The 71,750-nt window shown below is 47.3% G+C and overlaps 3 protein-coding genes and 1 pseudogene across 4 annotated transcripts; 2 read left to right on the top strand and 2 right to left on the bottom strand.

The window, feature by feature from the left end:
- Positions 1 to 12,605: 12,605 nt before the first annotated feature.
- On the bottom strand, positions 12,606 to 18,016 carry LOC125517641. Of its 2 annotated transcripts, XM_048682847.1 has the most exons (3): positions 13,548 to 18,016; positions 13,294 to 13,407; positions 12,606 to 13,213 (listed from the first exon to the last, which is right to left on the bottom strand). In XM_048682847.1, the coding sequence occupies exon 1, from the start codon at positions 18,014 to 18,016 to the stop codon at positions 16,592 to 16,594; it is 1,425 nt and encodes a 474-aa protein (XP_048538804.1). In that variant the 3' UTR covers positions 12,606 to 13,213; positions 13,294 to 13,407; positions 13,548 to 16,591. The 2 variants fall into 2 exon arrangements, with proteins under 2 accessions (XP_048538804.1, XP_048538803.1); XM_048682846.1 differs by having other exon boundaries at positions 12,606 to 13,407.
- Positions 18,017 to 22,759: 4,743 nt separating this feature from the next.
- On the top strand, positions 22,760 to 28,990 carry LOC125515201 (annotated as a pseudogene).
- A 4,434-nt stretch (positions 28,991 to 33,424) lies between these two features.
- On the top strand, positions 33,425 to 41,731 carry LOC125517639. Its single transcript, XM_048682845.1, has 7 exons — positions 33,425 to 33,927; positions 34,296 to 34,355; positions 34,551 to 34,799; positions 35,137 to 35,213; positions 40,783 to 40,859; positions 40,948 to 41,080; positions 41,171 to 41,731. The coding sequence occupies exons 1-7, from the start codon at positions 33,519 to 33,521 to the stop codon at positions 41,324 to 41,326; spliced, it is 1,161 nt and encodes a 386-aa protein (XP_048538802.1). The 5' UTR covers positions 33,425 to 33,518; the 3' UTR covers positions 41,327 to 41,731.
- A 1,084-nt stretch (positions 41,732 to 42,815) lies between these two features.
- LOC125516676 (leucine-rich repeat receptor protein kinase MSP1-like) lies at positions 42,816 to 47,961 on the bottom strand. The gene is made up of 2 exons (XM_048682026.1): positions 47,812 to 47,961; positions 42,816 to 46,928 (listed from the first exon to the last, which is right to left on the bottom strand). Exons 1-2 carry the CDS (start codon positions 47,959 to 47,961, stop codon positions 43,050 to 43,052), a joined length of 4,029 nt encoding a protein of 1,342 aa, XP_048537983.1. The 3' UTR covers positions 42,816 to 43,049.
- Positions 47,962 to 71,750: the final 23,789 nt, after the last annotated feature.

Raw genomic sequence — 71,750 nt, 5'->3', positions numbered from 1 at the left:
TGGCCTGTCCTTTGCCTCAAAAGGATTGGGCTACCTTGCTGTACTTTTGTTACCGTTACCGTTACTTGCTCGTTACAAATTATCTTGCTATCAAACTACTCGTTGCTTATAATTTCAGTGCTTGCACAGAATACCTTGCTGAAAACCACTTGTCATTTCCTTCTGCTCCTTGTTGGGTTCGACACTCTTACTTATCAAAAGGACTACGATTGATCCCATATACTTGTGGGTCATCACTACCCTCCCGTGGTAGCGGGGTCCATACGGAAATCTAAGGGATATTAAGACCTCCTTTTAATAGAGAACCGGAACAGAGCATTATCACTTAGTGAATACATGAACTTCTCATACTACGGTAATCATTGGAAAGAATCCCAATTATTGTCACCTTGGGGTATGAGGATCATAACATGTAATAGGTGCATACAACTTGTAAGATAGGATCAAGAACTCAAATATATTCATGAAAACATGGATGGTTCAGATCTGAAATCATGGCACTCGGGCCCTAGTGACAAGCATTAAGCATAGTAAAGTCATAACAACATCAATCCCAGAACATAGTGGATACTAGGGATCAAGCCCTAACAAATTGACTCGATTACATGACAAATCTCATCCAACTCCATCACCGTCCAGCAAGCCTATGAAGGAACTACTCACTCTCGGTGGCGAGCATCATGGAATTGTTGATGGAGGGTGGTTCATAATGACGATGACATCGAATCCCCCTCTTTGGAGCCCTGAACACACTCTAGATCAGCCCTCCCGATGAAGAACAGGAGGTGGCGATGGCTCCGTATCGTAAATTGTGATGAAATTTTCTCTCTGATTTTTTTCTTCACGAGACGGTACTTATAGCATTGGAATTAGTGCAACTGGAGGCTCAGGGGGTCATAAGTTCATAGGGCGCGCCCCCTAAACTTGTGGCTCCTGGGTGGCCCCCTCCGGTAGTTCTCTCCATCGATATTTTTTATATATTCTGGAAATAATCTCCATAATTTTTCAGCACAATCCGAGAACTTTTATTTCTGCACAAAAATAACACCATGACAATTCTGCTGAAAACAATGTCAGTCCGGGTTAGTTTCCTTCATATCATGCAAATTAGAGTCCAAAGCAAGAACAAAAGTGTTTGGAAAAGTAGATATGTTTGGGACGTATTAGAGTCTTCCCACGGAACAATTCATGTAAACCATCCCGCAAATGTTTTGCGGGACGCGTTTGCGGGATATGTTGCGTCGGAGGGCTCGTGGCCAGCAAATACAAATATAGGCAAATATTTTCATGTTCATCATCACAAGTGCATAAATATAGGCAAATATATATTGCGGAATAGTAAGACTATTCTGATCCTGAAATCAGAATAGCTTTTGAATCACAATCGACTCTATACAGGGCGCGTCGGAGACGTTCCCGAACTCCGGAACCCGCCGAGGAGAAAAAAGAAAAAGGCCACTGCACGCCCACTCGTTCGTCATCTCCGCCGATCCCCAACCTCCTCCTGATCTCCCCTGCAGTCACCGACGGGGCGCCGGCCCGGCTTCGGGCCACCGGCGCCGCACCACCTCCACCCGGTGCGCCGCCGTCCCGACTCCCAACCACCTCCACCCCGACACCAGTACCACCCCGTTGCCGACCCCGATTACTCCCGGCGCTGCCGCCCGCTTCTCCTTCCGGCGAGCCGCCGCCCCCGCCTCCACCCGGCGCGAGGCCGCCCCGCCTCCTTCCGACACCACCGTTCTACCTTCTACGGCCGTCGTGCCTCCCCAGGACCTCCACCCGCCGCCGCCGCAAGTCCCCATCGCCTCCGCCCGGCGCCGCCGCCACTGATCCCCATCGCCTCCGTTCATCGTCACCACGGCTCCCCAACACCACCACCCGAGCAACCGCTGCGGTCCTGGATCCCGCGTGTCGTCGCGAACCGTGGATCCCATGTGCCGCCTCCGAGCCATGGATCCCGCTCAGTTCAACTTCACCGAAGCCTCAAGTCCGATGGGTTGTGCGTGGGAGGTGGTGCTGCTCCGGCTAGGTACTCCGTCCACGAGCATGGCGCGTCGATGGCTGCCTCCTCCTGTTCCCTCCAACCCCGAGCGCGGCGTCTCCACGCTCCACTCGTCGGCGACCACCAGCCCATGTGCAGATTGGGCACTACCTGCAGGTGGAGGAGATGTCGACCTGCAGCAACAAGGGATCTCGACCTGCAGCTAGCCAAGCGTCGCCACAACAATCCACACCACCTACAGTCGGCACTGCACACCTGGGCCGTTCAACTTCGCCATATATCAGGTCGTTCAACTCCGCCCCTGCTCCTCGTGGATGACCTTCAGTCAACGATGGCTTCTCCTCGGTCCATGAACGAGGTTGCTCAGTGGCACGCACGAGCCGGGAAGGCTGCAGTTCGGCGGCGCGTACACATAGCTTGTCTTTGACCTGTGGCATCATCCTGCTGATTGGTGACCAACGGAGCTGGCCTGAGGCATGGTCTTGCTCGCCGACACTGGGCGCGACTCGGCTGGAAGGAAGAAGGAGCTCCATCCAGCCTATGAAGTTCGCCCGGTGAGCCTGTGCAGTCCAACGGCGCATGTGTGCTTGTGTCCGGTTCACGACCGTAGCGTGTGTGGTGCTCGCGTGCACACGACAGCCACATGCTGTGTTAACAGAAGCCAAGCTAGAAGCAGAATGCAATACCTTCATACGAGCGTGCACGCAAGACAGAGACAGAGAAGTTCAGGCAATGCAATGGTGCAACCGCGGCAGCATCGATGACAATGGTGTGGCGTTCTTGGTGTTCTCTCCCTCTACTGCCTTGCTTGTTGTGATGCCACCGCTTCTGCATGTTTGTACTAAGGCGACTACCCATCTGTCTTCACAAGTGCTTCTTGTTTGGCAATTTGGAGGAACTTGCCACTCTAAAAATCTAACTCTACATCGTCCTTGTTTTTGTTCTTCAGATGTTCAGGTAACTAGGTTGCTGACTATGTAAAGCTGCTCTTTTCTTCTTGAAGCATTAAAGTTGCTCTGGTTGTGCTAGTTAGTACAAAAGCATAATCTCGTAAAGTGCATAATGCTCATGCGCTTGGACACTGGGCATGGAATATTTTAGTGGTGTGTTCCTCTTATTCGTCCTTGATTCTAGATGTGTTCTGAACAGTGATATGAGAGTAAAAAAAGTTTATTTCATCGGCGCCACCGCTGCAGCATGACGTTCATCAATGCCACCTCTGGGTCGTTCAACTACACCGCCGCTGGAGGTTCACATATGTAGCGCCCCCGGATGCTCTGACGAGATTTGGGCCTCATAGTTTTGATTTCATACTTTCACTCATCGGCGCCCCCGCAATATGCTTGCACTACTATGCTACTACAAATCAGCAGGCCAAAAATTGAACTTCACCAAAAAACTAGAAAAAAAGATGAGTTGATGAAAAAAAAGGAGCATGTGGTTTCGTTCACCTAAAGTGCCAACATAAAAAGAATCGGTTTTGGTTCTCTGTAGTTATTTCCCCAAGCTTGAGGGAGCACCGACCATCCCCAAAAGTGTGTTTTTCTACAGTTTTTTTAGTTTACAGCGTGGTGAGAAATGAGAGATACAACATGTCTTTGTTGGTATGGCAACAAGCCGGGAGAATAACAAAAATATGTTTTTTTTTCTTGATCCATTGTTTCTGTACTTGGCTTATGAAAAAATGACTTGATGTACGTCCAGATATCCCTCGTTTGCAACAAATCGAGTAAATAATTATTTTTCAATTTTTCTTGAAGTTCAAATTGGTGAATCCAGGCCGTTCAAGTCCCTTATCTCCCTCGTTTCTAAAAATGGGATTTTGCCTGTTTTAAATTTGAAGTTATGAAAAGGATGATCCCCGTTTCTAAATAAACCTAGAAGGTCAAATTAAAATAAGGGAATGGTTCAATGTTTTTTGTTTCTTACAAAACTTGGATTTTTGCCATTAATGGAAAATAAAACAAGACGAACAAATTGAAAGATGAAGCAATTTAATGTTTATAAAAAATTCAGATTTTTTCTCATTACTAAAGAATAAAAACATGACATTCAAATTGAAAAACGAAGTAGTTCAACCTATATAAAAAACTCAAATTTTCCTCATTAATAAAGAAGTTCAATTTGAAAAAGCGGATCGGTTAAAAAATTATTACGAAACTCAGACTTTTCGCGTACATAAGAATAAAACAAAGAAGTCCACATTACGGAAAGGAAACAGGAAGAAGTTCGAACAGACATGCCCAGAAGTTCAACTTCTTCTTGAAGTGCATTTTTTGGAAACTCTGCTTTCACGATGAAGGCATCACAAATGATCTTGCCATTTTAAAAAATTCTTCAGAACGGCTTGGAATTAGAGAAAACTCTCTACATGAAAAGGTTTCACATTTTTGATAGCTTTCCAATGGTGTATCATTTGCCCCGTTCTGATAAATTATGCAAACATGACGACAAGAAAACATTTTTGGACATTTTCAAAATTAACTTCAAAACATTTAAAACTCAAATTCTTTTTGTTTCTGAGAAAAATAAAAGTATGAAGTTCAATTTCAAAAATAAATTTTACACTTACATCACATAGAACACGACTGACCAGAATAATTCGCGCGGAGAGACACAGTTGTGAAGATAGCCCAAAGGTCGGGTTCCTACATAGGAAAGTTCAGGTTGTGTAACTCAGCAAGTTCAGGATTTTTCCCGTTACTAAAAGAAATAAAACCACGAAGTTCAAATTAAAAATATGGAGAAGTTCGATGATTATAAAAACTTAGATTTTCCTCATATTAAAGAATGCAAACAAGAATTTCAAAAATGAAATAACAAGAAGTTCAACTTTTAAAAATAGAGCGCTTCAAAATTTCATAAAAAAGATTAAGAAAAAACCAGGAAGTCCATATTAAAAAGACGGAGAAGTTCGATGATTATAGAAAACTTCAAGAATAAAATAACAAGAAGTTCAACTTTTAAAAATAGAGCGCTTCAAAATTCATAAAAAAGGGATTAAGAAATTCAGATTAAAATTCAGATATTCTCACGTAACCGAGAGAAATTCAGATTGATAACTGCTAGAAATTCATGTACTACACGATGTGCATTTTGTATTAAAAAGGAATAACAAACAAAGACTAAAAGTTTTGTTGTTATAAGTTCTAGTCCTCAGTCGAAGAAAGTTAAAAAATATTGTGAGAGAGATTTGTACAAAAAGAATATCATTTGTATAACACTTACGAAATAGATGAGAAAATTACAAATGAAAAATATGTCACAGAAGTTCAACGTGAAAACAGCAGGAAGTTCGACTACTATAGTGAATGAATTTGAGATGAAAAACTTTTAAAATCGTCGCGAGTATGAAAAAATGATCAACACGGGAAAGTTGTGTGTTTACGTCAGCTTTCCATTGGCATATTCTTTGCTCAATTCCGGTGACTGGATGGAGAGATACGGGGAAAAAAGCATGTGAAAAACAGAATGAAGTTCAAGTAGACATGCCGAGAAGTTCAGGTTCTTCACGCGATGCATTTTCGAAGAATTTGTTTCGCGATAAAGGCAGAACGAATGATCTCTTCATTTTTGAAATTACTTGAAAACGGCTAGGAACCAGAGAAAACCATCAACATGAAAAAGTTTCGCATTTTCCTTAACTTTTCAACGGTATATTATTTGCCTCATTCCGATAAAGTTTGTAGAAATTATGGGGAAATATGTTTTTAGCCATTTTCAACATTGACTTAAAACAGTAAGGAATTTGGAGAAACAATATATAAGAAAAAGTTTTGCATTTCCTCAATATTTTCAACGCCATATCATTTGCTACATTCGGATGTACGGTTAAAAAATAAGCTCGAAAATACGAACTCGGTGCAACTTAGACCGTTTTATAGATCACTTTTAAACCGCTCAAAATTAAAAAAAAACTTTCAACATGAAAAAGTAGCGCATTTTCATAAGCTTTCCAACGCCATATCATTTGCTTCAATTAGATTAGCCGTTTAGAAATGACATCAAAAATACGAACTCAGTTGTTCGGTTTGCGAAATTTTACGGTTTTCCAAATTACTCTTTAGTCATAGGGAATTAGAGAAAACTTTCAACATGTGGAAGGAGCGGTTTTGCAGCAACTTTCCAACGCCATATTATTTGCCCCATTCCGATAGACGGTTTTAAAATGCGATCGAAAATATGATTCATGTTTTTTGTATGAAGAAAAAACGGTTTTCAAAACTGCTCTTAAACCGCTTACATTTTACCAAAAAATTAACTTGGGTCATGATACTGGTGTCCATAGCTTTCTAACAGTATATCGCGGGAGAGGTTTGTACAAAAAGAGTATCATTTGTGTAACACTAACGTAATGGATGAGAAAATTACAAAGAAAAATACGTCACAGAAGTTCAACGTGAAAACAGAACGAAGTTCAACTACTATAGTGAATGAATTTGAGATGAAAAACTTTTAAAATCATCGCGAGTATGAAAAAATGATCAACACGGGAAAGTTGCGTGTTTACAATAGCTTTCCATCGGTATATCACTTGGTCAATTCCAGTGAGTGGATGGAGAGCTACGAGCAGTGGATGAAGAGCTACGAGCAAGAAAAGCACGTGAAAAAACAGAGTGAAGTTCAGGTACACGTGCCGAGAAGTTCACGTTCTTCACGCGGTGCATTTTTGAAGAATCTGTTTCGCGATAAAGGCGGAACGAATGATCTTGTCATTTTCGCAATTACTTGAAAACGGCTGGGAATCGGAGAAAACCATCAACATGAAAAAGTTTTGCATTTTTCGTAGCTTTTCAACGATATATTATCTGCCCCATTCCGATAAAGTTTGTAGAAAATACGGCGAAAATAAGTTTTTAGCTATTTTCAAAACTGACTTAAAACCGTAAAGAATTGGGAGAAACAATATATACCAAAAAGTTTCGCATTTGCTCAAGCTTTCCAACGCCATATCATTTGCTGCATTCGGACGCACGGTTAAAAAATTAGCTCGAAAATACGAACTCGGTAGGACTTGGACCATTTTCTAAATTACTCTTAAACCATTCAAAATTAGAAAAAAAAACTTTTAAGATGAAAAAGTAGCGCATTTTCATAAGCTTTCCAACGCCATATCATATGCCTCAATTGGATTAGCCGTTTAGAAATGACATCGAAAATACGAACTCAGCTGTTCGGTTTACGAAATTTTACATTTTTTCAAAGTACTCTTTAACCATAGGGAACTAGAGAAAACTTTCAACATGTGGAAGGAGCAGTTTTGCAGCAGCTTTCCAACGCCATATTATATGCCTCATTCTGATAAACGGTTTAGAAATGCGATCGAAAATATGATTCACGTTTTGTGTGTGAAGAAAAACGGTTTTCAAAACTGCTCTTAAACCGCTTATATTTTGTCAAAAATTTAAGTTGGGTCATGATATTGGTGTCCATAGCTTTCCAACGGTATATCGCAAGCCCCGTTTGGGCAATGTTAGCGGAAGTTCAACCTAGTACAAAGGAAGTTCAACGTACTACCAGCGGGGCAGGTCAGGTTATGATCAGAATATTATTCTGATCCCATGATCAGAATAGTGTTTATGTGTGTGTGTGTGTGTGTGTGTGTATTCAGGCGCGTTACTCAGGTAGTTCAGGTTGTGATGAAAATATTATTCTGATCCCGTGATCACAACATGAGCTTCCCGAGTAACACGCCTGACCTTCCCCGTGTGCTAGGTTGAACTTCAGCTAAAAGGTGTCTAAATGGGGCTTGCTATATGACCCAAGTTAAATTTTTGGCAAAATATAAGTGGTTTAAGAGCAGTTTTGAAAACCGTTTTGTCTTTGTACAAAAAACGTGAATCGTATTTTCGATCACATTTTTAAACCATTTATCGGAATGAGGCAAATAATATGGCGTTGGAAAGCTGCTGCAAAACCGCTCCTTCCACATGTTGAAAGTTTTCTCTAATTCCCTACGGTTAAAGAGTAATTCGGAAAATCGTAGAATTTCGCAAACGGAACACCCGAGTTCGTATTTTCGATGTCATTTCTAAACAGCTAATCCAATTGAGGCAAATAATATGGCATTGGAAAGCTTATGAAAATGCGCTACTTTTTCATGTTAAAAGTTTTTCTAATTTTGAACGGTTTAAAAGTAATTTAGAAAACGGTACAAGTTCCACCGAGTTCGTATTTTCAAGCTAATTTTTAACCGTACGTCCAAATGCAGCAAATGATATGGCGTTGGAAAGCATGAAGAAATGCGAAACTTTTTTGTATATATTGTTTCTCCTAATTCATTACGGTTTTATGTCAGTTTTGAAAATGGCTAAAAACGTATTTTTGCCGTAATTTCTACAAACTTTATCGGAATGGGGCAAATAATATACCACTGAAAAGCTACGAAAAATGTGAAACTTTTTCATGTTGATGGTTTTCTCTGATTCCTAGCCGTTTTTAAGTAATTTCAAAAACAACGAGATCATTTGTTCTGCCTGTATCGCGAAACAAATTCTTCGAAAATGCACCGCGTGAAGAACCTGAACTTCTCGGCATTTCTACTTGAACTTCACTCTGTTTTGCACGTGTTTTTTTTGCTCGTAGATCTCCATCCACTTCTTGTAGCTCTCCATCCACTCACCGAAATTGAGCAAGTGATATCCCGATGGAAAGCTGTTGTAAACACGCAACTTTCCCGTGTTGATCATTTTTTCATACTCGCGACGATTTTAAAAGTTTTTCATCTGATATTCATTCAATGTAGTAGGTGAACTTCCTGTTGTTTTCACGTTGAACTTTTGTGACGTATTTTTCGTTTGTAATTTTCTCATTCATTCGTCAGTGTTACACAAATGATATTCTTTTTGTACAAACCTCTCTTACAATAACTTTTTTAACTTTCTCCGACCGAGTACTTGAACTTATAACAACAACAAAATTGGGCCTTAGCTTTTAATTCATTTTTCTCATATTAAACACACACCATGTAGTACATGAACTTTTTCCATTTTTATAATTTGAAATTTTGTTTTCTTTTTGAAATCAAATCGCTCCCAAATAATAACTGAACTTCTTCGTGGATTGAGAGAATTATTTTAAAACACAAAAATAATAATTCTTTTTTGTGTTTTTGAAGATGGAAATACAAGATGAACCTTTCTCGCAAGAATTTTTGAATTTTCCCGGATAGAGCACTTCAACTTCTGTCAACAAACCTTTTAAGCTTTTATTTTTCTATACTTTTATTTCTCACCTGAAATTCATTCCTTGCCGTACTTGAACTTCTCGTTGTTTTCAAAATGAACTTCTCTCACATTTTTGTGTATACGTTGAGTTACACAGAATTGAAGGTTGAACATCATTTTTTGCCATTTTAAAACATGTAATTGGAGATCGAATGACCTGCAGTATAAATTCTGAACCGTGCACGGAGGTGCACGTGAACTTCTTGCAACAAATCTGAGTTTTTTATATACTTCTAACTTCTCAGTTATTTCAAATTGAACTTCTTAGTCTCATTCATAGGGAAAAAAATATGTTTTCAAATAAGTATCAAACATTTTTTTAAAATTGAAACTCATACCTTTATTTTTCCTAGAAATGGAAAAAATTGAGTTTTCCGTAAACATCAAACTACTCCTTTTATTTTAATTTGAACCTTTTTAATTTTAATCTTTAGTAACGAAGAAAACGTGTGTTTTTTTTATAAATATTGAACTTCTCTTTTTTATATAATTTGGACTTCTTGGTTTATTTCTTTTAGCATCAAAATATCTCAGTTTTGTCATAAATATTGGACACCCTCCACAATATTTTTCTAATTAATTTTTCTAAACTATTTTTTGTTATTTTAATTTGAGCTTCCGTTGAGGAAACTTGTTGAACAGGAGGAACTTTTTGAACTTTCCTGGTATGTGCACTTGAACTTCTAGCAACAAAAAATTGGACTTCACATTTTTACTCATATTTTTCTCATACCATGCAGTACGTGAACTTTCGTCTGTTGTCAATTTGAACTTCTCCCTATTTTACTTTAGTAAAGGAAAAAATCTGAGTTTTTTATAGACATCAAAACCGCTCTAACTTTTTTTCAACTTCTTTTGTGTGCTTTTTAGAAATGTGAAGATTTGAAGTTCTTCATTTTATTTCTTTTAGTACCAAGAAAATGTGAGTTTTTATAAACAGCAAACTTCTCTATTTTTGAAATTTGGACTTCTTGGTTTTATTCTTAGAAAATATATAAATTTATTCTTACATCTTTTTTAGAAATGCACCTTTGTACTATATGCGAACTTCAACTTTTTTATACATGAACTTCAATGTGAATTTAAATTTATTTTAGAATTGGGGAAACTTCGTATTTAATAAACTTTTTTGAAATGTTATGTTATTTAATTTGACCTTTCTTGGATTTTTTAGAAACATGAAAAATATGTTTTGCAATAAAAATCAAAGTACCTTTTTTGAACCTCTTTGTTTTGATAAGCATCTTTCAATTTATGATTTTTGCTGAAGTTTTAGTGTTTGAACTTCTAGTGGCTTTTATATTGAACTTCTTTGAATTTTTGTGTTTGAGTCAGCAAATACACATTCATATTTTCATTAAACAAAGGAATGGCAGGACTGATGTTGTAAAAGTAGCAAGCACAATAGAGCACTAACATACACATTCATATTTCTCAATCTCTCACTCCCATATAATGCAAAAGATGCACACATTTCAACAAAATTTTAACTTTTGTTTACCAAAGCTACAAGAAGTAGCGATAGTACAACAAAACACAAATTCTTATATATTAATTGTTAATTCCCTTTTGCTCCAGTACAACAACGGCAACCTACTAGTGGAAGCGAGCTTTTTTCACAGAGCATGTAGTAACAACACCGAGGACAGTAAAGCATACAACAAAAACTCTACTCTCTCTCACTATTGACATAAATGACAGCGACCAAAAGCACAAAGAGATGCCGGACTCCGGGAAGGTTGACGAGCAACGGGATGGCACCTCCTGACCTCGGCATGGACCTTAGAATTTTGAAACACTCTGCAACATGGAGGAAGAAAGGCTCAGATCTGGAGGAAGAAGCCAGCGACACGATGAAGTTCAAATTTGCCGTGGGAAGAAAGTCAACGATAGCTACAGGGTGGGGGAACCGGCGACACGGCTAGAAGGCGGGCGTCGAGAAGGACCAGGTGAGGGAGGTCGAGCAACGCAGCGGGGTAGGTGGGTCACGCCAGTTGTGGGGCCCAAGGCGCCGACGGCGATGGTGGTTGGTGAAAGTCGAGTGCAGCCCGTCTGACCTCAACACTGGGGGTGATTGGTGCGGGTGGTCCGCGTCGGCGGTGGTGTGCAGGATGTGGTGGCCGCGACGCGCGCGGAGGTCCACTGCCGGGCGGCGCGGTGGTGGGATCCAAGGATAGCGGCCGGGGCGGCAGGTTGGGATCCAGGGTCGACGGCGGCATGCTGAGATCCAGGGCCGATGGCGCGTGGGGATCCAGGGTCGGCTGCGCATGGATCCAGGGCCGGTGGCGGGAGGAGCGCTGGGGTCGGGGGGCGCCGACGAGGTCGGAGTGGCCGGTGGCGGGAGGCGCGCTGAGGTCGGAGGACGGCGACGAGGCCGGACTGGCCGGCGACAGGACGTGTTATATATTCCTCACCCCAGCCTCTCTCCATACACCCTACGCACACCACAATTAAGCGCACCCAAAGAAAAAGGTCCTGGGAGGTAAAATTACAATTTGGAGGAACGAGCGTGTCCCTCTGAAACAACCGTAAGCAGAAGGCCTTGTGAGGTAATTTTACGAGATGAATGGAGGTGAGTTACATCGTGCATGTGACAAACCCATTCAGTTTTATTTTTCCATGCAACGTAGTCTTGGCTAGTTTGTTTTGCCTGCCATGTAATTTTACAGCGGACAAGCTACTTAAATTACCTCTGCCCATACGGGCTCTATGGCACTCCCTCTAAGTCAATTTTTCTGCTCAATCATCAATGAATTTCTTTGAACAAGGAAAGCTTCAAGTCAACTGCCAGAGAAATGACCATAGAGAGCGGATAGACTACGGAGAGCAAGATGAGATGCTTCTCCAGGTCGTTGTCCTGCACCCCGTCGTCGGCCAGCCGATTCGGCCGAGATGCTTCTCAGGTCATTGTTGTTTGCCGCCATCTTACGTCAGTCAGCACGTGCATTATGTTATCTTGCCAACCACCAACATAGCGACCTGACGAAGAAATATACTACTCCAGTCATTTTGCCAACCACCAATGTAGGAATTTTGAAGCCGACATAAGAACAAAATAAAGTTGGGAGACGATGTAAAACAAAGATGATCATCATACTCTAAAGAAAATGTCACCAATGCACCATCCATGATTCAATGTAAAAATACATTATATGCCATCTTGCATCTTGTTTTTTTTTTGAGAGAGAAAGTCGGCTTTATAGATTAATGAACAACATTACACAGAGTTTGCCGGATACAATCCGGAACAGAATGGAACACACAAAGACTAGAATAGTTCATACATGATTTAGCTAGCACATGAGCAGGAACATTCAAATTCCGACGAACATGCTTGAAGGACACTGAAGAGAAACTTTCAGACATAGACTTGATATCAGCCACCACCACTCCAACTGAAGAACGGTCACTCATAGGCGAGTTGATTCTTTGCACAAGTGAGAGACAGTCAGAGGCAAAGATAACATCTGAAACCTGTACATCATGCGCCAAAAGAACAGCACGTCGAAGAGCCATGGCCTCAGCCATTTCAGGTTCCAAGCTACCCTCAATCGGCTCGCTACAGGCCACCACGAATTGACCTCTGTCATCCCTGCCGACGACCCCAATGCCAGACTTATCCAGGCTCGAGAAAGTTGCAGCGTCTGAGTAGAACATGATGGTACCTGACGGCGGCGGAGACCAGTCGGAGCTGGAAGCATTGGTTTCACGCCTATGTTCAGATACTGGAAGGAAAAGATGCTGCGGGATAAGGGCGACATAAGCCTTGATCTTCTCAGCAGTACGTCGTGGATGGGGAGCCTTCGGACTGTTTCTCGCAAAGTTTCGAGCCTCCCAAATATGCCAGAGGGTCACAACTAGGACAGTACGCACCTGATCAGACGACCTTGCCAAGAAGTCAAAAATCCATTGCCTTGGAGACAGAAAAGTGCCACGGTGCAAGCTGAAATTATATTCCTCTTTGATGATATCCCACACGTCCCTGGCATGTGGGCAAAACAGCAGAGCATGCTCAACATATTCAGACCGAGCACAAAAGCAGCAGTGTTTAGAATTGGGTACCTGGCGGCGTTTAAGTTGTTCCCCAGATGGTAAACAATTGTGCGCAAAGCGCCATAAGACAACTTTCATCTTGCCCGGTGCTTTGATAGACCATAGCAGTCTCCAATCCTTTTCCTGGGAAGAAAAATTGGAACTCAAACCCTTTCCTTTTGAACTATGAGACTCCAGGAAGTGTGCAGACCGAGCCAAATTGTAGGCTGATCGCACCGTGTATTCCCCGAATCTTGTGAATGGCCGTCGAACAAAATCCTCACCATGCTTTTAGATAGGGATCTGAAGAATCTCGCATGCGACGTCATTCCGAAAGAAGGCACGCAGCGTTGCTTCATTCCAGGACCTGCTTTCCTCATACATAAGGCACTTAACTTTAGCATTGGCAGGAATAGGAGAGAGCGGCTGGAGAACACAAGGCGGAGATGAAGGGATCCAGTGGTCAGAAGTAATGTGAACCTGGCAGCCGTCCCCAATTCCCCATTGAACTCCCATCTTGAGCAGGTCACGGCCAGCAAGAATGCTGCGCCAAGTGGCAGAAGCTGAACGCGGAGCCGGTGCATTCCAGAAATCCGTGTGAGGGAAATATCGGCCTTTTAAGACACGAGCACACAAGGAGTCCGGAACAGTAAGTAGTCGCCACCCTTGTTTGCCTAGCATTGCCAAATTGAAGATGTGCAAATCCCGAAAACCCATCCCGCCAAAAGACTTGGGCGTTGTGAACCAATCCCATGATCTCCGGTGTATCTTCCTTTTCCCATCCTCTCTGCCCCACCACTCATCGGCAATAATTTGTCTGAACCTTCTGCAGATAGCCATAGGAAGTTCAAAGCAGCTCATGATGAAAGTAGGGATCGCCTGAATGATAGATTTCAGTAGTGTTTCTTTCCCTGCTCGCGAGACCGGTCGATCGGACCATCCATGAACACATCGCCAAGCCCTATCTGGCAAGAACTTGAAGATACTAGTAGGGGATTTACCAACCTCGGTAGGCATACCAAGGTAAGTGTCATTGAAGGCTTCGTTAGATATCCCAAGACTCGCCTTTACTGTTTGCTTAACAGTCTCCGAACAACCACGACCAAAGAGTAAAGAGGACTTGTCCTTGTTAATTAACTGACCAGAACCAGAGCAATATAGTTCCAGAGTGGTCTTCAGAGCAGCCACGCTACGAGCATCAGATCTAGCAAAGAAGATACTGTCATCGGCAAACAGGAGATGTGAGATAGGAGGACCGGAACGACCGTTCCTAATGCCATGTAGCTCGCCACAACTCTCCTTTTGGAGTAACAGACTTGACAGTCCTTCAGTGCAGAGCAGAAACAAATAGGGGCTGATAGGATCACCCTGACGAATTCCTCTCGATGGAGCAATAGGTGCAGTAAGCTCACCGTTAACCCTTACAGCATAGCGGACATTGGTTACACACCTCATCACTGAGTTGATCCATGCACGGTTAAAACCAAGTCTGGAGAGGCAACCATGAAGAAAACTCCACTCAACACGGTCATAGGCTTTTGTCATGTCAATCTTCAAGGCAAAGAAGGGTTGTTTAGCTCGCTGATGTCTGATGGTGTGAAGAGATTCAAAAGCAATAAGAGAGTTGTCAGTGATCAATCTTCCAGGCACGAAGGCACTTTGAAACTCAGAGATGACAACAGGGAGCAATAACTTCAAACGATTGGCCAAGACCTTCGAGGCAATCTTGTAAAGAACATTACATAGACTAATTGGACGGAAATTCTTCAGGTGCTTGGGTCGTGTCACTTTTTTTTGAGAGAGATGGGTCGTGTCACTTTAGGAATAAGGACGATCGCTGAGTCACAAAAACCCTCCGGAATTGAGCTTCCATCCAGAAAGCATCTCACGGCTCGACAAATCTCCTCTCCCAAGAAGTCCCAATGATTCTGATAGAAGAGGGTTGGAAAACCATCAGGTCCAGGAGCTTTAGTAGGACCCATCTGGAATAGAGCAGCCTTGATTTCCTTGTTAGTGTAGGGCTTACTCAAATCCTCATTCATCTCAGAAGAAATCTTTTGAGGGATAGCATCCAGGACTGCATCAGCTGCATCACAAGGTTCGGATGTGAAAAGTTTCTCATAGAATTGTTGCACCAAACCTTTAATCTCTCGTTGAGTATCACAAAAGGACCCATCATCACGGACCAGACGCTGGATTCTGTTGGTCCTCTTGCGGGCAGCAGCTCGAGCATGGAAGAACTCAGTGTTGCGATCCCCCTCACGCAACCAGTCCACCCTCGAACGTTGACGAGCCATGATTTCTTCTCTTTCAAATAACTCACATAATTGAGTCTTAATAGATCTTTCCTCAGCCAAAGATGAGTTCGTGACTGGCATAGACCGGATGGACTTAAGTCGTCGCTCCAGTCTATTGATCTGACGCCGGATAGAACCAAAAGTGTCACGACTCCAGGACTTAAGGGCCCCAGCGACATGATGAAGATTGTCCCATGTCGCCTGCAGAGAAGAATCACCACTCCGCCCCTCAGTCCAAGCACGTTCCAGCTGCTCTCTATAGTCGGCTGCCCGCAACCACATAGCCTCGAACTTAAAACCTTGCTGCACTGGCCGTTGTGTCCTCTGGGTGGGCTGCCCGGCAAGCTCGATCAAGATAGCATAATGATCAGACGAGGTGGTGATCACATGTTCAACAGCGCAAACATCATGCAACCTTACAAAATCTGAATTGGCCACTGCTCTATCAAGCCGGACTTTCACATGGCACTCCGGGTCTTGGCGATTACACCACGTAAACTTAGGCCCGGAGAAACCCAAATCCATCAACTCACAGTCCATGAGACAATCTCGAAAGGCTGAAATCTGAGCTTCAGATCTGTCCCGGGGACCACAATGCTCGTCCTAGGATAGAACCTCATTGAAATCCCCACATACAATCCAAGGACCTTGCCATTGAGCTTTCAAACGTTTCAGCAACTCCCAGAATTGTGGCCTATCCTCTCTCCTCGGTTCGCCGTACACAAAGGTAGCACGCCAAGTTGAGCCCGCCTCCGAAGTAACAAGAACATCAATACATCAAGCATTGCTCCCCTTGAGAGAAACATTAACAGACGCCGTCCAAAACAGAGCCAAACCACCACTCAGGCCGTCGGAATTAACGGCCAAACACCCGGTAAAACCTAGAGACCACATAAAGTTTCTGACACGTGAATCCCTCATCTTTGTCTCAGAGAGAAAGAGGAGGGTGGGGCGGTGAAGCTTCACTAACCAGCGAAGCTCGCCAACCGTCGAGTCCGACCCCAAGCCTCGACAGTTCCAGCATAACAGACTCATTGCATCTGGCGGTGCTGCTCCGCAGCCACCGCCGGATCCGCCGATCGGGTAGGAGAAGTCCTTTGTTTCTTATCTGACTCAATATCTCCAATCATTTCAAGTGGAGGAGCAGCTCCAACAGAATTGCCAGATAGAACAATAGCAAGCTGATTGATTTCAGAGCAAGTAGTACCTTCAGAGAGCTGACCAGGTGTGTCTTTAGCAGTTTTGCGTTTCTGTCCGGACATACCTTTCTTTGACTTAGAGACCGGGAACAATTCCTTGCCCGAGCCCCCAATCTTCCCTCGGCCACGACCACGGGCAGAACTGGCACGCCCCCTTCCACGGGATGAGCTACCACGGCCAGGACCACCCTTAGCTGGGGAGGAAACCTCTGTCTCATCGACCACATCATTCTTGGCAACATTATTGGCTTGACTGCTAGGATTAGAAATTCTAGTACCAGCAGTAAAGGTCTTCTGTCCCGAGGTTCTCTGAAAAAAGCCGGACGAGGAAGAAGCAAAACTGGACTTTGAGCCCCCCGACCGCTTTGGTTGATCATCAGGAACACACACTTTCATGGCAGCATAGGGGAGCTCTCCATTTTCATCACGGACGCCCGGAGTTGGGCACAACATCGACGAGTGACCTAACAGGCCACATGAAAAGCAGAAGAAAGGTAGTCGCTCGTACATGACTGAATATGTTTCGGTGCTCTTCGTTTTGGCAGATGTTACAGTAACATACCTTACCACTGGTTCCTGAACCAAAACCTCGGCCCGAACCCTCATGTAGGGGCCCCAACAGCGACCATCGGCATCCGACTCCACACGCACAATCTTGCCAATCGACTTTGCAAATTCCATACCAAGCTTGGATTTCATCAGTCTTGGAGGCAGGGCCATAATTCGTGCCCATATGGTCAGTCGATCAAAGATCATCTGAGTCGGTTGAATTTCAGCATCAAAATCCTTGAAAAGGACAGCATGGCGACCCACCATCCATGGCGAGCCTTCCAGAACACGAGCACGGTCTGCAGGGGTGGCGAACTCCGCCACAAACAGGTTATCTCCTGCTGGATGGAACAGCAAGCCTTGGGGATTTCCCCACGCCGGCCTCATTGCCGATGGGATGGTGTTGATGTGGAGGACGTTGGGGGAGAGCACCTTCCCCACCAGCGCACGACCCGGATCCACCTGATCCACCTCATCTTCATCATCCACCAAGACCGGTTGCGCCTCAATCGCCGTCAGACGGAGGCGCTCCATCATCTCCACCACACGAGGGGCAGAATCAGAACCAAACTCCCCGAGCACCGGGGCGGGGGTCGGCACCGGATCCCTTGTTGCAGGCGCGGGGGCGCGTCGATCCAAGGAGTCCAGGGTCCCAGCCTCTCCAGTAGCCGCCGCATCAAGGGTGGAATTCGAGCCTCGGTCTGCCATTGCCAAGGGTGGGTAGCGATGCACAGATCGCCCCTTAATCGCCCCGAACAAAACAGATCTAGGTCAACCCACCACAAGGTAGCGCGGCAAGGGAGATGGAGAGGGGAAGAAAGCAGCGAGAGAGCGACCGGAATCGCAGTCCCAGACGAAGAATCCTCCCAGGGAAATCAGTAGCGGGAGCACCTTGATGTCCTAGGGGAGGGGAACAGAGCAGGAACAGAGGAACGGACCCGCCCCTCGTCCATACCTCGGCAGAAGCTACATCCATCTTGTTTGGTACACCGGCAAGCAAGCAAAAATGTAAACGAAATCACACGGTGACCTTAGAACTATTCTAACAACATGATGCTCTACAAGTTAACGCCAGTTGCATTAATTTACACAACAAGATTAGGGCATTAGTCACTTGCTGTCAGCCGTGCAATGCTGGAGTAGCTCCTCTCTCTGTCTGCCATTGTGAGAGCTCCACGAATATTTGTAAACTATAGGGCCTCTCTCGCCGAGCTTCACCCTGTTTATAGGACACAAAAACAAAGTAAGCCTAACAATAAATCCAAATCCAGCTGCCATTCAAACTAATGTTGTAATTGCATAGAAATAAATACCGAGGATCATGAAATGCAATGATGTCAGAACAAGAAACGCAATTCACATGTAATTGGTATGTTTGAGCTGTGATACATGTGTACTGCAAACTGAATATTTCGCCAATCTTGATTATTACACATTCTGGGCGGCCATTTGGAAACTTATAAATTTGACATCTCCTGTCCTATCCTTGCTGGATACCGCTAGCTGTTTTCTAGCTTCATTTATCAAACTACCACATCGGCAATTGCTAGTACCAACGTACACACATAACACAAATACTTACTAATTACTGTGTGTACAAAATAACTAGATCACCCTTCATTTTTTTATAAGCTATGTTTGATCAAGAATGGGGATTAAACAGGGCACAGAACAAAAACGATGTTCAGTGAAATGACCATAGCATCCATAAATAAATATGGGAGAGAAAGAGAGTATAGAAACGAGGGAATACAAGAGAAAACATATCTAAAAGTAAAGTTACAAAAACTATATGCCTAATGTTTTAAATGAAAGGAGTATTTTCCTACAAATTGATTAGTACAGTTCTACTAGTTCCCATTATCCATTTGCTAATAAATTGATTAGCATTTTCCTACAAAAACTATCTGCAAAGGATGAATCCTTATTTCCTCCTACTTCTACTACTTCTCATTATCCATTTGCTAATTACTCCGCCGCCGTCGCTGCCGCTAATCATCGTTAATCTAGTCGATCCATATATTCTAGTACTACACCACGGTGCAACTTCCATCCACTATTTTTTCATCTCGCTACTACAGCATGCGACTGCCTAATTAACGGCTAGCCAGCAAATTTTACAGCATTGTGTGCTGTGGCCAAACATGTGGTCTGTATTCTGAATACTCCAGAAAAACTTTGTTAAGTTAAAACTATGGTATTGTGTGCCTACTGATTAAATTACTGTAATTTTTGATACTTTGTTTTTTCTGATACTTTGCTACCAAACATAGCCTAAGTTTTTTTCCCCCGAAATAGTCGCCAAAAAATCACCATCATATATATGAAATAGCCATTGTTTCCTGAAAATTGTTATCGCGACGAACTCAATTCTTTTGTTTGCTAGTTCTGAATTTGTTTTCTAGCATGCTTGTAGTCTATAACACTGAACACCATGATCATTAGCTTTTTAACTTCTTTTCGCACAACTTACCATCTAGTGAAATGATATGGTGCAATGCACGAATCTATGACGTAGTCCTGAAACCAGTAATTGGCTACCTATATGTCTAGAAAATGTAACCTGCACACGAAAGAACCTAAGCATGGATTTCATGATCTATATAACACACGTCTAACTCCACATAGCTTATCAATTTAGACCAGAACACAATCTACTACTGACAGAGAGGAACTAAATTGTTGGAATGAAAGGAGGAATAACTTATTCTTTACCCTGGGTTATTAATAGACTTTCTATATATATACCTCTACCCTAATAATAAAAGGGTTATTGCTTCTGCCCGTACGTCATATAATTAACCCCCAAAGTTGCTACAAATTACCGAGTATGCCACCTATAAGTCAGAAAAAACGTTTCGTTTTTTCCATCGCAGGTCGCTGCGCTAAATTTGGTTTATCAGCTAGCGAATCTCGCTTAACATCAGCAAAGATGTTGTAGCCTAGTGGCTAGAGCGCCACACATCTACCCAGGAGGTGCGGGTTTGAATCCAGTCGTCACCCCTTTTTAATTTTAATTTAGTTCTAGAAACTAAGAGAAACCACAAGGAGTACAAGACCTCTATATGAGGCAAACACGTTCCCTTTTTGCCAGTCATTATGTACCCTTGGCCTTTTAATGTGGGGGCTCGTGTACAAAGTTTTCTTTACCAGTTACTACACCCATGGTGTCAGGGCATGTTTTCTATGTGCCGCACTTCAACTAAAGTGTTTACCTCTTTTTAATTTTAATTTAGTTTTAGAAATTAAGAGAAACCACAAGGAGTACAAGACCTCTATATGAGGTAAACACGTTCCCTTTTTGCCCGTCATTATGTACCCTTGGCCTTTTAATGTGGGAGCTCATGTACAAAGTTTTCTTTACCAGTTACTACACCCATGGTGCCAGGGCATGTTTTCTATGTGCCGCACTTCAACTAAAAGTCATCTCAAATTAGAAAAGAATTTTTTTATTTCTGTAGCTGAACTCGCGAACCATGATTTATCCGGAAAAAAATATCATGCAACCTTGCAACCACAAAATATGAAGTTTTCCGTTTGTACTATCAAATATAAAAAAATTCTATGTTTATTGCAATCCTCAAGAGAAAAAGTTACTGCCCGAGTGCACTTCTCTACTGCAGATTTGAGTTTATTTTCTTAAAGTTCTATTAGTGTAACTCTTGATTTTTCAACCTATTTTTGTCACTCACTTAGAAATTTAGTTCATATTAAAGATATGCAAACTTTGTTCCCACATATCTCGGTAAAGATTAAATTCAGCTTGACTGCAAATGCATTTTGCAGATACAATTGTCTCTCCCGTTACAACGCACAGGTCTTTTTGCTAGTGTGTGTGTGTATATATATATATATATATATATATATATATCACTAGTTGATCATCATACTAGTTTGTCGCATCCAATGCGCAACATACGAGGTGTCAAGTTTAGGCTCATGAATGCATGATAAAACAAGACAAAAGATACTTAAATGACATAGATAAATCAAGCAACATTCTCATTGTTGTGAAGAACATCACCACCAACATCGCCCCTAGCACCTCCATCGCCATCATCCACATTGACCAGAGAGCTCGCACCACCATCGCCATCATTCACATTGACTGGAGAGCTCGCACCACCATCTTCACGAACTTGAACCGAAGAGCTCGCACCACCATCCTCACGAACTTGGACAGGAGAGTGAGCACCACCACCCAGGCCGAAGCCACCATCACCCATGCCGAAGCAACCACCACCAATGTGGAAGTTGGCACCACCACCACCACCAACCATGCCGAAGCCAACACCACCACACCACCCATGCCAAAGCCACCACCAACATTGCCGAAAGAAAAACACCCACCAAACCCAACACCACCACCGTCCATAAGTTTTTGAAGCTCCATCTTTCTTTAGAGCATGATCTCCATTCTTTTCGTCTCCCAAAAGTCTCTTTCCATTGCATCCATGCCCTCCGGATTCATCATCATGAACCGGTCCTCCTCGGCGGTCGTCTTGTCCTTCCTCTTTTTCTCCCCTAGGATGAGCTTGCGCTCCTCGAAGGCACACCTATTCTCACACTTCTCCTCTTTGTGCTTCTCTTTCTCCTCGGCCATAGCCACTTTTGCATCCCAATGCTTGGCTAGCATAGCCTCCTTCATCTTTGCCATCTTCAACGCAAAAGGACCCGATCGCCTCCTTTTCGCCTTGCTAACCCTAACCGCTCTCTCCGGGGGCTCGATATTGATTTGGAGTTAGAAGGCAACACATGGAGCGGCGGCGGAAGGAATTGGAGCGGCAGCGGAAGGAGTTGCGGCCGTGGGAGGCCAGGGCATATAGAGCTGCGGCGACACATGGTATGACGCACCAGGGGGCGGCCATTCGGCTGAATTCTAGCGCCGCGAGGAAGGACAGCGAGGTCAGAGGATGGATTGGCGGCGGCGACGGGGTGGGAGGTGGGAGGTGAAGCCGGCGGAAGTGGGTTCGCGACAACCGAAAGGGGATTCGACAAAATCAGGTGAAATCCGCACATATGAAGGAATTGGGCTCGCGGATGCGGGATCCCACAAATTCTTTTTCGGGGCGGCCCGATTTGAAATATCTGTTCGGACCGGGGATATAGTATGGATCTCATAAAACGGCAGTTATTATAGCGGACAGGACCGGTTCGCGGGATCTGCTAGACATGTTCTAACCCTAACAACTCTCTCCTGAGGCTCGGCGTGGAATTGGAGAAGGCAACACGTTTTATTACATTATAAAAAAAAGAAAAGAGAGCACGTTTCGCAAAATCCAGCGTGCCTGATCGTAATGACGTGGTGGAGCCCAATCCGACCGACGCGGGAAGTGGAACCGACCCAGCGGCCCGCCAGCCTGACCCGGGGAGGAAAAAAAAACCAATCCGTGCTCGGGTCGGGTCGAAAACCCTAAACCCAGATCGATCGACCGAGACCGTCTTCTCGGTCGCAACCCAGCAATCGAAGCTCTGCTCCCTGCTCCCGCGAAATCTCAATCTTTCGCCTTCGAGCTCCCGCCAAATCACGCTCCTTCTCCCGCGAAATCAAGCTCCCGCCGTGCTCCCGCCGAATCCAATATGCCGCGACACCGCCGCTGCAGCCGGCTGCGCCGCATCGTCGGCGGCGTCTCAGTCGGAGCTCTCCTGCTGTTAGCCGGAAGCGGAGGCCACAACGCCTACTCGGGCCGCCCGGTCTTCTCGCTGCCCCTCGGCCTCGGCGCCCCCTTCCCGCTCGTCGCCGACAGTCCGGCGCCCCCGCCCTTCCCGTTCGCTGCCGACTTTTCTCCGTCGCCGTCCCCGCAATCCCAATACTCGCCCTTCCGCCTCAGCGATGACAGCCTCGCGCGGCGCCTTCTGCCCCTCCGCCTCCGCGCCAGCCAATCGCCGCCGCAGCAGGACGCGGATGCGGTCCTCCTTCCCGACCAGGAGGTCCTGATCCTGGACGACGCTGAGCCTACCGGCGACGCCATCTGCGCCTTCCAGGGCGGGGCTTCCTCCCCGGCGAGACCGCTCGGGATGCTGCCGGCGTCCGGACTTCACGCATACGTCTGCCGCCTTCCCGACCCAGCGCAGAGCTTCCAGCAGCTCCAAGCGCCGCTCTTACTCCACTCCTCCACCTCCTCGGCCGCCGCAGCTGCTCCAGATTCATCTGGACGGAGGCGACGTGCTCGTCTTCGCTAAGGGAATCAGCCGCCGCCAAGGCCTTCAGTGCCTGTATCGCTACAGCGACGGCGCCGATACCATGCTGGCAACTACACCGGCAATCACCTCAGTACAGCAAGTTACTCGCTGCCCCTCGCCGCCGACACCTGTCAAGTCAGGAGGAAGCACCAAGGTTCTTGTCACACTAGGGGTCACCGGCGAGGATCCCATGCCCTCCCTTGCAACCTTTCGTCGACAGCAAGCTGAATCTTCTTCGGTGACTCCTCAAAAGAGTTCAATTTGCGCCTGCACAATGGGACGCAACATCTCCAAGTTTCTCAGGGAGTGGGCACTCTACCATAGTGCGATTGGGGTGGATCAGTTCTTTATCTATGATAATGGCAGCGAGGACAACTTGGCAGGCCTAGTGGCGCAGCTTATCCTCCGGGCTCAACATCACAACCGTGCCATGGCCTTGGACCAAGGTCCAAGAAGCTGGTCTGTCTCATTGCGCGGCCACACAGCAAGCTTCGTGCCAATGGATGGCTGTCATAGATGTTGATGAGTTCATCTTCTCAACAAGCTGGGCAGGATTAGAGAAGCCATCAAAATCTTTGCTAGAGCCCGTTATTTCTGTTGATGATAGCGTTGGCCAAATATACCTTGCTTGTTATGATTTTGCCCCCTCGGGCCAAACAGCACATCCACCGGAGGGGGTCTGCCAGGGCTACACTTGCCGGTTGAAGAGCCCGCAGCGGCACAAATCCTTGGTCCGCCTCGACGCCGTGGAACCATCCCTCATGAATGTGGTCCATCATTTTAAGCTCAAGCCTACTTTCAAAAGCATCTTGTAACGTCTTCGATGCGGCTATATCTCCTACGTGTCGAAGCACGACTTAGAGGCATAACCGCATTGAAAGCAATGTCGCAAGTGAGATAATCTTCACACAACCCATGTAATACAATAGGGAAAAAAGATACATAGTTGACTTACAATCGCCACTTCACACAAATACATGAATAAAGCATTACATCATCTAAATACAATCAGGGTTCGACTACGGAACCAAAATAAAAAAAGAACACCAAATGCAACAAAGGTCCCCGATCGACCCCAACTGGGCTCCACTACTGATCAACTAGAACGAAAACAACACAAGGGACAAGATCTTCATCGAGCTCCTCTTGAGCTTGGTTGCGTCATCTGCACGGTTCAACGGCACCTGCAAGCTAGTTTTGGAAGTATCTGTGAGCCACGGGGACTCAGCATTCTCGCACCCTCGCGATCAAGACTATTTAAGCTTATGGGTAAGGTAAAGGTAAGAGGTGGAGCTGCAGCAAGCGACTAGCATATATGGTGGCTAACATATTCGCAAAAGAGAGCGAGAAGAGAAGGCAAAGCACGTTCGAGAAATCTATGATCAAGAAGTGATCCTAGAACAACCTACGTCAAGCATAACTCCAATATCGTGTTCACTTCCCGGACTCCGCCGGAAAGAGACCATCATGGTAACACACGCGGTTGATGCATTTTAATTAAGGTCAACTTCAGGTTTTTTTACAATCGGACATTAACAAATTCCCATCTGCCCATAACCGCGGGCACGGCTTTCGAAAGTTCAAATCCCTGCAGGGGTGTCCCAACTTAGCCCATCACAAGCTCTCACGGTCAACGAAGGAATAGACCTCCTCCCGAGACATTCCGATTAGAATCGGTATCCCGGTTCTTCAAGACATTTCGGCAGGTTAAAACAAATCCAGCAACACTGCCCGAATGTGCCAACAAACCCCGATAGGAGCTGCACATATCTCTTTCTCAGGGCACACTCAGATGAGACTAGCTACGAGTAAAACCAACCCTCAAGTTTCCCCGAGGTGGCCCCGCAGGCAGCTCAGTTCGGACCAACACTCAGAGGAGCACTGGACCGGGGGGGTAGAATAAAGATGACCCTTGAGTCTGCAGAACCCAAGGGAAGGTGGTAGGTTGTTAGTGCAAATGGTAAAACCAAGGTTGGGCATTGCTGGAGGAGTTTTATTCAAGGCGAACTGTCAAGGGGTTCCCATTATTACCCAACCGCGTAAGGAACGCAAAATCCGGGAACATAACACCGATATGACGGAAACTAAGGCGGCAAGAGTGGAACAAAACGCCAGGCATAAGGCCGAGCCTTCCACCCTTTACCAAGTATATAGATGCATTAATTAAATAAGATATATTGTGATATCCCAACAGGTAAACATGTTCCAACAAGGAACAACATCTCCATGTTCCAACAAGGAACAAACTTCAATCTTCACCTGCAACTAACAACGCTATAAGAGGGGCTGAGCAAAGCGGTAATATAGCCAAACAACGGTTTGTTAGGACAAGGTGGGTTAGAGGCTTGGTTCAACAATATGGGAGGTATGATAAGCAAATGGTAGGTATCGCAGCATAGGCATAGCAAAAGAGCGAGCAACTAAGCAAGCAAAGATAGAAGTGATTTCGAGGGTATGTTCATCTTGCCTGAAATCCCGCAAGGAAGAAGAACGAGTCCATGAAGAAGACAAACGGACGTAGACGAACGGGTCCTCACAAACGCGACGTTATCGGAACCAATCCGAAGAAGCAACACCGGAAAGAAAGCAAACAATATAGTAAAACAACCATCATATAATCATGGCACGATGCGCAATCAAGTATGATGCATGTCCGGTTTAAAGAGGCATGGCATGGCAAAGTGCACAAGCAATCCTACAAATTAAGTGAAGCACAATATGGAACGGGTTGCATATTGACGGAACACCACATCAATTATTTAGTTCCCTCTTGGTTATGTACCCAACAATATTAAATGTTGTCAAACATGGCAAGAGGGTGAAGCAAAGTAAAACTACCTATCTAGTTAAGGTTAAATGAGGCCGGAAGCAATGAACAACAATTCCGGTAAATCCCCATATGCATATATTAGGTTTGATACTGTTCTGCCCTAAACATAATTTTAGAGTTAATAAACATGCAAAACAAGTACACCATTTTAAACTAGGCATTTTTCTACCCCAAATGCATATAAAGTTTGTTAGGTTTGGAGCTACAGTTAAATAGTTATGAATTAAATCATTTTAACATGGCATAGGGACAAATTTAAACAAACATCATTTTAAACATCTTAAACATGGGTGAAAGTTGCATATTATTAAACTAGACAAAATTCTAGACATATTACATATAAAGATCATTTTAATCCGGTGCACGGTTAATTAGTTATTAAGTGCATGAACTTGAAGGGCTTTTCTGTAAAACTGCTTTCTCTGGAATAACAACTAAATTCCCAGATCTGAAAAAAACACAGCAGGCTGAAACTGGGCGGACTGGGCGCTCACCATGGGCCAAGCCCAGTTAGTGAGGGAGGTTGGCGGCGGCCTCACGGGCAGGCCGGCTTAGGCGCGCAACTGGCCTCACCATGGGCCTCGGCCCACTCGGTGGAGGAGGGAGGCCGGTAGGTCACGCAGCTGGGCCTCGCTGGAGACGCTGGGCCGACGTGGTGGAGCAGTCAACGCGGGCGCTAGGCTTGCTCCTGGTCGTCTCCTCGCACGGGCAGTCGAACCAGGAAGCGGCGGCGGGGCATGACAGCGGCCACGACGGGTCTTGGCGGAGGGGTCTTGGGGCTCCGGCAGCGCCGGAGACAGCGAAGACGGGCGGATCCAGGAAACGGCGGTGCGGACGAAGCTTAGGGGCGGCTCGACGGGCGTCCATGGCGGGGTTCCCTGGCGGCGGTGGCTCCTGTAGAACGGGAGAGAGGGAGACGTGAGAGGAAGGAGACCGCAACGGGGAAAGGAAAAGAGGAGGGGCGCGAGGTAGAGAGGTGCTCTGCTCCGGCGAGTTGGCGTAGGGAGGTGCTGCTCCCGATCCGTCCTGGACGGAGGCACGGGAGGAGACGAGGCGCTCGGGCCTTGCAGCGCTGCACGGGACTGCTGGATCCAGAGCCTTTGCGGGATGAACTGGGGCGACGGGGGCCGTTCGATCTGAATCTGACGCTCTAGATCAACGGTGGGGAGCTGCAACAAGTTAGTTGGCTGTGGTGTGGTGGATCTGGTGGTGCGAGGTGGCGGCTGTGGGCTGGCCAGGCGCGGAAAACAAGGGGCGGCGGCGGCTGCACGGGAATGGAGGGCTAGTGCTAGGTTTAGTCCAAAATAGGCATGAGGTTGGACTACATATAGAGAAGAGGGGAGTTTGGATCATCCGATTAAAATTGGATGATCGAGATAAAATAGGTTAGATGGACCAAACAAATAACCGAAGATATTTTAGAGATGTTTTGGGATGATCCGGAACCAACGGTGACGACTGCCCGGGTCGGGTACGGGACAGCTTTTCGGGCGCGCGCGCGAGGAGGGCCACGGGCTGATGAGAGAGCTTAGGCTAGGCCCGGCGGTAGGTAGTGGACTGTGCAGAAGGCCTCAGGCTGAGAGAAGAGAAGAGAGAGAGGCCCGGCGACTGTTTTCGGAGAACCGAAAACGTCCGATGTTAGACCGGCTATATTGCCGCTATAATTATCCGTTGGGGCGTCAAACGAACTTCGAATGCGATGAAACTTGACAGGCGGTCTATCTACACTATAATAAGATCACACGTCAACTCTCATCCCATTCCGAGAACATTTTCCGGCCATTTATAAAATAATATTTCGGACGTGCCGCGGACGCGTGCAAGTGTGTCTGAGCTCAGAACGGACAACAGAAGGAACTGGGAGAATCCGGGCGAAAACAAGTTTCAAAAACATGATGATGCAATGCACATGATGACATGACAAGATGCAACACATAAGAAAATAATATGACAACGACAGTGAATAACTGACGGACATCTGGCACATTGGTCTCGGGGCGTTACATATCTGGACTGCGTTCGCACGTGTTAACCACTACAAATACCAAGCTTGGTCGGAGTTCAAAGTCAAGTTCAAGAGGCGCGTGTCCGCTTATGTGGCTGATTGGAAAGATCCGATCAACCTCGACTCAAAGGACCGGGCTCCTGGCTTAGCAGTTGATGACACCGAACCAAAAGGCTGGGCCCAAAGATACTGCGAGGTTAAAGACAATATCCTTCAGCTGTTAACTGCAAGATGGTTCGGTGTCGGATTTGGGAACCCTCATTAGCTCCAGTCAGATCAGGTAACACACAATGGTAAGATCTACCACCTCTCCCCCTCTTTTACATAGTAATTTCTGTTTATTTACACTAACAAAACGTAAATCAAAACCACTAAGTTTTCCAGAATTAAAAATTATCTCTTAAATTGGATGGTATACACCTTTTAAATAGGCTTTAGTTTTTTTTTTGTGAATAAAAATAGGCTTTAGGTTGATCGGGAAGCACCACAATATGTGTGTGTTGCTCAATGATGAACATACTCCCTCTAGTCTAGTTCTGAAGAAGCCCCCATAATGCAACTTTTACTGCTTATTTTCGTTAACTATAAAACTCTTCAAATCTATACGTACTTCTTTAAAATACTTTATGAGAGATAACCTTTATTTTTATTATACATCATTACTGTAAAGTTCTTCGAGACAATATTTTTTTGAAAGTACTTTATGAGATAAACCTACACATTGTTTTCACATTTCCAATCCAAAAATATTATGAAATATAGTGAGTCAAAGTTTGGAAAAAGTTAATTAAACCCATGCCTAAACCAATAACTTTTCCAGAACTAGAAGAGGGAGTATAATAATAACCTGAGAGCATTTTCCCTGTCGATGGTTAGCAGTTTGTTTTCGCTATTCAAGCTCTTGCTGTCCTTCTTTTTCCATCTTGAACTGTTAAGAACAAATTTATGTTCATTGTGCCTTGATACTCAGCATGTGACACGGTGCTTTAATATTGGTTCTTTTGCTAAAATTGGATGACTTCTTTTCCTTGAATGATTTTGGCTTAACAATTGGACTTAGATCAGTTGAATTTGTAATGCTTAGCTGGAGCACAACATGAAGCCTCTTTATTTTATTTTATTTTTGGGTCTGTGTGGGCTTGAGTACTAATCAGTGAAAGCTTCACACAAATGATTTCAAATCTTGTTTGTTGATTGAGGTCCATTTCTTAAGTATCTATTGGCTGATCCTTATGGTTGTTTGGCTTCTATTCTGAAACTATTTGATTGAGATGCTGGTCTACACTTTGTTGGCTTTTCTTTAAAAAAATGAATCTTGGTTTATGATGCAGGTAAGCTTTGGCTTATATGGTTTTGTTCCAGTTTTGACTTGTTTTAATTAGCTGGAAACATCTTTGGAAAAAGTCTTTCTTGATATGGAACTCATACATCAAAATGCATCTCCAATGGAGAATGCGACATTGTCAGACTGATCTTGCAACTTGAACATGTGAACGAGTGTATTGAAATTACCTTTGCTGCCTGGTTTCTACTGATTCGAAGAAACGGGTTCAGCATTTACCCATGGCTGAATACTGTACAACAGTTCTTTTCATTCGTCTCTCCAAGAGACTCCTTTTGAGGCCTTATATGGATATCCACAGCGACAAATCAGTGAGTTCTCGATGGTAGGCACTGCTGTCAACACTGACAACTGCTGTCAACGATGAAGCGCAGTAGTTGACATGATTTACTTGGAAGCTTCAGCCATATGCTTTCGGCCTTCACTCTCACATCAAGCTGCAAAGGAAGTTCTTCGGACCATTTCGAGTACTGTATCATGTGGGCACTGTGGCATATCACCTGCAGCTGCAAACGTGGGTATCCACCCAGTGTTCCACATTAGCCAGCTGAATTTTCCTCTGGATGACGCAACTTGGGAAGACGTGGATTTCATGAAGCATACATTCCCAGCCTTTTTCAAGAAGACAGTCAAAGCATGGCGCCGTCAACCTTCAGCTTCTTGAAGACAAGATCGCGCTCACAACGGGGCATTGTGACTGAACTTGCTAGGTGTTTTAGTCTTCAGTTAACTGTACCGGTTCAGATAATGAACGGCTGGGGATCAATGACGGAAAAGAAGATCGGATGGCTTGCGTTCGCTCATCGTCTACCTCTAGCTTATTTACTTTTCACTGTTGCTTTTCTTACCTCTTTATTCTCTCCTTGCCAACCACGGCTGTAACAGAACAATGTATGCGTTAGACGGGATAAGCCCCGATCAATCAATATAGCACTACGCGGCCTCCCATGGGAGGTGAGACGCTTCTGATATTTCACAAGGATGACTTCTTTTCATTGAATGATTTTGGCTTAATAGTTGGGCACCACATGTAGCCTCTTTATTTTATTTTGTTTATTTTTTTTTTGGTTTTGGGTGAGCTGGGCTAATAATTCATGAAAGCTTCACCCAAGTGATTTCAGATCCTATTTGTTAACTGAGGTCCATGCTTAAATATCTATTGCCTGATCCTGAGTTGTTTGGCTTCTGTTCTGAAACTAGTTCATTTCTCGTGAAGTCATGATTTTGGTGAGATGTTGGTCTGCACTTCCCTTTAGAAAATGAATCTTGGTTTTCTATGACTTTACTTGGAACTTATCTATAATGACATAGTTAAGTTTTGGCTTATATGGTTATCTTCCAGCATTTACAAACAAGACAGAAAGCCAAGTTCAAAAATCTTACCACTGAAGAAGAGGAAGAACAGTTGTACGCTTTGTAATTTTTTATCCTTTTGTAATCTAGTGCATGGCTTTGTACTCCTTTTCCTTCCTAATGATGAATTTTTTTAATGAGGCAGCCACTAAGAAAGCTCAAGATTTATTCCACATAAACTTTGCCTCAGGTTTTGAGTTTCATGTATTTTTTCAGATTTTCAGATTTTTTAAGTAATTGGGCCGTAATGGCCTATTAGGACCAAACAGCCCATTACAGACCGGCCGGCCGGCACGTTTAAAATCTATGCCATATCTGGGCCTGATAGTGCAGCACACGTGCCATCACGGCAACCCATTTATGAACAAACCGCCCTGGATCGTGCTGCCAGGCATGTTTAGTGGAGGGTCAGGCCGTGCCGGCCCACTTGACCAGGTTTGCTCGTGGGGATACGGTGGGCCGTTTAAAAAACAAAAACATTCAATCATACCTAACATGCCTGACAACCGTCAGCGGGCGACGCCACGACAGTCACAACGAAGCAGAGCAACCCACCACCGCGACCACACCAATGGCAACCACCTCTTGCTCCTTGCCGCTCACCTCCACCGTGGCCCTCTTCGCTTCTCAGTCGGCCTCCCCCTCCTCCAAGCGCTTCCTCCCAGAGTAGGTGGGGGTGGAGGGGTATTTACAGCCTTCACCCAAAATCCAACCGTTACACACTTTTGACTCAGCTCGGTGACACCGGAGCAAAATCTCGTTGAGACCGACCTGTGTAAAAGATATGAATGTTTGGCTTTTTGGTGGGACCGAAGTGGAAATCTCAGACAGACCGAAATGTGATAACCTAGGCAGGACTTTGTTTCGATAGTTCCGATCAGTTCAACTCGGTGATTCCAAAATGAACAAATTGGCTTATAGAAACTTGGCCACAACAACTCGGTGAGACCGAAATTTTAGGATTTGGCTTTGGCAGTGTGTAGGATCAACTTGGTGGGTCCGGCATAAATCTTTTTAGTGGGACCGAGATGAAATTTTAGGGTTTGGACATATGTGATTTGGAGAAGGCGTTTGAGGATTTTTGGAGCAATATCACTAAGCACTTGAGTAATTGAGTCATGATCAAAACCGCATCCCCTTTTAATAGTATTGACTTTCCTATGGACTCAATGCGATCTTGGACCATTTAACAAAAAATGTAGAAAATGCAGAGTCTTGAGGCTTTGCCAATCCATGTCTTTAACATTTTGAGGGGTCCACAATCTCATGTCCTTGCCATGCCAATCATTGATCTTTTCTGAAATCTATTTTCAATAAGCATTAGATCAATGATATATCTGTTGTTATGAATTACCAAAACCATTTAGGGATTAGTTGCACTTTCAACGACCAAAGAGAAGAAGGCATGGAAAACTTTGTGGAAGGTCCAGGTTCCAGGCAAGGTTAGAGTGTTCCGTTGGCGTTTATCGAAACATTCGATCCCCACTAAAGATGTCAGGGCTCACCAGCGCATGACCAATTCGAGCGCGTGCGGCATCTGTGGAGCACCGGATTCGTGGAGGCATTCATTGGTCGATTACACAATGTCCAGGTGTACCTCGGCATTAGTTAATGAGGAGCTGGCACAAAAGATATCATCCACTACCCAACCGAATGCGAAGCAATGACTGTTCACGCGCATGGAAACATTGCCGCATGACCTCCTTGTAAAACTTTCTATTACTTTGTGGCTATATGGGCAGCTAAAAGGAAAGCTATTCATGAGGGCATCTTTCATAGCCCGCATGCGGTACAAGGCTTCATCAATCATTATATCGAAGATCTTGACATGATCAAGGAAGGAGGGTGGACTCTAATTCGAGCAGCGCTTGTTCCACCCAGTGTACCACCATCAAGACCAAGAGCTCCACCCCCGGAGTTCAGTAAGATCCATGTCATCGTGGGAGTCCAACTAGTAAAAAGAGGCTCGGCTGTAGCAGTATGCAGAGACAACAGAGGGAATTATTAGGGAAGCTCGGGATTGGTGATTGACGTTTCACATGATCCGACCACGTTTGAGGTGATCGCATATCGGGAGGCACTTGCGTTAGCAGCGGATCTGCATCTACAAAATGTCGCTATATCATCTGACTCACAACTAGCGGTGAATGCGGTAGCCTTAAGGGTTGAAGGAAAGCTATGAAGCTATTATCGACGAAATTAAATCCCAAGTAGCTTTTTTCACTTTTAACTTTTCTTTCGAATGTCGTGTTGTGAATTATGAAGCACATAAGTTAGCGAAGTATTCGGTATGCTTTTAGACTGGATCATGGGATCATGTTTGATTTGGCCAACCTCATGACCTAACTTGTATCCCATTTTATGTGGAGTTTGATGAATACAATTTTGTCTTACCACTAAAAAAATTCAGTCATACCGGACAGGCCTGACGACCGGCAGCGGGCGACGCCACGACGGTCACAGCGAAGCAGAGCAACCCACCTCCGTGACCGCACCAATGGCGTCCACCTCTTGCTCCTCGCCGCTCACCTCCACCGCGGCCCTCTCCGCCTCCCAGCCGGCTCCCCCCTCCTCTAAGCGCTTCCTCCCCTTCCCGTCCCGCCCGCCGCGCCCCGGGACCCGCCTCCGCGCGGGCTCCCTCAGGGAGTGGAGCGAGTTCGAGGACGCCGTCGAGAGCAAGGACCTCTCCCGCGCGCTCCGCTTCCTGCAGTCCGTGGAGCCCGCGTCTTATCCGGAAGCGGCCAGGAATGCGGCTACGCAGGTGGCTCTCCCCCTGTCGCCGGGGCGGGACTGGGAGGTGCTGGACACCTGCATCGACGCAGATGACATGCGGCTCGTCGGCCGGGCGTACCAGTTCCTCTCCGACCGCGGGGTCCTCGCCAACTTCGGCAAGTGCAAGAACATAGGTAAACGCCGATCTCTCGTTAATTGTCCCATTTTTTGCGTGATAATTGAATGGGTTTGAGGGCCATTTTATCCAAAATTAGTATCCCAGTTGCCAAACTGCCTTCAAATTTGTACTTGGTGTAGAATTCGGTTTGTTAGCTGTTAGCAATGTTCGATGAGGTCTGCGGGGTTCATGGTAAAATCCAGCATTCTAGCTTGTATAAGCTATGTAGAATGCGAAGCTGTGAACTGATCTGAAAGTGTTTCACTATACTGATTCAGTCAAGGAACGCCCTGAAATTTTGCACTTGGCTTGCTCTGTATTTACAGCAATGCACTGATAGTTTTCATTTAGGTCAAGAGATATTTTATACCCTTTTTGCTGCAGTTCTGGAGGGACCGAGAGAAGTTACGCCGACAATTTTAAAGGAGATGACAGGCCTGGAAGGTGAAAATTGAGGCAATATTCCCTTTCTTTCATCTGTGTTCTTCCTTATTCAAACATTGAAGTGGCATTCTTTTTCAAACTCATACTGCAACACTCCTTGTCTTACCAGTGGATATGTGAAATAGGATAATGCACCAATTTAGGACTTCACCTTCTTATGTAGCCCTTATCTTCTTCATGTTTTACTTTTCTCAGCTGCAAAGCTTGCACCAAAGAAGTGGGGTCTCTCAGGAAATTCTCGTTATGTTCTGGCTACTTTTTTTGGCGGTGCATCTTTTCTACTAACCCAAGGAGTGGATGTACGGCCTAACTTGGCTGCGATATTGGCGTTAGCAACCGGAGATGCACTTTTTCTTGGTGGTACTTGTGCTGCACAAATCTCATGTTTCTGGCCTCCATACAAGCGCAGAGTCCTTGTACATGAAGCCGGACATCTTCTTACTGGTATTTCTTTCCTTCAATGTCTCACACTGTTTTATGGTCTCAAGTCCTGTATCGATCCAACTTTGGGATGGTAGCTTTTATTTGTTAGTTTTGCAGTCTGCTATTTGCATTGTTCAGGATATCGGTAACTGGTACCATATCGGTCAGGTGACGATAAGGGATAATATAGGCGAATTGGCCAGTTAATTGGCCGATAAACCAGTTAATCGGCTATTCGGTGACCCACCGAGTAGCGATTAAGTGGCCAATATTTGGAACAATGGCTATTTGTATAGCATCTGACTTCTGAGACTAGTTTTTACCCTAACACATCTTACTTTCATGAACCTGTGTCTAGCTTATCTAATGGGCTGCCCCATACGAGGAGTCATCCTGGATCCTTTTGTGGCACTGCGGATGGGCATTCAAGGCCAGGTACCACCTTTACTATTTTTTTCTTTTATTATATGTATGTTGTGCTAGTTGTTTTTTTTATGTTTATTATCTGATGAAGTAGTGTAATTTCTGTCGTTTCAATACATCATCCCGCCTTCTCAAAATTTTGAGTTAAGTTTACTTACAAGTTACAAGTAACAAATGTTCTACTGCCATCACTAGCAAGTGGTGTGACTGAGTTCAATCTGCCCATGTTCCTGCATACATTATTAAGAAAGTATGCACAAGTATTTTGTTTTCAAGTTGGATTTAGATGCAGTTTTAGAAGTATTTGCTGATCTAGAAGGCTAATAAACCTCACCAAGTTGGTATGTAGTAGCCAAGACTAAAGAAATATGTCTTGTAAGAAGTGGCTGAGCTAGCCAGCCTTTGGAGCCTGGGCAAAGCCTAACTGTGGCTATGGTAGTTTTAAAAGAATAGGCCCCCGCCCCAGTTCCATTGACCACGAAACCAAATCGGTTCAGGTTTTACATCACCAGTCCACGGGGGAATAACAGAAGCGTTACCCCAGCAAAACAAAAGAAGTAAATAAAAAGTTCAGAGAACGTCTTGTACATCTATTAACCGTGTTACAAGGAGATAACAAAAGACATCCACACGACCAGAACCCCAGATTGCACTCAGATGTTGGGGACGACATGAAGCATCATCTCATTCTCCACGAATTTCAGCGAGGTGGCTTCCAGCCAGCGGCCCAGCGCACAAGACTGGCCATAGTACCTTCCCAGGCTTCAGAATTAGCATGCTGCGGCCATGGGAACTCCATCTTCAGAGACTCAGGATGGAACCGCTCTGTCTATCTGCTCTCTTGCACCCTCCGAGCACAGGAGCCGCCACTGAAAGAAATGCAGCAATTTTCCACCAACTCACCCGCATTCCGGACAAATATGTGCTGATTAAAGCAAATATGATTATGAAGCTTCCACAACCCCCATAACGTCATTTGCTACTTTATGGTTGTATTACTTATCCACAAACAGGCTCCAGCCTCAAAGTAAGTTAGCAATGCCTGGAAGTCCAGTGAAATGAGAAATCACTTTCCAAGCATGCATGCCTCAGCTTCAGAACAGAGTACACATGATACCGGAAAAGGCTTTTGCCCTGCTTTATATATAAAGCAAACCTCCGAAGCCACAAGGTCCAACAAAGGTCACACAGCAAACACACGCACCCACACCCCGCACACGAAGTAGCACAACACAAGGTACAAACAGGTTCTGCTGAGGGCACAACTCAACAAGCCCAAAAATGAAAAACAAGTGGCGGCACAGAATGTGAGGATCTAATCCGGCTCTGGTGGCGGAGGAGGAAGCGGCGGCGCCAAGCGGAGAGCCATCGCGTGAAGATCAGCGATGATGGTGGTGATGGCATCTCGGTCCCGGGGGCGGCTAAGCGGCCACCAAAGCTGCAAATAACCACACATTTTGAACACAACGTCAGTAGCACGTCCTAGAGGCACACGCTGGATCACAAGCTTATTTCAGACCGTCCACAGTGTCCAGGCAAGGACCCCAATAGTCAGCCACCTAGTGTGGCGGACAGCTGGCGGTGAAGCCTGGAGTTTGGCGAAGAGGTTGGGGAAGTTGTTGTGGCACCAACTACCACCCACCGCTTCGCGGAGGCAACTCCATAGGAATTGTGCGGATACGCAAGAGAAGATGTGTTTCGAGTCTTCTTCTGTCCCATAGAGCGGACACATCCCATCTCCCGGGCCATTCCGCTTGAGCACTTCCACACCGGAGGGGACCCGACCTCTGATCCATTGCCACAGGAAGATCCGGATTTTCAGCGGTAGACGGATCGACCAAATCACCACGAGAGGCTCAGGTCCGGGTGTCGTTGCGATGGCCTGGTACATGGATGTAGTGGAGAAGCTACTTGACGGCTCTAGATGCCATGAGAAGCGGTCGTTCGCGTGCTCCACGTTAGGCTCATGTAGGGCGATGCATGCTAGAAGGTCCTGCCAGGCGAGGAGGTCCGGGGGCCCGAAAGGCCGCCGGAACACGAGGCGCCCTAAGTCAATAAGGGCCACCTCGACAGAGATCCTAGGTTCGACCGCGATGGCGAACAAATCCGGGAAACGGGCCGCGAAAGGGCGGTCCCCGGCCCACCGGTCGAACCAGAAGAGGGTGGACGCTCCAGACCCCACCGAGATGGAGGTCCCGATGCGGAGGACCGGGAGCAACTATATTAGAGATTGCCAGAACTGAGAGCAACCAGACCACTGACAGAAGGCGAGCGGCTGGCCATGCAGGTATTTATTCTGAATCATGCGTAGACAAAGGCCCCCTTCCCCATTCGCAATCTGCCACAGCCAGCGAGTCAGCAGGGCAATGTTCATGCGTTTGGATGACATGATCCCAAGCCCGTCTTGATCCCGCGGTATCCACAGGTAGGTCGTGGGGAAGGCACCCAACTTGCAATTAAGGCGGTCAGCGATGCTTTGGCTCTCGGAGGGGGAGTAGCCCAACACCATAACCTTGCTCTTGTCAAAGTTAATCTTGAGCCCTGACATTTGTTGGAAGCAGAGGAGGAGGAACTTCAGGTTCGTGATGTCGTTCTCGGAGCCTTCCACCATGGTGATGGTGTCATCCGCATACTGTAGGACGGATACGCCATTCCCTCCCACCAGGTGCGGGACTATCCCGCGGAGGTGGCCCGCCTCTTTAGCCTTATCGAGGATGGAGGCGAGCGCATCGACCACCATGTTAAACAAGAACGGGGAAAGAGGATCGCCCTAACGCACCCCACAGAAGGTGGGGAAGTAGGGTCCAATCTCCTCGTTGATGTTAACGGCGGTCCGGCCCGAGGAGACCATCTGCATGACCCTGGTAACCCAACGATCATTGAAACCCTTCCGGAGGAAAACTTCCCGAAGGAAGGCCCAGCTGACCATGTCATAACCCTTGTGGAAGTCCAGCTTCAGGAAGACCGCCTTGAGGTGTTTGGAGCGAACTTCATGGAGAGCCTCATGGAAGACTAGGACTCCATCCAGGATATAGCGTCCCTGGATGAAGGCCGACTGGTCGGGGTGGGTGATGCGGTCCGCAAGAGGGTCACCCTATTGGCGTACCCCTTTGCCAGGATTCGGAAGATCACATTGATCACCGTGATCGGGCGGAACTGGCGAATGTCGAAGGCATCAGGCACCTTGTGGATGAGGGTGATAATCCCATAATTAAGGCGGGCTAGGTCGATGGAGCCCACAAAAAACTCCTCAAGAAGGGCCATGACCCCTTGCTTAATGACATTCCAGAAAGTCTGGAAGAACTTCACAGGGAGGCCATCTGGCCCCGGAGTGGACGTCAGGTTCATGCCCTTGATGGCAGCCCAGACCTCCTCCTCCGAGAACGGAGCCGTGAGGGCTGCATTATCTGCCGCGGAAACGCACATGTGCTCAGGCTAGATGTCGTGGGCCAGAGCAACTCCTCCCCGAGGGGAGGCTGAGAATAGGGCCTTATAGAAGCCGTCGACATGGGTCCGGATGTCCTCCAGTCGCCGCAGGAGGGTCTCACCGTCCCAAAGCAAGGGGATGGTGTTCGGGCGCCGCCGGCCATTGGCAATGGCCTGAAAATATGCCGTATTGGCGTCCCCCTTGAGGACCCAATTTTGTGTGCCCCGCAGACGCCAGTAGGCCTCCTCATCCGTATATATGACCATGAGCTGATCCTCAAGATCGTACCGGAGTAGCCACTCCTCCGAGGTAAGGCCCGTGGAGTCGGCCCGGAGGTCTAGGGCCTGGATGGAGTCGAGGAGGGATTTCTTTCATTCTCGCAGGTTCCGGCCAAGGTAGATCAGGCACATTCTGTCTTTTATTTAAATTGTCTCTATTTAGGAGCCTGGGAAAATGTGGATTTTTGGTGGGACAGCTTAGCTTCCAAACAGCAGGAACATGTACAGGCATAACTCCCTTAAAGTTGATGATAGTGTAAAATTAACTAGCAGAGTACATCCCTTTTGATTCAAACTTCCAGATAATAGCATCATCATACTCATTAATCTGAAGCGAATTAGCAATATGAATCACATCAAACTGTTTGTTGAGCCGATTCTGATCTACACATCTTCTAAAAGTATCTTTTATATTGCACCCAATCCTAGATGTCAGGGAAATATTATGCCCATACAACTCCTAGAATTGAATAGCAAGACTTGAGGTGCCAAACCAATGGTCTTCCAAGAACTTCACCTTTTTGACATTTCCAACCTTCCACTGATATCCCATCATACCAGCTTTTGCAGCCCATAAGACACCCTCCTCCAAAAGGGAGAGATATCATTGGTAGGACAGGCAAATAAGTTTGGGTCCTGAGTTCTATACTTGCAAAACAATTATCTGTTTCTAGAGTTTGTTGTCATTTAAATGGTACTCCCTCCGTCTCATAATGTAAGACGTTTTTTGACACTAGTGTAGTGTGAAAAAACGTCTTACATTATGGGACGGAGGGAGTATCTTTTAACCCAAGGTCTAGAAGACACATGCTCATATCTGTACCCCTAAACCACCAAATTATTGTTTTCCTGTATCAACAGATACCAATGGGCTCCAAATTCTTTTTTTCCTGTGTCAACAGATACCAATGGGTTGGATGATATTTATGATGGCTCATATCCAGAAGCAGTATGCCATCTGAGAATTTATGAGAGCTATAGCCCATTTTCAAGATACTTCATAGGGAATTTAATGATACTCATCATGTAAATAGGAATATTTGCTTACCAGGATTGAATAAGAACTAATTTCTCACTATCAATGACAGATTGCAAGTCCTCCTTTCTAAGTTTGGTATAGTGCAAGGGAACTCCAAGATACTTCATAGGAAATTCCCCTAATCTGCAACATAAGGTTTGGGCATAAGTTTGGCCTTAATCAGCATCGATGTTGATAGGCATAAGTTCACACTTGTGATGGATATTTGTTCCAAGCAAGAGAGGATCCGCTTAAGGATCATGGCAGATTTTTTTTTTCAAACCAGATATTAAACCATGCCTAGCAGATTTCATCAGCATTCTAGTGAACACTCAGTTACTAGGTTAAATAGTAAAGGAGAGATAGGGTTGACCAGCTTCAAAGAAGTTGCTATTGACCTTTATAGAGCAAGGATTGTATCAAATTCATCCATTTAGCACCAAAGCCCCTCTGGTGCATCATAGAATTAATAAATTCTCTATTTACTCTATCAGGCCTTCTCATAATCTAGCTTAAACATAGAACCAGATTGCTCGCTGTGTGCTACATCATGAATAATTTCATGTGCATTGCTATGGTAGTGAACTTTTGCCCAAACATTAGTCATCTTCAACCTCAAACACAGCACTGTTTCGACTAAAAAAAATGTTTCTAAGGGAGGCTTGCCAGCCGAGCCCAGCCAGCTGCCCAGGGTTGCCAGGAGGTGGCTCCGCCAGTGCTCGTAAGAGTAAGAATATAGGATTAGACTTCCTTGTTTTTCTTTGTGCAGATTGTGGCACAATGTGTCAAAAAATCCTTAAGGATCTGAGATATGCTTTTCATAGAGATCTCAAGATGTGTAATGTCACACCTCTGCAGGCAGGAACACAGTTCTGGGACGCAAAAATGGAGAAAGAACTTGGTGAGGGTCATCTGTCTAGTACAGCATTTGACAGGTATGTAACCAGGTGTTATGTTTCGATTTCGACACTTGGAGTTGTTGGACATCGTCTCTTCTGTACTGAAGCGAGATCGTAATTGCAGATACTGCATGATTCTGTTTGCTGGAATCGCCGCAGAAGCACTTGTATACGGGGAGGCAGAAGGAGGAGAAAATGACGAGAATTTATTCAGGAGTTTGTGTGTTCTGCTCGATCCTCCGCTTTCTGTCGCACAGGTCTATATTCTTCTTCTGATGTGTCTCTTCTTACCTTCGTCTTAATAAACCAAAAACAGTCCATGAGTATCTTTCGTTGCTTATCACCAGATGGCAAATAGAGCTCGCTGGTCAGTGATGCAGTCTTACAACCTCCTGAAGTGGCACAAGAAAGCACATAGAGCTGCCGTCAAAGCACTTGAAAGCGGACATGGTCTCAGCATCGTCATTAGGAGGATCGAAGAAGCCATCGCCTCCGACAGATAGCTGGGAATGTTGATATCTTACACGTATTCCTGCCGATAAGGTTTACTTACTGAGAGGTTTCAGCAATGCAAAGAAGTTGACGCACACAAGAAATCTTGCTACTTGCTGAGGCAAGAAGTGGAGTGAAGCTGGGACTGCACGCGCTCTTCAATGAAATCATAACCATAATATAGTATGGCTCGTCGATCCATTGATGTGGTTTAAGGAGGAAAAGGATCATCTGATGCATGTGTAGCCAGATGAGCTCCCGTGGAAATTTGCAAGCTGGGAAAAAGCTATGTGCTTGGTGTTGTTGCCAGTATGCCATAAATGTGCATATACATAGGAGATGTAAAGAAGTGATGATGATGAATATTTTTTTGTACGTTTGACAAATATAAACATAGGTAACAATAGATATACATATACTCCCTCCGTTCCTAAATATTTGTCTTTCTAGAGATTTCAACAAGTGACTACATACGGAGCAAAATGAGTGTATCTACACTCTAAAATATGTCTACATACATCCGTATATTGTAGTCTGTTTGAAATGTCTAGAAAGACAAATATTTAGGAACGGAGGGAGTACCTTTTTGTTTCAGTGCTTTTGACAGCTATCTGGTTGATTGGATGACCGATCGTTGTCTATGGCTTGATTCCATGCTCCAAACATGATATAATACTCGGATATGCAGAACTCACAACTCTATTAGAAAGTAGAATGACCAAGTTTTACAAGAACTTTCAAGTGGATGAGATCGATCGAGTGGTCTCAGTTGGAGATGGGATCGCACATGTTTATGGATTGAACGATATTCAAGCAGGAGAGACGGTGGAATTTGCCAGCGGTGTGAAAGTTTTTCTCTTTTGAGAGAAGCCCACATGCCACTCTTCTATCCCACCGTACCACGGTACCACAGAGGGTATCGGTGGCCTCGTGATCTCCATGAACAGAGATCACTACTAAAAAACTATAACTATAAGGACTCGAACCAGAATTTCGCCTCTGCCACTTTCAGTTCATTGTGTGGACAGAAACATTTGCAAAAGGACGCGTCACTCGAAGCAAACGGCTTCCATTTATGTTTGCTCGCTTGCCGATCGAAGCAGCTCTGGACTTCAGACTCAGGGAATAATACAACCTGCCAGTGCAAAGTCACAAAGACAAGTTCTGAATTATACCCCTCAGGTTCAGCATTGTACTAGTACTTGTTCTTGAAAACAGCATCTCAGCAACTCTAGACCCCTACGACATACATCCACGCATTTGACACAAGTGAAAGAAAACATTGCCTATTTGCACGTCCAGTATAATGTCTTGGAGCTGAACTCCTCTTTTTTTTTTCCTTTTTTTTTTGCGGGTTCTAGTAGTATATACAGTATGAAGCAACCAACACACCGCGTATGGAAACGCTCCCAGGCATTGCATATCCCGAGCTCGCCATACATATAAACTGCCAGATCAAGGAGACGGTGCATATATATCTTGTAACCAGCTAAAAACTCAAAAGAAGAGCCACAGCATTATTTGAGGATACATGTACGCAGCTTGATCAGCACTTCAGCAGCACCGTTGCTGCAGCGACTCGTCACATTCTCCAGATAACTGAAGCTTACTCCGCTGATACAAGCTTACAACGATTGGGCTATCGCCTTTCAGAAATGAAATGAAAAGAAGAAAGGTTATCTCTCGCAAAAAGGGTTTATCATTGGATCACATGTCCTCCCTGGAGAGAGCCTGTCACCACCGGAGGCCCGCTCTGGAGAGTGTCGTCGTCGCCGGAGGCGTGCTTTCCATCATCTGTGTCGCTTTCAGGCCCTTCACCACCTCCAGCATGGTCGGCCTCGCCCACGGGTCGTCAGCGGTGCAGCCCCGGGCGATGGCGAGCACGCGCGCCATCTGCTGCCTGCACGCGCCCGAAGCCGGCAGGAGGCAGGGATCGAACACCTCCTTCTCGCGGCGGCGCGCCACCATCCACTGCACCCAGCCGACGAGGCTTCCGCCGCCTTCATCCACCTCCTGCCCCGTTGGCTCCTGCCCGGTCAGCAGCTCTAGCATGACGACGCCGAAGCTGTAGACGTCGCCCCTTGCGGTGCATCGCATCGACAGCCCGTACTCCGGGGGGATGTAGCCGAGCGTGCCGGCGAGGTTGGTGCTGACATGGGTCTCGCACGCGCTGATGATCCTCGCGAGGCCGAAGTCGGAGACCCTCGGCTCCAGGTCCCAGTCCAGCAGGATGTTGCTCGATTTCATGTCCCGGTGGATGATATGGGGCACGAAGCCGTGGTGCAGGAACGCCAGGCCCTTGGCAGAGCCAAGGCATATCTTAAGACGGTCTGGCCATCCCAGCGAGTAGGCTGCGTCAGTCCGGTTCTTCCTCAGCCATGCCTCGAGGCACCCGTGCTCCATGTACTCGTAGATCAGGAACCGCTCATCGCCGGAAGCGCAGTAGCCAAGGAGGGGAACAAGGTTTGGGTGTTTCACCTTCCCAATGGTCTCTATCTCAGCTTGGAATTCACGGTTGTCCTGGAGCTGGTGGCCACCGTGCAGCCTCTTGACAGCAACTTGCCGGCCTCCGAAGAGTGCTGCCCTGTAGACAGTGCCAAAGCCACCGTCGCCTATGATGTGTAGATTACTGAAATTCTCAGTGGCTTTCAAGATATCATCTGCGGCGACCCTCATCAGTGAGTGCTCAAATGTCGCGAGGTTGATACTCAGAGGTTCCCGTGACTTCTTCCCTAGGAGTTTGCTCCTTAAGGTTTCCTCGGAGGTCACCATGGTCTTGCTCGCAGGTACAAGAGCCCACGAGGACCTTCTCTTCAATAGTCTCCGTCTCAAGTAAACCCCCAGAAGAACCAATAGAATGATAATGATCGTAATGCCACAGACGATTGCCGCTAGTGAAACTTGATAAGATGGATGAGCCGCCTTGTGATTGATGTTATTAGCAGCACAGTCCGCTAAGTTGTACGTGCCAACGATGTGGTTACCAGAGAAGTTGGCAAACACAAGGTTAAACATATCACATATACCACATGGGATGGTGCCACTGAAATCGTTGCTTGATAAGTCAAGATAGTTCAAAGTGGTAACATTGCAGACAGCTGAAGGCAGGCTCCCATTGAGGCTATTGCTGTGGATATCAAGAGAGGTCAGCCCTGTGAAGTTGGAGATAGACACATCGAGGCTCCCTGAGAAATGGTTATTGCTTGCATTGAACGTGTTCAGGGCACTCGCGGATCCTTCATCCCCATCGGGACAGGAGAATAGGATTTCTCCAGAGAGGTTGTTGTTACTGACATCCAGACGGCTTAGGTGATGGTTGCAGAGCAAAGACTGGGGTAGATTGCCAGTAAGCGTGTTACCCGACAAGTTCAGCTTATAAATTGCAGGAAGAATGTGGCCTATCTCAGCAGGAATGGATCCATTCAGGCGGTTATTAGACAGAGAAAGGCCCTGAAGTTGTACAGATGGCGCAGACCAAGGAAGCATATGTCCTACTAATGCATTGAAAGACAGGTCAATGGTTGCAAGACCCATCAGCTCGCCAAGCTCTGCAGGAATAGTTCCATTCAACAAGTTGCCTTGCAGGTATAGTTCCGCCACTACAGCACAATCCTTGATCGTTGTTGGGATCTGACCAGTCAATTGGTTGTATGACAGGTCAAGAAGTCGTTGGTGCTGATAAAATCTCAAATCAACGTGAGACGCGTGCGAGAATCCCACACAGATCTCGGAAGGGATAGTGCCTGACAGCTGATTATTAGACAAAGCCAAACTATTAAGCAGTGTCAAGCGTGATATCTCCCTTGGGATGTGTCCGGTCAGACTGTTATAGCTCAGGTCTAGCGTGACGAGGTTTGTGCAGTTGAAGAGCTCTACCGGGATGTTCCCAGACAACATATTGCAACGCAGAGACAATGTTATCAGACTCTTTAGAGTGCCGACCGACCGTGGAATTGGTCCTTCCAAGTAGTTATTGTCAATCCGCAGAATCTTCAAGTGGGAAAGTTCGGCAATGCTCTCAGGGATCATGCCGGTGAGGTTATTGTCACTGAGATAGAGTTCCTGAACAGTTGATGACTCCCAGAACTTGTCAGGCAGAGACCCCGTGAAATTGTTCTGGGTGAGATCCAGGCTTACTAGCGGTAGCTCAGCCAAGTATTCTGGTATCTCACTACAGAGCTGGTTAACTTGCAAACTCAGTATAGTGAGGTTCCTGCATCCTTTGAATGTCTCCTTGATACTCCCTGTCAGATTGTTACTATACAAGTTGAGTGACCGCAGAGAGATAGCTTGACACACCCCGGCAGGGATAGGGCCTGAGAGCAGGTTCTTTCCGGCAGAGAATTCAACCAAATGCTGCAAAGGCAGCAATGGCAGAGGCCCACTGAACATGTTGTTCACCAACGATATGGACTTAATATTCCCCCAGTTTTGAAGCCAATCTGGAATGTGACCCGACAGTCTGTTACCTTCCGCTTTAAAGCTGATAATAGCTTCTAACTCTGCAAGTTCTTCAGGGATAGAGCCAGTAAAATGATTGAAGGACAGGTCTATAACAGTAATCTTCTTGCAGTTACCAAGTTCTTTCGGTATGGCCCCAGTGAGCCCTGCACGAACTGCTAACAATTTAATTAGATTGCTCAGTTCACCGACAGATGTTGGGAGTTCAGCAGTGAAGTTGTTCCCTGATATATCAAGAGTCATCAAGCTTTCAAGACCACCGATTGACCGAGGTATGGCACCATTGAACTTGCAGTTGGAGAGTTTAAGCACTTTTAGCCGCTTCAGGTGACCAATCTCTTCTGGAATGCTTTCAGTGAAACCATTGTTCATTAAATTTATAACTTCCAGGTTTTCTAGTTGACCAATCTCCTCAGGAATTGGCCCAGTCAAACCGTTTGACGACAAAACAAGTCTCCTGAGGTTCACCAATGTGCCTATTCCAGGAAATATTGATCCAGTGAGGCTGTTATTGCTTGCGGCAAGGTATGAGAGCCGGGTCAGATTACTGAAAGCTGCCGGTAACGACCCACTGAATGTGTTCCTGTTAAGGTTCAGAAACTCCAGGTTCTGCAAGGTTCCCAGCTCTGGAGGAAGGCTTCCAGAGATGGAATTCATGGACATGGATAGCTTAGTGAGGTGCTGAAGCTGACCAATGGCAGGGCTCAGTTGTCCGGAAAGGCAGTTTTTGTCAAGCACCAGTTCTTTAAGCATCTTCAAGTCAAATAGTGAAACTGGTAGGGGGCCAGCGAGCTGATTATTGCTCAGGTCTAGGTACTGGAGCTGCCGCAAATTTCCCACAACTTCTGGGAGCTCACCATTGAACTGACATCCACTGACCTTTAACCGAACAAGCAACTGGAATGTCCCGATGCATGACGGAAAGGGGACATAGAGTGGCACATGGGACAGATCTATGGCCACAACCGCGTCTCCCGCACAAGTTATACCTGACCAGCTGCATGGAGGAGTTTTTGGATCAAACCAGTCATGGAGAAAGCCTTTCCCTTGAGGAATTGCATTCCTCAGAGCAAATAGATTCCTTTTATCAGATTCCGGCGATGCAGATATACGGATAATACAGAGAAGTTGGACCAACAGGTAGAGGCTATCCTGGAAAAGGAGGGGACAATCAAGAGTAAGTATCAGTGCTGAGGTAACAGAGTTTTGAACAATGACAATACATCAAACCAATAAATCTTGCAGGCAAACAAATGAAATAAGGTGCTAAAAAATATCCCCTCCGTTCCTAAATATAAGCCCTTTTAGAGATTCCAATACCAACTACATACAAAGCAAAATGAGTGAATTTACACTCTAAAATATGCCTATATACATCTGAATGTAGTCCTTATTGAAGTCTCTAAAAAGTCTTATATTTAGAAACGGAAGGAGCACTTGGCAGAAAAAACTAATCAGGGCATCTTCCATGAGCCAATAGACGATCGTGGATTCAACAAAGCAGAAGGTGATTCAACAAAGCTTAAGCTGGTGTTCTAGATTGGTATATACATATGCTAAATAAGAAATAAGAAATTACTATGTAAGATTAAGAGTCCCAGGCAAGGGGAATCTGGATACATGCCAATGTAATTCTAAATACCATCGCCAACTTCCAAAGAAATTGCACGTGCAAGATTGCTCTTGTACAAACTGTCCAGATATGTCATGCCATTTGCAACACTTACCTGAATATGCTACTCTGTCAGGGTCAAAATGTTCATTTTACATTTCACATTTGTAGCGAAATGCCCTTCCTTGGCTGTTGTTTTCACATCCACACACAGCCAATACATCGAACAGGTTGTGGGCGGCGGCGGACAATCCATCACAGCTCTTTCCTTCTCCCTCTTCTCCGGCAATGCTGCCCGGTTCTCTTTCACCTCGCAGCTGGGCTCACCGGCAATCGTCCGGCACGTCATGACGTTCCTCGCCGTCAGTCGTCACCCCCGACCCGAGGTGTTGGCCTCGACGGTCCTGGTGATCGCGGAGGCACCAGACGGGGAAAGGGAGCCGCCAGGGCCGGGGCGATGACGAGGGACAGGCAGAGGTCGGCGCGCGGCGAGGGGGCGACGGCGGGAACGGATAAGAGCGCGACGGGAAGCTGCAGCGTCGCGTCCCTCGAGCTACAGCGAGAGGCCTCCATCGATCTGCGGGCCGGCGGCGAACGGCCGGCTACTTGGCGTTTACGCAGTGCGGAATCCTGACCGGCGAAGCTCACGGTGAGCTATGGCGGCGGGTAGGGGTGGCGGTGGTGGTGGCGGGACTGGAACGCACAAACTTCTATCTTGGCGGTGGGTAGGGGGGTCACTGCTCCGCCGTGTTAAAATCATTTTAACTGTAAATTGGCTTTATATTTTTTGAGCAAATAAAATGGCTTTATATTGAAACGACCTCCAGAAGACCCGTATATACGGAAAGTTCACTCACTGAGGATGTGTCACTTGAACCTATACCTGGCCATGGGAAGCCCGGCCCGGCCAGCCTGACCCGAAAAAGCCCGACCTGGCCCGGCCTGGCGCTGCTCCCGGGCCGGGCTCGGGCCTAGATTTTGTGCCTGATAGCCGGGCCGGGCCAGGCCCGGGCCCGTCGTTTTTGCATTTTTCTGAAGGTCGGGCCGGGCTGGCCCGGAGCCCGACGGGCTTTTACATGTTTGGGCTGGGCTCGAGCCCAGAAAACAGGCCCGATGGCCGGCCGGACCGGGCTCGGGCCTGGGTTTTTTGCGTCAAGTTTGGCTAGGCCTGGCCCGAAGCCCGGCCCGGCCCGAGGTATGGCCAGGTATACTTCAACCCTGCCATTAGATTGATGTCTGGTTCTACAAATGGCTTTACATACAATTTAAGTTTAAGATCAACCACCACAGACATTACAACGCAACGCAGAGAGTGTGCCCTGAGCAAAACAACAAAGTCGCGTCTCGACCAACACCAGTCACCTCAAAGAGCAACAACTACAACCGGGCCTCCCTTCCTGACGCACCAACCACCCTAGAATGCCTAAAAGGAGATGGCGAGTGGATGGCGGGATTCAGATAGACCCAAGCAAGTTATCGTCTTTGACTCACCGGCAACGGCGTACATTGTGCCGATGAAGATCTACCTGGACCAGCGGCAAGCATAGAAGAGCCGCAACACAAAACCTCCAAACCATGTCTCCCCACACGAGGCTCTCAACAGTCACCATATCAGAGACACCGCCATCGCCGATCCGAAAAGGGGCCTAGGCTTTCGCCCGGAGACAACAACCCAAGCAAGAGGGCATGCCGACACACCTCCGCGACGCCTTGAAGGAGGGAAACGACACCCACAGGCGCCGTCGCCGCTAGCACCGGCCGAAGATGGGCAAAGATTTTCATCTGTAATGTCGCGCACTTCCAACCATCCCCACTGTATTGAGGCCACTGTCCATGTTGGGTTACTCCGCCACCGCCGCAGCACCTCGCCAATGTGATCAGAACGTCGTGGAACACCGACACACCGCACAACCTCCGTCACACAGCTCACCTTCCACCTCCGGCACGACCAAGACCCCGCAACACCAGAACAAATCTCGACCTCATGCAGTACCCAACCCACCAACTCCTGGCTGGCAGAAGCATAGCGGTTGCGGCTTAGAGCCCCAGATCCGGTCCAAGCCCTCTCCTTTAGCACCTGCGCCAGTGCCACCAGGAGGCCACCACCGCTCGTCCAAACACTGCAGCGAGGTCCGGCCGCTGCTCGCGCGGTAACACCTGGTCGAGAGTCGTTGTGCCTCTCTATGTCCGAGCGGCGTCGCCTCCGCCGTCACCCATGTCGGCTCCAATTGGACGGCACCCCCACGCCTGTGCTCCTCCACTATGCTCCACGTCGTGCACCGCCGCGCTCCGTCGTGCCTGCGCTCCTCACTGTGCCCCACTGCGCACCTCGCTGTGCCCCACACGTGCACCTCGCTATGCTCCGCCGCACCGGAAGAACTCACTCGCACTGCCCGCTTGACGCCCTCCCCCGCACGAGGAAGGCATGTCGGGGCGCGCCGACCACACTCGTCGACTTTGTGGGCCAGGCGCCGCCGCTGCCGTCGGCGGCGGTGGCAAGGGGATCTCATGGAGGCGGGGGCTTCTCGGCGCTAGGTTTGGCACCTCCAGAGCCTCCCGAGCGAGCGGCCCGGGAAGGGAAAGGGGATCAAACTGGATTTTTCTTACAAGTAAACAAATAGGATTGTCGCCCTGGAAGGCATGGTGTGCCCCCTCTACCATGAACCCCATGAAACTGTCGATCACCTGATCTTCCGGTGCATGTCTGCTTCGTGGTTCTAGAACTCGGTTGGGATTGTTGTTCTTGAAAAAGCGCCGAAGTGCAAAATCTCCACCTCATGTACGTGCCAACCGCTGTCAGCCCCGACACTACCAATGCCTTCACCATCTTGTGTTGTTGGCAACTCTAGAAGCACCACAATGGGGTGGTCTTGGGGTTTAGAGGCCTCACACCCTCTCTCTCCCTCTACTTTGGAAGGCATGCCGGGATGATGCTACTCTTGGCGCTCACATCTGTCGACTGCCTATCATCCTGAAGCAGGCGGCCGGATTGCTCGTTGCTCGCCTTCGGACCCCCCCCCCCCCCGATGCCTTTGATTTCTCTTTTTTCTCTTTGGGTGATTCCATTTACCTTCTTTGTAAACATTTGAGATCTGCCTCCTTTTGGAAATATATTCAGGTGGGAAATGCTCGGATCCCCCCCTCTCCCTCGGCTTTGATTTTTTCCTTACAAAAATAGAAAAGGAAAGCAAAACTGAAACAGAAAAGTTTGATCGGATTGTTTATCACTCACGAGCAACGAAATGGCATCACACCTAACCGGACAAAACTCTCAAATATCAACGCGTAGAGCCAAGCCAAGAGTGCACATGTCCCTTTCTCTCTCTCAAATAATAATAAGAAGAATGGTGCACATGCATATGCAATTAATCTACTTGAGACAAGGATCTTAATTCTTAAACCGAGTAGAGTATGTACCTTCCAAAGCATGACTCTGTGCTTGATCAATTCTCGAGAGCCGTGACAACAACTCAACTGTTTGAGCAACGAGAAGAGGAACGAGCGACCTCCTCCACACCACTGCGGCTTTACTTAGGGGCGCTGACCGGCGGCGGCGAGGAAGAGGATGGAGAAGGAAGGAGCGCCAGAGGTAGCGGATGGGAACGCCACCCGTGTCGCCCTTCGGGGGGGGGGGGGTAGAGGATTCCGAAGAATGTGCTTCCTATCCTCTGCACTCTATTCTTTCATCTTCACCACTGCAACCAGAGCAAGCCCAACTACACCAGATCTGGGTACCGCCAGAGCAGGCCAGAGCCTCCCGCCGCTAAATCCCTTGCTGCCCATACGACCAAGAGGTGCAACCACCACCGCCACCACGAAGCATGTCGGAAAGACAACCGTGCAGCACACCGCTGGATTGCTTGCCTTGGTACCCCCCCCTCCGATTTCTCTTTTTTTTTGTGATTCACTTTACCTTTGTTGTGAACATTTGAGGGCTGCCCCTTTTGGAAATATATCCAAGTGGCAAATTCCTGACCCCCTCTCCCCCACCCTCCGTGTTATTTATATTTTACAAAAATAGAAAAGAAAAGCAAAAATGAATTCGTCGCTGATGAGCAACGAAATGGCATCACGGTGTGTTGTGGGGCGTGACTTTGTACCGGATGCTGTTGATCATCGCTTTATATATAAAATAGGGCAAAAGTCTTTTTTGATAAATGGCATCACGGTTAACCGGACAAAGCTCTCGAGTTCAATGCACAGAGCCAAGCCAAGTGTGCACATGCCCCTCTCTCTCTCTAAAAAAGAAGAAGCAGTGTGCACATGCATATGTGATTAATCAACTTGAGGCAAGAATCTTAATTCTTAAACGGAGTAGAGTATGTACCTTCCAAAGCATGACTGAGCAACGAGAAGTGGAAACGGCCGAGCTGATCTCACCCGAAAAGAGAGGGGAAAGAAATCCTGAAAACAAGGGATCCAAAAGCAAGCACGGGCTGGACCATGCATGCAAGCAATTAATTAGTTAATGATATCCAAAAAAGCTGCCAAGCAGTTACCAATTGGCAACCACTCTAAAGGATAAAGATTTGTTTAAGACACATTTATATATGCCTTAGTTATCACACATCTAAATAACTCAATCAATTAAAAAAAGATAAAAAAATGCTTGCATGAATCTTAGCATAAAATTAATGTCATTGAACTTAGATGTGCAATATTTAGAACACATTTTGATATGCTTTAGCAAAACTAAAAAGGGTAATCATCATTCAAGAATAGCAAAAGGAGTAGAGTTACGGTAGCATTTACTGACACGTCGAGCTATTGCGGCCGCTCTCGGCCGGGGCGATATGCAACCAGGGCCCTTTCAATTTATTACTCCCTCTATTTTTATTTAGTCTGCATATTAGGTTTGACCGAAATCAAACTTTGTAAAGTTTGACCAAGTTTATAGAAAAATATATAAACATTTACCATAACAAATCTATATGATGTGAAAGTACATTCAATAATAAATCTAGTGGTATTGATTTTTTATTGTATATATTAATATTTTTGTTTATAAACTTAGTCAAAACTTACAAAGCTTGACTTTGACCAAAACTAATATGCGGACTATATAAAAACAGAGGGAGTACTAGATTTCGAAATATAGCAATAACTGGGCAAAATAATGTAGTACGGGATTGCAATCTTGAATAAATTTATTATAGGATTGAAAAAGATATGCCCCTTGGGTGTATACCTGCCGTGCATGCATGTCCCACAGAAGGCAAATTATATGTGAATACGAATAATAGTAGACTTCACGGCGATAGGACCAGCGCGTGATCGGTGTAACACACTTCAGGCATGCAGACCTCAGCGCGTCGCACACGTACGAGACTTGTCAAAATTCAAATGCCCCTGGCAATTCCAAACTCACTAGCTACTGTAGATGATATGTAATTCTTCTCTTGAGGATGTATAGATCGACCTGTAATTCCTTTTTTTATCTGTATATGTAATTCTGCTGGTACTGCAGATCTACATACAGGACAGGAGCGAGATCACACCATTCTGCACGATATGTAGCCCCGTCGGGATCGGCCTGGAGAGCTGGCGGAACAGCCGCGCATGATCGGCCGGAGCAGAGCAAGAGACGAACAAGGAAACAAACACGGCATCTCGACGTGGAAGGGCCATGCAGATATAGAAGGAAAATGGAAGAAGCGAGGGAGGAGGGAGGGACCGACAAGTCTTTGCTTACTCGCTCGATCGGTGACAGAGCCTCGCTCGATCGGGGTGCTGGCCACGTACCGCCGGCGATCGAGACGGACGGCGCCTCGATCGACTGTCCCCTGCGTGTTCGTACTGCCTTGGACTGTCCTGTGGTGAGAGCACGAGAGAGAGGCATGAGCGTGCAGCAAGAGAGAGGGCACGGAGAGACGGGAGGGCGCGCCATCTTGCTTTACCAGGTCTATCCCACGCGCGATGGGCGCGCTCGCCAACTCGCCGGCGACGTGTTCCAGGCGCGGCCACTCAGTCTCGGCGAGCTGGCGAGGAGAGGAGGAATGAAAGAGACAAATGACGGCGTTCCTGGGAGGGTGGCGGCGTATTTATATGGGTTTCGGCTAGGAACGGGAAAGAAAAGGGTGCATGCATGGTGGTAGTTGCCATCCCGGGCCTTCGCCTTGAATCCGCCGGCTACCTTCCATTTCTATTTGGCCTGCCACCTTGTGCTCCACACCGCGTTGCTGCCGATCTTGTTTTTTTTTTTCAGTTGGGTTTCTCATCTTTTTGTCGGCCGTGTAGATCTCTGCTCTAGGAGTGGGTGGGTTCTTCCTTCTTTGTATCTGCCGGCGGCCAATACGGGGTTTGGATTCACGGTCTAGGGTCTAGGCTCGCCGAACCTCCACTATAGAAAGGGCGGGGTAGCGTGGCAGCGATTCAGATGTGACAAGTGAAGAGAGTCGACGTCAAGGCATGGAAGAACATGTGGCGCATGGCGGGGAGCAGGGCGCACGCACCAACTTCACTGAAGTGTTTGTGACGGACCAGGGACGGCGACCGGGTATGACTCACCTACATAGTAATGATATTAACAATGTTGCGAGTGGGACGGGGTTAGAGTGTGGTGTAAGATATATAAGTAGTAGGCATTAAATTTGATGGCTATAGACAAAACAAAACAGGGATGAGATCACCTTCTGTGAGTAGCGGATGCGGGGTTTTTGACCTGAGGGCAGTTGCCTTCGAAATGGCAGGGGGGAGCTTTGCCACGCAGACAGAAGGATTTCACGGACGTGCTGACGTGAAAAGTTGTGATTGGGAAAAAGAGGTGAAACGGACCCACCCCATAAAAATCAGGAGGGAGTTTAGCAGTAAGTTGGAAGGGGTTCGCTGCGGCCCCGTAAAGCACCGTGTGTGTAGCATTTTTAAAAGGGGGGGGGGGGGGGTTGCCTAGATGGTAGAGATTTAGAGCATCCCTTTTTTAAGGTAACTACGTGTTCATAATAACAAATCACGATTATAACATCACAATAGCACAATTCTAGATAAAGCGAGGACACATATCTCGGTATGACTGAAAAAGGGACACCCGCTAAAATTCAAAATACAACCAAGCCTTAGAGGGTCACTTCACAAAGAACAACCATCAACCGCCTCCGACCTCTGTCGTCGTTGAATCATCGCCAAATTGGAAGGAGACGAAGAACTTTCACACCCTGGTTTAGAGGAGCACCATCGCGACAAAAGCCGCTTTATGAGCCAATGAAATAATCCGTCGCAAGCGACAGAACCATATCCGATGTGGCACGTTGGCCGGGGAACATCCCCATGCTTCCTGCTAGACACCGTCACCACCTTCTTCATCAGATAAAGTCGAAAAACAACACAGGGGATGCATGTTGTCGACCACCAAGCCATTTGTTCCGCTGAGGTCATCACAGCAACAGTCAAAGAGAACGACAATTCCCGGACCAAACCAAAAGAAACCAATCTCGTTGATCCAAGCGACCATTGAGGAATACATGCCATCGACTCTTTGACGCCGCCACGAACAACGCCGTCGTCGCCAGTGGCAGAGCTTGGGACACATCTTAGGAGGGGCAAATGGGCTGGGGGGGGGGAACTAACATCAGGTTTAGGCTAGATTTCTATGAATCTATGGGCAATTACTTATGATAATATGAACAAATCTCCTGGGTAGGGGGGGGGGCGATGGCACAGCTTGATATCCACTAAGCTCCGCCACTGGTCGTCGCAACACCTTTATTTAGCAGTACGCCGCCGCTGTCACCATCAAAGCCGTTGTGCCACGAGACCTAGCCCTATCCTATCTACAAGCCGACGATGAGGCACTGGGGCTCCCCAACCCTCCCGCTGCCAGAGCAGCAGACAGAGGGAGGGAAAGACCACGGCCTCGCCACCGGCGCTGGAAGAAGGGAAATAGATCCTCCTTTTGTGCCGTGTAGGGAGCGCGAGGAAAGTGAGAGAAGAAACCGTCCCCGGTCTAGGGCATCCCCTTTGAGTGTGAAGATAGTGATAGATGGTTATAGTAACAGTAGTTCTTCATTGTGAAGATGACAAATGAGGGCCCACGAACATGTCAATGACACATTATGTTTTCTCTTTTTTTTGTTGCAATCGATGCATAGTGTTATTTGTGACAACCATTAATCGACAATTGCGATCTTTAAAATCGTTCCACAACATCAATAATTATAGTCGCAACACACATAACTTTTACTTCTATCTAAAATGGCATCCATTAATTACCTCCATTTTTAGAAGTATAGAGAGTAGTATTTTGATGTTGACATTAATTCACGAAATGGATACAAATTTAGAACACAACCTCATCATATAGACATATCTATTTACCATAATTCTATATATTTGACATATAATGCATAGAATTACGAGGCACAACATATAACTTTTAACTTCAATGGAACAATGTACATTATGTCATGGGTGATATGCTTAGTATTGTAATATGGTTTATCATGTTGATAGTATATAGTTTTCGTGTTTTACTTTTATAGTCCTTTAGATCCACACTAATATGTATGGTGATGGTGGTGATTGCAGAACAAGAATGATAATCTATGAAATCCACTCTTTGGTGTCTATGTGTGGTGGACATGTTGGAAATATGCCCTAGAGTCAAAAATAAAGTGGTTATTATTATATTTCCTTAATCATGATAAAGGTTTATTATTCATGCTAGAATTGTATCAACCAGAAACTTAAATACATGTATGGATACATAAACAAATACCGTGTCCCTAGTGAGCCTCTACTAGACTAGCTTGTTGATCAAAAGATGGTTAAGGTTTCCTGGGCATAGACATGAGTTGTCATTTGATAACGGGATCACATCATTAGGAGAATGATGTGATGGACAAGACCCATCCGTTAGCATAGCATATGATCGTTTAGTTTATTGCTACTGCTTTCTTAATGTCAAATACATATTCCTTCGACCTCGGGTTTATATGGGTTTCGGTGAGGAACGAGAAAGAAAAGGGTGGATGGTGGGGGTTGCCACCCCGAGCCTTCACCTTGAATCCGCCGGCTACCTTCCATTTTGGTTTGTCTTGCCACCTTGTGCTCCACACCGCGTTGTTGCCGATCTTGTTTTTTTTTCAGTTGGGTTTCTCACCATTTTGTCGGCCGTGTAGATCTCTGCTCTAGGAGTGGCGAATTCTTCCTTCTTTGTACATGCCGGCGGCGAATACGGGGTTTGGATTCATGGTTTAGGGTCTAGGCTCGCCGAGTCTCCACTATAGAAAGGGCAGGTGGCGTGGCAGCGATTCAGGTGTGACAAGTGGAGAGAGTCGACGTTAAGGCATGGAAGAACATGTGGCGCATGGTGGGGAGCGGGGCGCACACACCAACTTTACTGAAGTGTTTGTGATGGGCCGGGGACGGCGATCTGGTATGACTCACCTACATAGTAATGATACTAACAATGTTGTGAGTGAGACGGGGTTAGAGTGTGGTGTAAGATATATAAGTAGTAGGCATTGAATTTGACGGCTATAGACAAAATAGGGGTGAGATCACCTTCTGTGATTAGGGGAGGCGGGTGTTTGACGTGAGGGCAGTTTCCTTCAGAATGAAAGAGGGGTGTGGGGGGAGGGGGGAGCTTTACTACACACACGGAAGGATTTCATGGACGTGCTGATGTGGAAAGTTGTGATTGGGAAGAAGAGGTGAAGTAGGACCACCCCCATAAAAATCAGGGGGGAGTTTAGCAATAAGTTGGAACGGGTCCGTTGCAGCCCCGTAAAGCTCCGTGCGCGTAGCATTTTTAGGGGGGGGGGACGGGTTCCTAGATGGTAGAGATCTAGAGCATCCCCCGTTTGAGGTAACTACATGTTCATAATGACAAATCAGGATTATAACATCACAGTAGCCCAATTCTAGACAAAGCAAGGAGGACACGTATCTCGGTATGATTGCAAAAGGGCCTCCTAAAATTCAAAAATACAATCAAGCCTTAGGGGGTCACTTCACAAAGAACAACCATCAATCGTCTCCAACCTCCGTCGTCGCCGAATCACCACCGAATGGAAGGAGACAAAAAACTTTCACGCCGTGGTCCAGAGGAGCACCATCGCAGTAAAAGCCGCTTTGTGAGCCGATGAAACCATCCATAGGGAGCGACAGAACCATCTCTAATGTGGCGCGTCGACCAGGGGAACATCCCCATTCTTCCCACTAGACACCGGCACCACTGTCTTCATCGGATAAAGTCGAAAAACAACACAGGGGATGCCTGCTGTCGACCACCAACCCATGACCAAGCCATTTGTTCTACCGCTCAGGTCATCATAGCAACAGTCAAAGAGAACGACAAATCTCGGACCAAACCAAAAAAAAACCTAACCTCATTGATCCAAGCGGCCATTGAGCAATACATGCCATCGACTCTTCGACGCCACCACGAACAATGCCATTGAGATGGGGAGAGTCGCAACACCTTTATTCGGTAGTAGGCCGCCGCTGTCACCATCAAAGCCGTTGCGCAACGAAGACCTGGCATATCCTATCTACAAGCCAACGATGAGGCACCGGGGCTCCCCAACCCTCCCGTTGCCGGAGCAGTAGACAGAGGGAGGGAAAGCCCATGGCCTCGCCACCAGTGCTGACGAAGGGAAACGGTTCCTCCTTTTGCGCCGTGTAGGGAGCGCGAGGAAAGTGAGAGAAGAAACCATTCCTGGTCTAGGGCATACCCTTTGAGTGTGAAGATAGTGATAGATAGTTACAGTAACATCAGTTCTTCATTGTAAAGATGACAATTGAGGACCCACGAACATGTCAATGGCACAATATGTTTTCTCATTTCGGTTTGTTACAATCTGTAGGATCAAAAGTATGTCTAGAGGGGGGAGGGGTGATTAGACTACTTAACCAAATAAAAATCTAGCCTTTTCCCAATTTTAAGTCTTGGCAGATTTTAGCTACTTAGCACAATTCAAGTAATTAACCTACACATGCAATTCTAAGAGTATAGCGGCGGAATGTAAAACAATTGCATATGAAGGTAAAGGGAGGAGTTTGGAGGGAGCAAACGCAATGTAGACACGGAGATTTTTGATGTGGTTCCGATAGGTGGTCCTATCGTACATCCACGTTGATGGAGACTTCAACCCATGAAGGGTAATGGTTGCGTGAGTCCACGGAGGGCTCCACCCACGAAGGGTCCACGAAGAAGCAACCTTGTCTATCCCACCATGGCCATCGCCCACGAAGGACTTGCCTCACTAGGGTAGATCTTCATGAAGTAGGCGATCTCCTTGCCCGTACAAACTCCTTCGTTCAACTCCACAATCTTGACAGAGGCTCCCAAGTGACACCTACCCAATCTAGGAGACACCACTCTCCAAAAGGTAATAGATGGTGTGTTGGTGATTGATAACCCACAAGTATAGGGGATCGCAATAGTTTTCAAGGGTAGAGTATTCAACCCAAATTTATTGATTCGACACAAGGGGAGCCAAAGAATATTCTCAAGTATTAGCAGCTGAGTTGTCAATTCAACCACACCTAGAAACTTAATATCTGCAGCAAGGTATTTAGTAGCAAAGTAATATGATAGTAGTGGTAACGGTGGTAAAAGGTAACGTTAGCAAAAGTAATATTTTTGGTATTTTATAGTGATGATAACAATAGCAACGGAAAAGTAAATAAGCGAAGACCAATATATGGAAAGCTCGTAGGCAATGGATTGGTGATAGAGAATTATGCCAGATACCATCGATCATGTAACAGTCATAACCTAGGGTGACACAGAACTAGCTCCAGTTCACCAATGTAATGTAGGCATGTATTCCGAATATAGTCATACGTGCTTATGGAAAAGAACTTGCATGGCATCTTTTGTCCTACCCTCCGGTGGCAGCGGGGTCCTATTGGAAACTAAGGGATATTAATGCCTCCTTTTAATAGAGTACCAGACCAAAGCATTAACACATAGTGAATACATGAACTCCTCAAACTACGGTCATCATCGGGAGTGGTCCCGACTATTGTCACTTCGGGGTTGCCAGATCATAACACATAGTAGGTGACTATAGACTTGCAAGATAGATCAAGAACTCTCATATATTGATGAAAACATAATAGGTTCAGATCTAAAATCATGGCACTCGGGCCTAGTGACAAGCATTAAGCATAGCAAAGTCATAGCAACATCAATCTCAGAACATAGTGGATACTAGGGATCAAACCCTAACAAAACTAACTCGATTACATGATAAATCTCATCCAACCCATCACCCTCCAGCAAGCCTACGATGGAATTACTCACGCACGGCGGTGAGCATCATGAAATTGGTGATGGAGGAAGGTTGATGATGATGATGGCGACGGATTCCCCTCTCCGGAGCCCTGAACGGACTCCAGATCAGCCCTCCTGAGAGAGTTTAGGGCTTGGCGGCGGCTCCGTATCATAAAACGCGATGAATCCTTCTCTCTGATTTTTTTCTCCCGAAAGTGAATATATGGAGTCAGGGTTGAGGTCGGTGGAGCGTCAGGGGGCCCACGAGGCAGGGGGCGCGCCCAGGGGGTAGGGCGCGCCCCCACCCTCGTGGACAGGTGGAGGCCCCCCTAACGTGGATCTTCCTTCCAGTATTTTTTATATATTCCAAAATAATTCTCTGTTGATTTTCAAGTCATTTCGAGAACTTTTATTTATGCACAAAAATAACACCATGGCAATTCTGCTGAAAACAGTGTCAGTCCGGGTTAGTTCCATCCAAATCATGCAAGTTAGAGTCCAAAACAAGGGAAAAAGTGTTTGGAAAAGTAGATACGACGAAGATGTATCAACTCCCCCAAACTTAAACCTTTGCTTGTCCTCAAGCAATTCAGTTGATAAACTGAAAGTGATAAAGAAAAACTTTTACAAACTCTGTTTGCTCTTGTTGTAAATATGTAAAGCCAACATTCAAGTTTTCAGCAAAGATTATGAACTAACCATATTCACAATAACATTTGGGTCTCATGTTTACTCATATCAATGGCATAATCAATTAGCGAGCAATAATAATAAATCTCGGATGACAACACTTTCTCAAAACAATCATGATATGATATAACAAGATGGTGTTTCGCTAGCCCTTTCTGAGACCGCTAAACATAAATGCAGAGCACCTTTAAAGATCAAGGACTGACTAGACATTGTAATTCATGGTAAAAGAGATCCATTCAAGTCACACTCAATGTGAACTAATAGTAATGAATGCAAATGACAACGGTTCTCTCCAACTGGTGCTTTTTAATAAGAGGATGATGACTCAACATAAAAGTAAATGGATAGGCCCTTCGTAGAGGGAAGCAGGGATTTGTAGAGGTGCCAGAGCTCGGTTTTGAAATAGATATGAATAATATTTTGAGTGGTATTGAGGGAGTCCTGGATTAGGGGGTGTCCGGATGGCCAGACTATACCTTCAGCCAGACTCCTGGACTATGAAGATACAAGATTGAAGACTTCGTCCCGTGTCCGGGAGGGACTTTCCTTGGCGTGGAAGGCAAGCTTGGCGATACAGATATGTAGATCTCCTACCATTGTAACCGACTTTGTGTAACCCTAACCCTCTCCAGTGTCTATATAAACCAGAGGGTTTTAGTCCGTAGGACAACATACAGAACAACAATCATACCATAGGCTAGCTTCTAGGGTTTAGCCTCTCCGATCTCGTGGTAGATCTACTCTTGTACTACCCATATCATCGATATTAATCAAGCAGGACGTAGGGTTTTACCTCCATCAAGAGGGCCCGAACCTGGGTAAAACTTCGTGTCCCTTGCCTCCTGTTACCATCTGGCCTAGACGCACAGTTCGGGACCCCCTACCTGAGATCCGCCGGTTTTGACACCGACATTGGTGCTTTCATTGAGAGTTCTGTTGGGGAACGTTGCAGAAAACAAAAATTTTCCTACGGTTTCACCAAGATCCATCTATGAGTTCATCTAGCAACGAGTGATCGGATTGCATCTACATACCTTTGTAGATCACGCGTGGAAGCGTTCAAAGAACGGGGATGAGGAAGTCGTACTCGACGTGATCCAAATCACCGGAGATCCTAGCGCCGAACGGACGGCACCTCCGCGTTCAACACACGTACGATCAGCGTGACGTCTCCTCCTTATTGATCCAGCAAGGGGGAAGGAGAGGTTGAGGAAGATGGCTCCAGCAGCAGCACGACGGCGTGGTGGTGGTGGAGCAGCAGTACTCCGGCAGGGCTTCGCCAAGCTCTATAGAGGAGGAGGAGGTGTTGGAGAGGGAGAGGGAGGCACCAAAGGCGTGGGGTGAGAGGCCCTCCCTCCCCCCCACTATATATAGGGGGCCTAGGGGGGGCACCGGACCTAGGAGATGCAATCTCCTAGGGGGGGCGGCCAAGGGGAGGGGGCTTGCCCCCCTAGCAAGGGGGCGCCCCCTTTAGGGTTTCCCCCAACCCTAGGCGCATGGGCCCTAGGGGAAGTGGCGCCCCAGCCCACTTTGGGCTGGATCCCTTCCCACTTTAGCCCATGGGGCCCTCCGGGATAGGTGGCCCCACCCGGTGGACCCCCGGGACCCTTCCGGTGGTCCCGGTACAATACCGGTGACCCCGAAACTTGTCCCGATGGCCGAAATAGCACTTCCTATATATAATTCTTTACCTCCGGACCATTCCGGAACTCCTCGTGATGTCCGGGATCTCATCCGGGACTCCGAACAACTTTCGGGTTACTGCATATACATATCTCTACAACCCTAGCGTCACCGAACCTTAAGCGTGTAGACCCTACGGGTTCGGGAGACATGTAGACATGACCGAGATGGCTCTCCGGTCAATAACCAACAGCGGGATCTGGATACCCATGTTGGCTCCCACATGCTCCTCGATGATCTCATCGGATGAACCACGATGTCGAGGATTCACACAACCCCGTATACAATTCCCTTTGTCAATCGGTACGTTACTTGCCCGAGATTCGATCGTCGGTATCCCAATACCTTGTTCAATCTCGTTACCGGCAAGTCACTTTACTCGTACCGTAATGCATGATCCCATGACCAGACACTTAGTCACTTTGAGCTCATTATGATGATGCATTACCGAGTGGGCCCAGAGATACCTCTCCATCATACGGAGTGACAAATCCCAGTCTTGATCCGTGTCAACCCAACAGACACTTTCGGAGATACCCGTAGTATACCTTTATAGTCACCCAGTTATGTTGTGACGTTTGGTACACCCAAAGCACTCCTACGGTATCCGGGAGTTACACGATCTCATGGTCTAAGGAAAAGATACTTGACACTGGAAAAACTCTAGCAAACGAACTATACGATCTTGTGCTATGTTTAGGATTGGGTCTTGTCCATCACATCATTCTCCTAATGATGTGATCTCGTCATCAATGACATCATATGTCCATAGTCAGGAAACCATGACTATCTGTTGATCAACGAGCTAGTCAACTAGAGGCTTACTAGGGACATGTTGGTGTCTATGTATTCACACATGTATTACGATTTCCGGATAACACAATTATAGCATGAATAAAAGACAATTATCATGAACAAGGAAATATAATAATAATCCTTTTATTATTGCCTCTAGGGCATATTTCCAACAAGTTCCTCTGTGACGTCGCCGTCAGGCTTGATGGCTCCTACGATCATCAATAGTGATGCAGTCCAGGGTGAGACCTTCCTCCCCGGACAGATCTTTGTCTTCGGCGGCTTCGCACTGCGGGCCAATTCACTTGGCCATCTGGAGCAGATCGAAAGCTATGCCCCTGGCCTTCAGGTCAGATTTGGAAGTTTAAACTACACGGCTGACATCCGCGGGGACTTGATCTTCGACGGATTCGAGCCACTGCCGAGCGCGCCGCACTGTCACGACGAGCATGATCTAGCTCTGCCGTCGAACAGTGCCCTGGAGGCCGCACCCGCATCGGCTTTGACGCTTAATTCAGAGCCAACTGCGCCGATCGAGGATGGGTGGTTGGACGCCGCCTCGGGGGCTGCGATCCCAACGGCGATCGAGCCGAACACCAGCCCCGCACTCCGCGAGACTCGTGACTCCAAGGAGCCGGACTCCTCTCCGGACTCCGAACCCTCCGCGCCCCTGTCAATCGAATCCGATTGGGCGCCGATCATGGAGTTTACTACCGCGGACATCTTTCAGCACTCGCCTTTCGGCGATATTCTGAAGACACTAAAGTCTCTCTCTTTATCAGGAGAGCCCTGGCCGGACTATGGTCAGCAAGGTTGGGATACGGACGATGAAGAAATTCAAAGCCCACCCACCACCCACTTTGTAGCCACTATCGACGATTTAACCGACATGCTCGACTTCGACTCCGAAGACATCGACGGTATGGACGCCGATGCAGGAGACGATGAAGAACCAGCGCCTATTGGGCCCTGGAAAGCCACCTTGTCATATGACATATACATGGTGGACACCCCAAAAGAAGGAGATGGCGATGGAACAACGGAGGATGACCCCTCCAAGAAACAGCCTAAGCGCCGGCGTCAGCGGCGCCGCTCAAAATCCCGCCAAAACAAATACGGTGATTCCGGCACGGGAGATAATAATACTACGGAGAGTGCCGAAGAAAACTCCCTCCGGCAAGATTCAGCATAGGAGGATGGAGAAGCCAGCCCTCATGAGAGAGCGGCAGACAGAGAGGTCGAGGACGATAATTATATGCCTCCCTCCGAAGACGAGGCAAGCCTCGACGACGACGAATTCGTCGTGCCAGAGGATCCCGTCGAGCAAGAGCATTTTTAACACAGGCTTATGGCCATGGCGAAGCCTCAAGAAAAAACAGCAACAGCTTAGAGCTGATCAAGATTTGCTAGTCGACAGATGGACTGAAGTCCTTGCGGCTGAAGAGCATAAACTCGAACGCCCCTCCAAGAGCTACCCAAAGCGCAGGTTGCTACCCCGATTAGAGGAGGAAGCACTTAAACCTACATCACCAGCACTTGATACGGCCGACCGGCCACCTCGTGGCCGCGACAGAGAGGCCTCTCGGCCCTCCACTCAAGCCGCACCCCGTACCAAGGCACGGGAAAATGCGCCAGACCTGCGAGATATGTTGGAGGACAAGGCAAGGCAAACAAGATCGATCTACGGATCGCGTGGGCGCCCCACGACTCGAGACGATAACCGTCACGCCGGACACAAATCCGGTAGGGCCGAACACAATAGACAAAGCTCATTGGAGCTACGTCGTGATATAGCCCAGTACAGAGGCGCCGCACACCAGCTATGCTTCACAGACGAAGTAATGGATCATCAAATCCCCGAGGGTTTTAAACCCGTAAACATCGAATCATATGATGGCACAACAGATCCTGCGGTATGGATCGAGTATTATCTCCTTCATATCCACATGGCCCGCGGTGATCATCTCCACGCCATCAAATACCTCCCACTCAAGCTTAAAGGACTAGCTCGGCATTGGCTTAACAGCTTTGCCAGCAGGATCAATCAGTTGTTGGGAGGACCTGGAAGCCGCATTCCTCGACAATTTCCAGGGCACTTATGTGCGACCACCAGACGCCGATGACCTAAGCCACGTAATTCAGCAGCCATAGGAATCGGCCAGGCAATTTTGGACACGGTTCCTAACAAAGAAAAATCAAATAGTCGACTGTCCGGACGCAGAGGCCCTAGCAGCCTTCAAGCACAGGAAAAGCCGAAATCTATGGCAGCACTCACGACACTCATGACCCGCTTTTGCGTGGGAGAAGACAGCTGGCTTGCTCGTAGCAACAATATGACCAAGAACCCTGGTAATTCGGATACCAGGGACAGTAGTGGCAGGTCGCGTTGCAACAAGCAGAAGCACCGCATTAACGGCGACGATGCTGAGGATACGACAGTTAATGCCGGATTCAGAGGCTATAAATCCGGTCAGCGGAAAAAGCCATTCAAAAGAAATCCTAGGGGCCCGTCCAGTTTGGACCGAATACTCGACCACTTGTGCCAGATACATGGCACCCCCGAAAAGCCGGCCAATCACACCAATAGTGATTGTTGGGTGTTCAAGCAGGCAGGCAAGTTAAATGCCGAAAATAAAGACACGGGGCTGCATAGCAATGACGACGAAGAGCCCCGGTCGCCGAACAACAGTGGACAGAAGGGTTTTCCCCCACAAGTGCGGACGGTGAACATGATATACGCAACCCACATCCCCAAGAGGGAGCGGAAGCGCGCGTTAAGGGACGTATATGTGGTAGAGCCAGTCGCCCCAAAGTTCAACCCATGGTCCTCCTGCCTGATCACCTTTGATCGAAGGGACCATCCCACTAGCACCTGTCATGGAGGATTCGCCGCATTGGTTCTAGACCCAATCATTGACGGATTTCATCTCACTAGAGTCCTTATGGACGGCGGCAGCAGCCTGAACCTGCTTTACCAGGATACAATGCGGAAAATGGGCATAGATCCCTCGAGGATTAAGCCCACCAAAACGACCTTTAAAGGCGTAATACCAGGTGTAGAGGCCAACTGTACAGGCTCAGTCACACTTGAAGTGGTCTCCGGATCTCCGGATAATTTCTGAAGCGAGGAGTTAATCTTCGACATAGTCCCATTCCGCAGTGGCTATCACGCACTGCTCGGGCGAACCGCATTCGCCAAGTTCAATGCGGTACCGCACTACGCATACCTTAAGCTCAAGATGCCAGGCCCTCGAGGAGTAATTACGGTCAATGGAAACACCGAACGCTCTCTCCGAACGGAGGAGCACACGACGGCCCTTGCAGCAGAAGTACAAAACAACCTCTCCAGGCAGTTCTCCAGTCCGGCCATTAAACGTCTGGACACCGTCAAGCGCGCCCGGAGTAACCTACAACAAGACCACCTGGCACGTTCCGAGCAGGCGTAGCAATGCGGCCCCAACCCCAGCCCTCGCAAAAATGCGACACCAGTACTTCACGTACATAACTACGCTCTAGAAATACCATGGGTACAGGGGGAGGGGCAGCATCACGGCACACCCGAAACACGGCTTAAACCGCACCAGGGCTGCCGATTTTTTAATTTTCTCTTACTTTCAGGACTCCACTCTTCGGAAGGCCCATTCGACAGTTCAATTGCTGCACAAATGATGCAAGAACCAGGGAAGCAGACAAGCCATGCCGCATTACGGAACTCCCAGGTGGTCTCTATCACGAGCAGTATACCTGTTTCGCATACCATTCCGCAGCCTGCCCCTGGAACGGACATGTTAAATAGTCCAACCTTTTGCTTATCGCATTATTTGTATCGTTCTGCTTTGATCGCAACCCTTTTTAATAAACAATGCATAGCTTTTGTCTCTCTTTGCATTACTCTTTTTTTTACAAATATATGTTCCTTAACGACATGTTGCACCCGTACACTTTGGTACGGCCAAAATACGCCAGGGGCTTTAGTACCCCTCAATATGGTGTGAGAAGTCCGAACACTTTAACAAGTGCGGCACCCTGAACTTATAGCATTATATGCATCGACTCCGAATCATGTCTTGGGTCAATAGTTGGGTTTGCCCGGCTCCTATGTTTTGGTGCCTTACGTTCCGCTGTGTCGGCTAAGGTAGCACTAGGAGAACTACTGCGATTGTGCCCCAGTTGAGATGGGTCAAGCACCTCAGTAGAGAAAGCTAAAACTGACTGTCATGATGAAGCGAGAGCTGGTCGCTGTTCGAGAGGTTTTTCGAGTCCCTAAAGACTTTTGCCGCTTAGAGCGAGGAGTCGGTTCTATCCGGCCAAGGCATGGATAGCGCCCCGAACTCGATCTTCCGAATACCAGGGGCTTCGCCGAAATTTAAAATTATAGAATTCTATGGCTAAGTGAGAGTGTTCACGCATTATAGTCCGATTGCCTTGTTCGTTGTGCTGAGTGCCTCCCTTGAAGGACCCAAACATGGGAAAAAGAGCGCTCAGGTTTATCCCCAAACACCCCAGCACTAGCGGCATGGGGGCAGAAGCCGACGACTCGCCATCTCTCAGAATTGATAAACAGCCGCACAGAAGGTAATATTTCAAATTCCAACAACATTGCTTAGTGCATATGAACAAGTTTTCAGCGCACAGGACAAAACGAGCGAGTTTTACTCAAAAATTACATCCCTGGAACATTCATCCGCCATAAGGCAGGCACCCTTCAGAACATCCTTATAATAATTCTCGGGCTTGCGATGCTCTTTCCCCGGTGGTGGCCCGTCCTTCACAAGCTTCTCAGCATCCAGCTTGCCCCAGTGCACCTTAGCACGGGCAAGGGCCCTACGGGCACCTTCAATGCAGATGGAGCGCTTGATGACTTCGAGCCTTGGACAGGCCCCCACCAGCCGCCGCACCAGCCCGAAATAGCTCTCAGGCAGAGCCTCTCTAGGCCACAGCTGAACTATGAGGCCCTTCATGGCCTGTTCGGCCACCTTGTGGAGCTCGACCAGTTGCTTCAGCTAGTCGCTCAGGGGCACAGGGTGTCCGGCCTCAGCATACTGAGACCAGAACACCTTCTCTGTCGAGCTTCCCTCCTCGGCTCGATAGAATGTGGCGGCATCGGACACGCTACGGGGAAGATCTGCGAATGCTCCTGGAGAACTCCGGATTCGGGTAAGTAACAGGTAATTCACGTTTATATGTTTGCTTTGCATAAAGAATGCCTTACCCGCCACTATCTTTTTCACCGCATCCAACTCCTGGAGGGTCTTTTGGGATTCGGCCTTGGCAGACTTGGCATTTTCAATAGCCATCGCGAGCTCGGATGCTCGCGTCTTTGAGTCAAGCTCCAAACTCTCATGTTTTTTCATGAGAGCCTGGAGCTCTTGCCGCACCTTGCCAACCTGGGCCTCATACTTCTCCCGCTCGGTGCGCTCCGTGGCCGCCCTCTTCTCGGCCTCGGACAACGCTTGCTTAAGGGTCGCCACCTCATACGTGGCCCCTACAATAGCCACGATAATCCTGTCATTTTTTGCAATTGCACTTTTTTATATATATTTAAACAAGGTATTTCTTACCTTCCTTGTCCCCGAGCTACTTCTTGGCACGCCCGAGCTCTTGCTCGGACTGCTCGAGGTTCTGCTTTAGCGTGTCCACTTCCGCAGTCAGTGCGGCGGACACCAGCAGAGAAGCCTGCATACGCATATTGACTCCTTTTTGTTAGACTCCTGCGAATTTTATTTGATCCTCTATTCGGCTTTTCTTCCCGAACGCCAAACAGAGCATCAGGGGCTACTGTCTATGCGTTAATATTATTTACACATTCTTTACTTACCTCAAAGCCTGTTAAAAGGCTAGCACAAGCTTCAGTCAGTCCGCTCTTGGCGGACTGAACCTTCTGGACCACCGCACTCATAATGGTGCGGTGCTCCTCGTCGATGGAGGCGCCTTTGAGCACCTCCAACAGATTGTCCGGCGCCTCCGGTTGGACGGGGGTCACCGGCACGATGGGCCTGCTCCTCTTGGAAGGAGGTCGCCCGCCGGCCTCTGGAACCTTTGAAGGTTCCGGAGCGGTGTCCGTCCTAGAGCCGAACTTGGAGCCCTGGGGGGTTTTATCCCCTTTACTCCTGGAGTCCGGGAGGTCGCCTTGCGGCGCTCCAGGACCACCTCCTCCTGGCTTGGAACCTGTTGGGACAACACTTCGGCGTCGTCCGTAGGGAGGGGGGAGGTAGCCATCGGAAGCGAATTCACATCCGACGAGTCCAGTGAACCGCTCGACGACGCGTCGAGCCGGTCTTTGGGTGGGCTGCATAATCATATTCGACATAAGGGAAAGCTATGCAATAAAGGAATACTATGAATTACTCTGGTATCCGGATAGTTACGATTTCGCCAGGGGCTTGGCCCTGAGCGGCCACTCCTCTCCGCCGTCGACGGCATCGATGGAGTAGTCCGGAGGAAGGGTTTTCCCCTTCTTGGACCCTTCGGCCTCCCCAGTGAGGGCGGCCTTCCTTTTCTTCTCTCCCCCCGCTGGAGGGGGACATGTCTCTTCTTCCTCCTCCTCGTCTTCACGGGAGGAATGCGCCTTGGAGCCGCCGGATGATGAACCCGACACCTCCTGGCGCCGGGCACTTTTTCGAGTCCCCGTGGCCTTCTTCTCCGGCACCACATAGGGTGCCGGAACCAGCAGCTTCGCCAAGCGGGCATCAGCTGGGTCTTCGGGCAAAGGAGCCGGACAGTCGATCTGTCCGGACTTCGCCTGCCAATCCTGTCAAAGGTAAGGGAACTTAGATCCCGCATAGAGTTAAACTATGAAAAACTAATACCCTGTAAAAGGTACAAACAACTTACTACGCTAGCGTGACGTTGCGCGCTGAATCCGCGATCCTCGGTAGCGGATGCGGGAGCCTCGACGCCCTTGAAAAGCACCTTCCAGGCATCTTCGTACGTTGTGTCGAAGAGCCTGCTCAGAGTTCGGTGCTGCGCCGGGTTGAACTCCCACAGATTGAAGGCCCGTTGTTGACACGGGAGGATCCGGCGGATGAGCATAACCTGGACTACGTTGACAAGCTTGAGCTGCTTGCTACCAGGGTTTGGATGCATGTTTGCAGTCCAGTCACCTCTTCTTTGCTGCCCCACGATAGGCCCGTCTCTTTCCAGGACGTGAGCCGCGTTGGGGGTCCGGACCGGAACTCGGGGGCTGCGACCCACTCAGGGTCGCGCGGCTCGGTGATGTAAAACCACCCCGATTGCCACCCCTTCAGTGTCTCCACAAAGGAGCCCTCGAGCCATAAGACGTTGGGCATCTTGCCCACCATGGCGCCTCCGCACTCCGCCTGGTTGCCGTGGACCACCTTCGGCTTGACATTGAAAGTCTTGAGCCATAGGCCAAAATGGGGGCGGATGCGGAGGAAAGCCTCGCACACGACGATAAACGCCGAGATGTTGAGGATGAAGTTCGGGGCCAGATCATGGAAATCCAGGCCGTAGTAGAACATGAGTCCCCGGACGAATGGGTGGATAGGGAAGCCCAGTTCGCGGAGGAAGTGGGGAAGGAACACTACCCTCTCATGGGGCCTTGGGGTGGGGAGGAGCTGCCCCTCTTCGGGAAGCCGGTACGCGATGTCGTTAGACAAGTATCCGGCCTTCCTCAGTTTTTTGATGTGTCCCTCCGTGACGGAGGAGACCATCCACTTGCCTCCCGCTCCGGACATGGCTGGAGAAGGTTGAGGTGGGGAGTGCGGACTTGGGCGCTGGAGCTCGAGTGCGCGAAAATGGATAGGCAAAGGAGGAAGAAGGCGTAGGTGAAAAGGTGGATCCTTATCCCCTTATATGGGTGGACGCAACTACGTGTCCCCACCAGCCTGGTAAAACTCGCTTATCTCCAAGCGCCGTAATCAATGGCGCGGTTGGGTTACCCACGCCCGTATTGATGAGAATCCCAGAATAAGGGGACACGATCTCTGCTTCGACGAGACGTGCCAAGGAAACCGCCTCGCATGACACGCTGAGGTGGGACAATAAAACGATTCGAATAAAGGCTTGGCCGTGGTGCGATGTCACACTACGGAATACGTCAGCAGATTAGATTTGTGTAAATATTATTCTCTCTATGGCAATATGTGGAAACTTATTTTGCAGAGCCGGACACTATCTTTGTGTTCAAAATCTTCTATGAAGTACTTGGAGGAGGAACCCGCCTTGCAATGCCGAAGACAATCTGCGTGCCGGACTCGTCGTCATTGAAGCCTGGTTCAGGGGCTACTGAGGGAGTCCTGGATTAGGGGGTGTCCGTATGGCCGGACTATACCTTCAACCGGACTCTTGGACTATGAAGATACAAGATTGAAGACTTCGTCCCGTGTCCGGAAGGGACTTTCCTTGGCGTGGAAGGCAAGCTTGGCGATACGGATATGTAGATCTCCTACCATTGTAACCGACTTTGTGTAACCCTAACCCTCTCCGGTGTCTATATAAACCGGTGGGTTTTAGTCCGTAGGACAACATACAGAACAACAATCATACCATAGGCTAGCTTCTAGGGTTTAGCCTCTCCGATCTCGTGGTAGATCTACTCTTGTACTACCCATATCATCAATATTAATCAAGCAGGACATAGGGTTTTACCTCCATCAAGAGGGCCCGAACCTGGGTAAAACTTCGTGTCCCTTGCCTCCTGTTACCATCCGGCCTAGACGCACAGTTCGGGACCCCCTACCCGAGATCCACCGGTTTTGACACCGACAGGTATACTTTCATTATCAACATAACAACTAAAAGATCTCGATATATTCCATGCTACACACATTATAGGCGGTTCCCAAACAGAATGGTAAAGTTTATACTCCCCCTCCACCAACAAGCATCAATCCATGGCTTGCTCGAAACAACGAGTGCCTCCAACTAACAAGAGTCCCGGGGGAGTTTTGTTTGCAGTTATTTTGATTTGATTTGCATAAAGCATGGGACTAGGCATCCCGGTGACCAGCCA

Source organism: Triticum urartu, chromosome 6 (assembly GCF_003073215.2).
Source record: "Triticum urartu cultivar G1812 chromosome 6, Tu2.1, whole genome shotgun sequence".
Lineage (NCBI taxonomy): Eukaryota > Viridiplantae > Streptophyta > Magnoliopsida > Poales > Poaceae > Triticum > Triticum urartu.
The sequence above is the reverse complement of the archived record's forward strand: the minus strand, read 5'-3'. Positions and strand labels throughout refer to the sequence as shown.

What these genes read in the sequence shown, in the direction of transcription:
- LOC125517641 (XM_048682846.1), bottom strand. Translation starts at nt 18,016, where the DNA reads ATGGCAGACCGAGGCTCGAATTCCACCCTTGATGCGGCGGCTACTGGA.
- LOC125517639 (XM_048682845.1), top strand. Translation starts at nt 33,519, where the DNA reads ATGGCGTCCACCTCTTGCTCCTCGCCGCTCACCTCCACCGCGGCCCTC. An exon ending in CGGCAAGTGCAAGAACATAG is followed by an intron (nt 33,928 to 34,295) that starts GTAAACGCCGAT and finishes TTTTTGCTGCAG; the next exon opens with TTCTGGAGGGACCGAGAGAA. An exon ending in GGAGATGACAGGCCTGGAAG is followed by an intron (nt 34,356 to 34,550) that starts GTGAAAATTGAG and finishes TACTTTTCTCAG; the next exon opens with CTGCAAAGCTTGCACCAAAG.
- LOC125516676 (XM_048682026.1), bottom strand. Translation starts at nt 47,961, where the DNA reads ATGGAGGCCTCTCGCTGTAGCTCGAGGGACGCGACGCTGCAGCTTCCC. An exon ending in CGGCTCCCTTTCCCCGTCTG is followed by an intron (nt 46,929 to 47,811) that starts GTGCCTCCGCGA and finishes CTCCTTTTCCAG; the next exon opens with GATAGCCTCTACCTGTTGGT.